Source organism: Pagrus pagrus, assembly GCF_965226575.1.
Source record: "Pagrus pagrus genome assembly, chromosome: 14".
NCBI classification, from domain to species: Eukaryota; Metazoa; Chordata; class Actinopteri; order Spariformes; family Sparidae; genus Pagrus; species Pagrus pagrus.
The window spans coordinates 31,342,979-31,415,067 of record NC_140198.1 but is presented as its reverse complement, the minus strand read 5'-3'; the positions used below and the strand labels follow the sequence as shown (position 1 = coordinate 31,415,067).

Sequence of the window (72,089 nt, the reverse complement as noted above, 5' to 3'; positions counted from 1 at the left end):
TTTAACCTGAATAGAAGTTGGGTGCACTTTATTATTGTACTCTTTTTATGTTGAAAACAACAGCAGAAGTATCAGGTAAACCTACTGTTAATTCAACCTGAAGAAATGTTGGTTGCACTTACTGTACTCTTTTTATATTGAAAATGAGAACAGAAAAGGTTAACCTCCTGGTTGCACTTCATTCAAATAAAAGGATAATACATTTGCCAATAATTGTTGTTTACTTGTTTATATCCATAATTAAGTTAAACCTGATTCCCTTACATTTTTATATATATTTTAATTTTAATATTAATTAGCTTACTGTTCTGTGTTGTGCTGTATATCTGTTAAATGTTGTGTTGTGTACAAATGCTCCACGTGCCTTACCTTGAATTGCCCCCCGGGGACAAATAAAGTTTTTTGAATTGAATTGAATTGAATTACAAGAAACAACAGGGATCTAGGACACTTCACCTGCACTGACCAGTATCCAGGTATTTATTTCACAGTCACACTGGTTGAATTTTTGTCTAAAAAGTTACTGAATCAGTTTCAAGTCACTGAATCGCATTGGATCGTATCGTTCTAAAGAATGAAGATCGTCCTTGAATCGCATCGGCGACTGCGAATCGTGATACGAATCAAATCGTTGTTAAAATAAATCGTTACACCCCTAATATATATATATATATATATTATGGCATGCCGTTCAGTAAATTATTCTTTTAATATATTGAATGAACTTTGAATATATTTAATGAACCTTGAATATATGGAATAAATCCTTGAATATATGGAATGAATCCTTGAATAAATGGAATGAACCTTGAATATATTGAATGAATCTTTGAATATATGGAATGAATCATGAATATATGAATGAACCTTGAATATATTGAATGAATTCTTGAATATATGGAATAAATCTTGAATATATGAATGAACCTTGAATATATTGAATGAATTCTTGAATATATGGAATGAACTTTGAATATATTTAATGAACCTTGAATATATTTAATGAATTCTTGAATATATGGAATGAACCTTGAATATATTGAATGAACCTTGAATATATTTAATGAATTCTTGAATATATGGAATGAATTCTTGAATATACGGAATGAATTCTTGACTATATGGAATGAATCTTCGAATGTATGGAATGAAAGGTTCATTCTATATTAGCAACTGACATCACATCGCAGTGCATATTGGGATACCCGCCGCCTTTTTGATAGCCTGTGAATGAACCCATTCATTCATTATTTCCCTGTTACATATTTAGAACACATTATTATTGTTATTATTGTTATCAGGCAAACTTAAAGAACATGAACTTTACTTAGGTTTTGAACTCGCAGTGCCTCAGCAAGCCGCCTTAAATCCGCCACTGAGTGTGACCAACTACTCTTCAATGACTCTACAGATTCTTTTTCAAAAATATCAACTGATCCACATGATCTGGCTGCAGAACACTTCTCTGTGCGTTCACTATATCGCCAGCAGTACTAAAAATTTGCTCTGCTGGCACACTGGTGCCTGGGATACAGAGGTACCGTTTAGCAAGGGTTGAAAGTAGTGGTAGCTCTTTCTCCTGTGATCTCCACCACTTCATGGCATTTTCAGTCAAAGGCAACGCGTCTGTTGCTTGGTACCTTATCACCTCTGCTCTGGCTGTCTCACTTGTGGATTTTCTTTCTCTTTGGGTGAAGGAATTGCCAAACAGTGCATCTAAGGCTTTCTTCTTACAAGGAGGTGACTTATTTGAAGCTGCAATATGATAAGAAATGTATTTCAAAATATAGTCATGTTTTTCATTTCTCATTAACACAAAACAACAACAATCTTGTGTTGGTATTACATGAAACACACCTGTGGTCTCTTCCTGGGATCCTGACAGCTTTGTGCTTGAGCCTCCCTCATCTTCCTCCTGATTCTCCATTGCTGGTATCTATGGAAGTAAGAATGTGTGAACTGTTAAAATTTCTGCTCTGTCAGACTGGATAAAGAACAGATGAGAGTTGAGAGAGCACAAATGAAAGGGGAGAAGAGAACAGAGCAGAGGAAAGAGGAGAGAGGAAAGAGGAGAGGAGAGAAGAGTTACCTGTTGTGCCTCAAGAACCAGTTTTGTGTAGACCTGTTCTCTGTCCTCTTTTTCCAGGTAGGGCAGTTCTTTAAATTGCGGGTCCAACGCTGATGCTGTTTAAAGAACAGGAGTATTGCATTGCATTATTGAATAAAGTTGACCTGACATTGCAAGTGATGACCACCTGCTCATACACAAAATCAATCAATAGATAAATATCAATAAAATCAATAGATTAAACTTTAGTATGTTTTTTTAAAAGAAATGTGGCACAGCAATGAGGTAAAGCCACCATGGACACCAAGAATTTTATAGCAGATAACTTGTTTACTTTTCTATATGAAAAAACTCAACTCAACTTCAAACTTGAAAACTCAAAGGTTTGGCATTTTACAAATTAATACAGTCTAATAACCAAGGTTGATTGTAATTAAGAGTCCAAATTAATTACCTATGTTGAGAGCATCTTGGGTGCCTCTGTAGCGTGTGGAGAGGTCATTGGCCATCACCCTCTCAATCTCTGCAACCAGGATTGAGTCGTCTTCGCATGGCTGTAGGTGTTTCATCAGTTTTTCATGAAGAGGAGCAATTAGAGAAAGAGTTGGCTGGTCTTCTTCACACATCACAGTGGTTGCCATTTTGACAGGACCCATCAACTGAACAATGTTCTTCATGTTGGCAATATCACTCTCACTCAGCGTGCTACATCTGCGACCCCCTTCGGCAGATCCTTGGACATCAGAGTTGCCATTATAGCGGGCTGCTGTTCCAAAAAACGTTCAAGCATGTGGAATGAACTGTTCCATCTGGTCACTATGTCTTGGGTCAGTTTATGATGCGGTAAATCCATCAGGTTTTGTTTTTCCCGTAGAACGTGACATGCAATAGGGCTGCGGTGAAAGCATCCAACAATTTTTCGCACTTTCCCCAACAACCTGGAAGCACGGTCCACCCCCAAACCCTTCTGTGAGGCTAGGTTGAGCGTATGTGCGAAGCAGGTAATGTGCGGACTGAACTGGGCTTCTGCACCGGCCACAATCATGCGTCCTTCCTGTGACGATGGCAGGATTCTTGTCTGAGATTTTCCACTCTGTGCAGGCTTCACACAATAACGCGCCAATATTTTTACCAGTATGGGCTTTGTTTAAAACTCTGGTTTACAGAACAAATGTCTTCGTATTCCACTCCGGATCAATGTGATGAGAGGTAATTGTCACATACCCTTGATTTGAGCATGACGTCCAGCTATCCGTCGTCATTGCCACTCGTTCAGCTTGAGAAAGCGACAGCTTCACATCATTCTTAGTACTTTCGTACAATGCAGGAATAACCTTTTCTGAGTGTGGTCGGCTCGGTATCTGGTACCGTGGCTCCAATGTTTGAATCATTTCCACAGAACCCCGGATTTTCAACCACACTGTAGGGTAGCATGTCTTTACAGAAACTTGGCAATTGTTACTGTGATGTTTTATGCCCAAGTTGAGTTTCGGCCTAGTTTCTGACTAAGCATGCTGGCGAGGCCTGAGGCTTCTGCAGAAGTTACCTTGTGCTGCTGCTGCAGCGGTAACACTGCAAGAGGTGCCTGGACGGTGGCGTTGTGTGAAATCCCATGGAGCCTTAGTAGGTGGTTGGAGAGATTAGTCATGTTGCCATGGTTTTTTACTTTTTTAAAAGCCAAAGTGTCTCCACACACTGGACCGAAATGGTGGCTTGAAAATTTCTTGCTCACCGTCTCCTCTGCCATCCGCCATGCTACGTTTTGTTGTCGTTCTGAGATTTGCGCTGCTGCCGACGCGTGCTGATGACATCACAGACAGGCAGACTGAATCGAGTAACGTTTAACATGAAACGTGCTAAAAAAAACACACGTCCATTAAGTTTGCTGTGCTTAAATCCAATATGCAATTTCCTAGTATCGATACAATTAATTCTTTACCATTTCAAACCATGTGTAATCGATATATGTCGCCCGGAAGGCCAACTTGCCGAGCACAGATCGATGTAGTTGGATCGTAGGAATATAAATCAATTCATCGATGTAGTAGATGAATCGTTTCACCCCTAATATATATAGATAGATAGATAGAGCTTTATTCTCATTGTACATTGTACAACAAATTGAGATGCAACTCCTTATTAGTGCAAATTATTGATAAAAATATAAAAACATTGATACTAGGATAAAATAAATAAATAACATAAATACCAAGCACACACCTGACATACACCATGTCATACTCATTATTGCAGTCATCAGATTATTGCACAGTCAGACACACATTCCTTTATGCCTTGATTGCATTCAGCGACACTATTGCTCTCGGGTAAAAACTGTTTTTGAACCTGTTTGTCCAGCATTTTATTGTTCTGTATCTTCTGCCAGAGGGCAGCAGTTCAAAGAATTTATGTCCGGGGTGTGATGGGTCCCTGATGATGTTTTGAGCTGTTTTAAGGCACTTTGCACTGTACAGTTCATCTAGGGAGGGGAGAGAGCAGCCAGTGATCTTCTTGGCAGTGTTGATGACCCTCTGGAGTGCTTTCCTCTCTGCTGCTGTGCAGCTGGCATACCACACACACATGCAGTATGTCAACACACTCTCTATTGAGCAGTGATAGAATGACACTAGCAGTTTTTGTGACAGGTGGTTCTTTCTGAGGAGTCTCAGAAAATAAAGTCTCTGCTGTGGCTTCTTGATGGTCACTGAGGTGTTCGCACTCCATGACAGGTCCTCCTCAATCTGGATGCCCTTTCCGTTTTCTTCCTCCGGAAGTCCACGATCAGCTCCTTCGTCTTGGTGGTGTTAAGGTCCAGGTTATTTTCCCTGCACCACCCAGTCAGCTGCTCCACCTCAGTCCTGTAGGCAAATTAATCCCCCTCAGAAATGAGTCCCATTACTGTGGTGTCGTCTGCAACCTTAATAGTGGTGTTGCTGGAGTGGGCAGGGGTGTAGTCATGAGTGTAGAGGATGTAGAGTAGGGGGCTCAGCACACAGCCCTGTGGGGAGCCGGTGCTGATGCTGATGGATGCTGAGAGGTGGGAGCCTACTCTCACCCTCTGAGAGCGATTTGTAAGGAAGTCCAGGATCCAGTGGCAGATGGAGGAAGACAGTCCCAGCCCCGTCAGTTTGGGCACCAGTCTGTGAGGGAGGATGGTATTGAACGCAGAGCTAAAATCAACCAATAGCAGCCTTGCATAGCTCCCCTGCTGCTCTAGATGGCTCAGAGCAGTGTGGAGGGCTGTTGCAATAGCGTCCTCTGTAGATCCAATGCAGGTGGCAGACTTGAGATGATGTGCCCCCGAACCAGAGTTTCAAAGCACTTCATAATGATCGGTGTAAGTGCCACTGGACGGTAGTCGTTCAAGCTGCTGACTGCTGTTTTTTTTGGCAGTGGAACAATAACAGAGGACTTCAGACAAGGTGGCACAGTGTACTGGGACAGGGACTGGTTGAAGATCTTGGTAAAGACAACAGCCAGCTGGTCTGCACAGGTCTTCAGTACACATCCAGGTACGCCATCTGGTCCAGCAGCTTTCCTCGGGTTCACCCCCTTTAGTGTGCGCCGCACCTCATGTTCCTCCAACATGAGGATGTTGTCGCGGGTTGAGGGGTGTGATGTGGCTGCATGCGGTTTCTCCGCCTCGAAGCGAGCGAAGATGTTCAGTTCCTCCGCCAGAGAGGCGTCTCCATCAGCCACTGCGGGGTTGTTGGATTTGCAGCCGGTGATATGCTGCACCCCCTGCCACACCTGCCTTGTGTTGTTGCGGCTGAGATGTTCCTCTATCCTCCTCTGGTATGCTGTCTTGGCTTCTCTGATGCCTCTCCTCAGGCTGGCTCTGGCAGCACTGTACTGTGCCCCATCACCAAACCCGAAGGCCTTGTTTCTCTCCTTCAGCAGGGTCCTGACCTCTCCAGTCATCCAGGGAATTTTGATTTGGATAGACTCAGATGGAATTCTCGGTGGTAACAGTATCCATGCAGAACTTGATATAGCTCAGAATGGATGAAGTGTAGTCCTCTAGGTCCTGCTGTTCAAAGATGCCCCAGTTTGTTCTCTCAAAGCAATCCTGGAGCTGATGAGAGGTGTCCTCAGGCAAGATTTTAAAAGTCTTAGTTGTGGGGGGAGCACTTTTCCTGAGAGGGGTGTATGCTGGGATTAACAGCAGGGACAGGTGGTCGGACTGGCCCAGGTGTGGTAGTGGCTTAGCCCTGTAGCTTCTCTTGATAATAGACTAAGCCTTGTCCAGAGTGTTTTTCCCCTAGTTACACACTTAATGTGCTGGTGGAATTTAGGGAGCACAGTTTTAAAATCTGCATGATTAAAGTCCCCAGCAATGATGTGCACAGCCTCAGGATACGTGCTTTGTTGACTGGTAATGGAATCATATAACAGTCTGAGAGCCGAGCTAGCATTAGCCACCGGTGGTATGTAAACAGCAGTTAGCATGACAACTTTAAACTCCCGTGGAAGGTGTTGGGACCAGCCACATGGTTCTGACGTCGGATCAGCCCGCGTGCAGCTCAATGCTTTGATGCGGCTTGCTTGCACTATAAAAGCCTGATAAACAAAGGAAAGTGCAACGACTCTTAGGTCCTGTAGGTGGCGCCTGCTTGTCACAGCCCCCAGGTTGGAAACTCCCATCTCCCATTGTCTGCGTGCGCACCGGAACGCGTCACATCCGCCGACACCGGAGGAGATAAATACAGCGGCAGACCCTTTTCAACTCAGGTTTTTTACGTGTTTTTACAGACTAAGCAGTCCCAGAGCTACAAGTTGCGGGAAGCATCGGCTTCCATATGCAACTACTACTCAGAAGGGGGCCTATAGATGTCTGGACTTATTTTTCCTGCCTAGGCCGCAGTCTTTCATCTCGCCGGACAAGCCAAAACTGCGCCGTGTTCACCGAACACGCTCGGGGTCCTGGAAAGATGCTGTGCAACCAGCCTCTCTTTACCTGCCTGCAGAAGGAGGATACTTTAATTTTTCCTCAGGAAATGGCCGCTTTTGCCCGTTTTCTTATTGCCCGTCGACCATGCTGTCTTAACAGCCAACGCGGAAACTGCAACCCGCCTTTAATCCATGCCGAGGAAGTGAGCTGGATTAAGGAAGACACGACTACAAGTGAGGCTTAATTAGTGTCTGGGCAGATACTATAAGTTAGCGTGTATTGTATGCTTGTGAGCTACATTATTGTTTGTGAGTTTGTGGACCGCCGTGTCCCTCTTTTTATTGCTGTTTGTTTTACGTGGTAAAACATGTTTTTTGCTTTCACTTTTCGCTCATTACGAGCTGATTTGAGGCCCTTTGTCTCTCTCTCTCTCTCTCTCCCTCTCTTTAACTAACACACATGTACATGTACACACATTAGGGGTTACACATGCACACACATAATCTTGTGAGCGACCTGTTGGAGACTTATGGTTGATGACCTCGCTATAACATAAGATATGTGTGTCTCGTGATATCTCCCTTTTATGACTTAAGAGACAGAAGCCTCGTGGTAGCACGTCCACCTTTTGTGGGACTGTAGGTCACTTTCCCTACAAATTCATCTCCTGTGCAATCAAAGTGCACACGAGTCCAACGGTGGTGTAACCATTGTCGTTGTTCAAATCTCGCGCGTTCGTTCAATTGACTAGCTTTAGGTGACGTATTCACATGCACCATTTTTGGAATTCCAGACATATGATTCAGCAAAATCTATTGTCCTTTTGAATTCGTATCCACGTGTGACTTCTCCAAGTCACGTGGCGGCCATTTTTGTAGTCGAACGAACGTGAGTTCCCCATTTCCTGTCCGGCCAATTTTGTAGTCCTTTCAACGGAACACTCCGTGACTTCACCCTCCAAAGGAGCGTGACCGCCATTTTGGCTCTCCGCCATTTTGTTTCTTTGACGACAACCACCATCTTGGCTCCTCTTTCTTTGTCTCTGACACACACACACACACACCCATGGTCTCATGAGGAAACGTAGCTTTTTGATATGAAGTTTTTCTTGTTCCCGAATACAAATATTTTTTAAAGTATTTGTTCGAAATAAGTATTTGTCAAAAACACGTTATTTGTGCCTTTCCGAATACCGTATTCGGGTTCGGCTCCACCCCTAATATATATATAGTCTTATTGTGTTATTATTATCCATAGAAGGTATTATATATACCTACTCAAGTTTGTATCATATTATCTTCCTTCTTTATGATTTGCCATGACATATGCATGCCACATGGGAATATCGTTTCTTTATTTGCTTTCTCATTAACACACAGCTACACTCATGCACAACCAAACGCACCTCTATTGTTGTGGGTACGAGCGACCATATGCAGGCCTCTGCGCCAGAGCACTGGACCCACACTTTGTGGCTATTTAAGACTCATTGATTCTAACCTAACCCTAACCATGGAAACGCGTGGGTAACCATGGTAACCTTTTGTAGAATGTTGAAATGTATAAAATGTTCAAAAAGACGCTATGAATCGGCAGCTACAGGCAAAGAGTATCTTGCCCGGGGCCCTACCCTGGAGCCAGATCCAGGGGTTGAGCGGCGTCTGGTGGCCGGGCCTTGGCCCATGGGGCCCGGCCGAGCTCAGCCGAAGGAACAACATGGGGCCACGCCCCTGTGGACTCACCATCCGCAGGGGAAAGCGATGGGGTCGGGTGCAATGTACATCGGGCAGCAAGCGAAGGGGGTACCTGGGTGTCCTGACCCCCGGCTTCGCAGATTGGCTCTCGGTACGTGGAATGTCACCTCTCTGGTGGGGAAGGAACTGGAGCTTGTGCGGGAGGTAGAGCAACCGGAGCTTGTGCGGGAGGTAGAGCGGTACCAACAAGATATAATTGGGCTCACCTCCATGCACAGCACCGGTTCTGGAACCAAACTCCTTGAGAGGGGCTTGACTCTCTCCTTTTCCGGAGTTGCCCAGGGTGAGAGGTGCTGGGCGGGTGTAGGGATACTCACAAGCCCCCGGCTGAGCTGGTGTGTTGGAGTTCTTCCCGAGGGACAAGAGGGTCGCCTCCATGCGACTGCAGGTTGCTGGGGGGAAGGCTCTGACTGTTGTTTGTGTGTATGCACCGAACAGCAGCTCAGAATACCCGGCCTTCTTGGAGTCTTTGGGTGGTGTCCTTGAAGGGGCTTCACCTGGGGACTCCATAGTTCTGCTGGGGGACTTTAACGCTCACGTGGGTGACGATGGGGAAACTTGGAGGGGGTTAATTGGGAGGAACGGCCTGCCCGATCTAAACCCGAATGGGGTTTTGTTATTCCATTGTAGAGGTGGCCGCTAAGAGCTGTGGTCAGACGGTCATCGGTGCCAGTCAGGGCGGCAATCCAAGGGACAACTGGTGGAAACAAGCGGTAAAGGAAGCCGTCAAGTTGAAGAAGGAGGCCTTTTGGGCTTGGCTGGCCCAGGGGTCTCCTGAAACAGCAGACTGGTACCAGGAGGCCAGGAGGGCTACAGCTTTGGTGGTCACTGAAGCAAAAACCCGGGTGTGGGAGGAGTTCTGTGAGGCTATGGAGAAGGACTTTCAGTCGGCCTCAAGGAAGTTCTACACTGCACATGTTTGTTTATTGTATTATCCTTGTTTGTTACTTCTTTTGCTTTAACTCTTCAGAGCTGAATAATCGCAGGGGAAATTTGAAATCCTGTCTAACTGGTGTAAATTTTGCAAGACTGCTTAAAACAGAATACTTAAACTTGCCTATGTACCATCTCTACAGAAACATATGGATGACTTGATTATCATTTCTCAAAATGTAAATGGACATAATAACTGCATCAAAAGAAAGAAAATTTTACAACAAATGAAAAAACAAAAGGTGACATTACTATTTCTTCAAGAAACGCACTTGATACAAGAGGAGCACAAGAAGTTAGGTAGGATTGCAAACGCTCAGGTTTTCTCCTCTTATAGCTCATCAAGGAGAGGAGTAGCCATTATTATAAAAAATTGCATATCATTTCAAAAGATAAACAGTATAACGGATAGGGAAGGGCGATACATTTTGGTGATGGGCAAAATAGAAAATGTTACGGCTCGCACCGTTATTCGTTAGTGTGTGTGTGTGTGTGTGTGTGTTGTCTTTTTGCACACAGAGTAAGAGCTCCTGTCTCCCCAGAGGATCGTGTGGCTCCCGCACCTCATTGGTTCCGCATCCCTGCTGTGGCAGCGAGGGATTGGCTGCTCCAGGAAGCGGGGACTATAAGAGCCGGCAATGCCAGAGGACGCGGTGGATCACTATTGTGCCGGCATCTACCCAATTTAGAGACCATCCTTCGTACTGTGAAACTAGTGTTGAAATTCATTAGAGTGTGTTTGTGAGCCTGAGTGCGAGAGTTTCTGTGAGAGTGTGTGTGCTCTGGGTAAAACCAAAGCTAGAGTGTTTGCGGTTAGGGAAGCAGTAGGGGTGAGCTGCCTTTTTCTTTACGCCAGTTTTCTCCTGTTTTTGATTAGGTTAGGGAGTTAGGTTCAGCACTTGTCTTTTTGTTTCTTTTCTTTTTTATAGGGCTTAGATAGATTCGGACCCCGGAGTTTAGACCTGTGTTTTGTTTGTTGTTTTAGGCCTGAGCTCACCCTGAAGCCACGCTTCACCACTTGTATATAGAGCACCTATTTCACTGTACATAATTGCACTTATTACTCGTGTTATAAATAAATTGTTTTGTGTCACTTAACTTGCACCGTGTTGGGTGTCAGTTATTTATGTTAGGCTCAGCTCCCTAGGTCGAGCGTAACAGGGAACATAGAAATAACTCTCATAAACATTTATTATCCACCAGATGAGGACACCGAACTCATGAACCAAATTATCGACTTAATAGTAACTGAAGGAAGAGGAAGAATCATTGTTGGGGGTGACTGGAATCTAATCCTAAACCCTATCTTGGATTCAACATCAAGAGTTAAACATAGATCTGAGAAAAGTGCAGATATCCTACGGGAAGCATGTAGAGAACTGGGGATGATAGATGGGTGAAACTTACACCCAAGGCAAAAGCTGTCTTAAGGGGAGAAATAATTAAATACTCATCAATAAGGAAAAACAGCAGAAAAAAGTTAAGACAGGACTTGAATCACAAATAAAAGTACTAGAAGACAAACATAAAAAACTGCATGATCCAGAATTAAATAAACATTTGAAAAAGAAGCGAGCTGATTTAGATAAAGTGTTGACAGAAAAAGTAGAGAAATCATTAATACTCACTAAACAAACACATTATGATGTAGGAACAAAATCAAGGAAAGTATTAGCCTACAGACTCAAGAAACAAAAAAGTAAATCTTATGTTACCAAGTTAAATTCTGATACAGGTAAAGTTTTAACAGGAAAAATTGAAATTGCAGATGCATTTGCAAAATATTATGAGGGATTATATAAAGATGATAATGACAATGTAGACACAAAAGAAACTGAGGTATACCTCTGTGAGCCTGAGTGCTCACAGGGAAGGGCAGGAAGGAGGAAACAGCGTTAGGCGGTGACACAGTTTATTTCAGGCCAGCAGACGTGGCTCATAAATTAAGGCCCTCCGCAATGCCAGAGCAAGCTATTACTCGTCATTAATAGAGGAAAACAAAAACAACACCAGGTTTCTTTTCAGCACTGTAGCCAGGCTGACAGAAAGTCACAGCTCTACTGAACCATGTATTCCTACAACGCTCAGTAGTAATGACTTCATGAGCTCCCTTAATGATAAAATTTTAACTATTAGAGTCAAAATCCATCATCGCTTGCCCTCAACTGGCACTATTGTATCTTTAAACACAGGAACCTCAGAAACAGTTGCAAATTCTGACTTATATTTAGACTGCTTCTCTCCCATTGACCTCCACCAACTAACTTCGATGATTTCTTCATCTAGACCAACAACTTGTCTCCTAGATCCCATCCCAACTAGGTTGCTGAAAGAAACATTACCTTTAATTAGCTCATCTCTACTAGAAATGATCAGCCTGTCTCTATTAACAGGATACGTACCACAGTCATTTAAACTAGCTGTAATTAGACCGCTTCTTAAAAAGCCTAATCTTGATCCAGAAGCCTTAGCCAACTATAGACCTATATCCAACCTCCCTTTGCTCTCCAAGATCCTTGAGAAAGCAGTCGCCAACCAGCTATGTGACTTTCTTCATAACAATAGTTTATATGAGGATTTTCAATCAGGTTTTAGAGCACATCATAGCACAGAGACGGCACTGGTGAAAGTTACAAATGACCTCCTAATCGCTTCTGACAAAGCACTTGTCTCTGTCCTGGTCTTGCTAGATCTTAGTGCTGCATTTGATACCATTGATCATCACATTCTACTACAGAGACTGGAACACTTAATTGGCATTAAAGGACCCGCATTAAACTGATTTAAGTCCTATTTATCGGATCGATTTCAGTTTGTACGTGTTAATGATGAGTCATCCCTGTATACCAAGGTTAGTCATGGTGTTCCTCAAGGCTCCGTGCTTGGACCCATACTATTCACCTTATATATGCTCCCTCTAGGAAATATAATTCGGAAACACTCCATAAACTTTCATTGTTACGCAGATGATACCCAGTTATACTTATCAATAAAGCCAGATGAAACTAATCAGCTAACTAAACTCTATGCATGTCTCAAGGACATTAAGACCTGGATGACCTGCAATTTTCTGCTGTTAAATTCAGATAAAACCGAAGTTATAGTACTTGGTCCTAAACACCTTAGAGATGCATTATCTAATGATATAGCTAGTTTGGATGGCATTAACTTGGCCTCCAGCACCACCGTCAGGAATCTGGGAGTTATCTTTGATCAAGATATGTCCTTCAACTCCCACATAAAACAAATTTCAAGGTCTGCATTTTTTCATCTACGTAACATTGCAAAAATCAGGCCCATCCTGTCCCAAAAAGACGCAGAAAAGCTAGTCCATGCATTTGTTACTTCCAGGCTGGACTATTGTAATTCTCTATTATCAGGCTGCCCTAACAAACCTCTAAAGAGTCTCCAGCTGGTCCAGAATGCTGCAGCACGTGTACTGACAGGAACTAAGAAAAGAGATCATATTACTCCTGTATTGGCCTCTCTGCACTGGCTCCCTGTAAAATCAAGAATAGAGTTTAAAATCCTTCTCCTCACCTACAAAGCTGTTAATGGTCAGGCACCATCATATCTCCAGGAGCTCATACTACACTATTACCCAACTAGAGCATTACGCTCCCAGAACGCAGGATTACTTGTAGTTCCTAAAGTCTCCAAAAGCAGAATGGGAGCCAGAGCCTTCAGTTATCAAGCTCCTCTTCTGTGGAACCATCTTCCTGTTTTGGTCCGGGAGGCGGACACCCTCTCTACCTTTAAGAGTAGACTTAAGACCTTCCTTTTTGATATAGCTTAAAGTTAGGGCTGGCCCAGGCCTGTCTTGGACCAGCTCTTAGTTATGCTGCTATAGGCCCAGTCCGGGGGACAAATGACACACTGACCTTCTCTCTCCTCCTCTCCTCTCCATCTGTATACATTATGCCTGTATACATGCCCCATCTCTGCATGTCACTGACTTCACTTCTTCCCCGGAGTCCTTGTGCTTTCTAGTCCTACAGGCTCTCATGGATCCTGGCCGCACCCGGGTCGTGGATCGTGGATGTGCCTACTGCCATGGCCCTGCCTGACACCCACCACTACTGTTGCTAATATTAGTCATATCTCTGTTACATACGTTTCACTACTATTATTGTAATGCATTACTACATACTATCCTTACCGTTAACCACTACTACTGTTATTACTAGTAGTCACATTTCCATTATGTGCATTTCATTATTATTGCTGTAATACCTCTTTATGTACTTTCATTCCTGTCAACCATCTATTATAATTGTATACATTGTGATCTCGTTGATCTGCTCTGTACATGCGACATCTATTGCACGTCTGTCCGTCCTGGGAGAGGGATCCCTCCTCTGTGGCTCTTCCTGAGTTTTCTTCTGCATTTTTTTTCCCTGTTAAAAGGGCTATTTTTGGGGCAAGTTTTTCCTCACTCGAATCGAGGGTCGAAGGACAGAGGGTGTCGTCTCTGTACAGATTGTAAAGCCCTCTGAGGCAAACTGTGATTTGTGAATTTGGGCTATACAAATAAAATTTGATTTGATTTGATTTGACAATGAAACACAAAATAACAGCCGTCTCTCTCTCACGGCTGAGGGTCAGGAGCATCTGCTGCCTCAGCTGCCGTCTCTGCTCCGGTCCTCTCACAGGACCCAGCCTACTGCAAGAAACCAGAACCAGGTTACAAGCGTGCTTATATAGCTGACTGATTACCTGATTCTGTTCAGCTGTCTGAGCACCGGCTGAGCCACTCCTCCCTCTCCTCCAGCAGCCGGCGCCTTAACCACACCCCACTGCCACAACCTCAAAAAATTAAAGTTAAAACAAGTCTCACCACTGCAAAATGCCAAACTTGTTAAGGTAATAACGGAAGAGGAAATATTAAAACAAATTAAAACTACAAGTAGTGATGAACGGGCCCTCGCCCCCCCATGTACGCCGGGCTGTGGCGCCGTCGGAGGCCGTCGCCCAGATGTGTGCTCGCCCGTTGCCTGTGGAAAGGTTCCTACCTATATGGGATCAGTGTCACTGAAAACACAACAGTGACATCTTCAGTGACTTCCTGTGTCCAGAGGGTGGCGCTATAGATATGATGCAGTATTGATGCATAGAAGGATTGAGGGTTGAACCCTCTACATGTGTGAGCAATTTGGTGTAGATTGGAACTTGTATGTTGAAGTTGTAAGGACTTCCTGCTTATGGCGAGGGATGGAAATTGACCACTCCCCACCACGCCCATCAGGTGTAACGGAGGTGAAAGCTTTTGACAACACATCATCTTCAAGGTCTGAAGATTATCCTGAGTGAATATGAAGTCTGTGGTGTGTAATCTGTAGGAGTTAAGGCACAAGGCATAAAAAAGGGTTGTAAATGGGAGAAAATGGCGATGTTCTGAACTTTGAACCAAAATGGCAGACTTCCCGTTGGACTGACGGAATTTGTCCAAGAGGGTTTTTTGTGCGTCTGGTGATGATACATATGTATACCGAATTTCCTTCATGTACGTGCATGTAGGAGGCGGGGCTTCAACTTTGAAATATTCCAGGGGGCGCTATAGAGCCATCTTTTCACTTAACACAGTATTGATGCATAGACATAATCATGGCCAGCCCCTCTACATGTGTGAGCAATTTGGTGAAGATGTGAAATTGTATGTGGAAGTTATAAGGACTTCCTGCGCGATGGCGAAGGATCGAAATTGACCTCACCGCCACGCCCACCAAGCACAACACAGGCTGTTGAAGGTCTAAGGATGCTACTGAGTGAATGTGAAGTCTGTGGTGTTAAATCTGTAGGACGAGTTAGTTAAAGTACAAGGCATAGACATATTGGGTCCGTACAGAATGGGAAAAGCCATAAGGGGGGTCATCGAAATTAACCACACCGCCACGCCCACCAGGTATATCGGAGGTGAAAGCTTTTGACACGGTGTCATCATCAAGGTATCAGGATGATACTTAGTGAGTGTGAAGTCTGTGGCGTTAAATCTGTCGGACTAGTTAAAGTATGAGGCATACAAATGAAAAAAAATGAATGGGAAAAGCCATAAGGGGAGCGTTAGGGGGCGCTACTGAGCTATCATGCTGCACAAGAGGGCAGTTGTGGTATTGAATTAACGTACTCATGAGTAAGGAGCTACGGGCCAAATTTGGTGAGTCTGCGAACATCGTAAAGTCCCGAAAAATGCGTGGGAAAAATGAAATTTGCTGCACACCATTCAAGATGGCCGACTTCCTGTTGCAGCTAAAACTCTGACAAAAATAATTCCTGCCTAAATCCTTGAGAGCCATGACTCCTGTAAATTTCAAGACGATCCGAGAAAAAGTTTGCGGGGACAAAACAACGTTAGGTCGCGCTATGGAGTCCCCTGGCCACACCCACCCCTAATCATATCAAATTTTTATATTTTTCACCACATGTGATTTATGTTCCAAGTTTGTTGAGTTTTGGGGTATGTTCAGGCCGCCAGAAATGCAATCTCGGGGATGGAAGAAAAAGAATAATAATAAGAAGAATCCTTACAGATACAATAGGTCCTCGCACGAGATTCGTGCTCGGGCTCTAATTAAGATATTAAAAAAAGCGCCCAGGAGATGCTGGCTATACCTTGGAGAGAATGTTAGATGCCTCCAGGCTCTGAAGTTCTGCATCAATTTTCTGACTCAGTGCATATGGCATTTGTTACGACCCGGCTCAAACGGCCGCAACAAAAGAGGGGAGACATGGGTGTATGTTTAACAAAAGAACCGATTTATTTTCAAAATTAGAATAAGCCAAATCAAAACATCAGTAATTAGTGAGGTGTGAGTTTTCAGCGGAGTCAGTAGTGTGGGTGCAGATGTTGACTGAGTGAAAATGTGATGAGGTGCGAGGTTGTGTGAGATGCGTTAAAGTAAAACGAAAAGAACAATAAGGTCGGGGAGTGGAGGCCCGACTGCACCGGCAGCACGGCTCAAGTGTCGAGAGAGAACCAGAGGGTAAGGCGGGGATTTTAAAGCAGAGAGACACCCAGGTGCCTCATTAGGAGGATGACGCCGCCCACTACCACAGCCAGCTACAGAAGGAAGACAGGAGAAAGACAGAACATGCACATGCAGGCCAGTGGAATGCCACAGGCCGTCACACTCCCCCCATGAAAACGGGGTCCCAAAGGGATCACAGCAGGGCTCCAGACTGCGACCAAATGGTCGCATTTTGCGACTAAAATCTGTGACAGTGCGAGTAAATTTTTAATGTACTCGCGCATGCGCGACCAGTAAATTTGCCGTTTTTTTTTTTTTTTTTATATTTTTTGTTTCTGACAAACTTACAGAGTTTTAAAACCAGGAAACAGCTGATCACAGCAGTCAGTTCATCACTTCATCCGCGGATGTCAAGATGAGTAACTGGAAAGCCGCTGAGATCCGGGAGATGCTACCGTCTCCTCGGTCTCTGTAGCTGACAGCTAGCGGACACAACCAAACAGCTAGTAGCTGCTGACTGTCAGCTGTTGTGTAGCGGCAAGCTACGAACGGTCGCTACTTTCAAATTAAAAGCCCCCCGCTAAGAACCCAGTTTTAAAATCCAATGGGGTGCAATGTAAAGCTCTTATTTTGAAGACAACTTTGTTGTCACTGATCACTGCCCAACTTCGTGCTTCACGTCACGTCACATGTTTACGCCTCACTAAATCCAGGGCATGACTGTTTTCAGTGATTTACACCAATAGAGGGGGCCCTCCTGCAAGTGGAGCTTTCCCTGGTCAAAGTGCAAATGTTTACAAAGTCATAAGATAAAATATTTTGTGTCTTTGAAAAATACAAGTCAAATGTTCAAAAAACCTTGTTATTTACTTTATGAGTGTAGTTTGAGATGAACTGAGTTAATTGATAGGCTATTTATTTACAAATATAGCCACAGATGAAGACAAAATCAATCTTGTATGGAAAAAAGCATTAAAAATTACAATAATCGAAGAATCGTGGCCAATAATCGAAGCTCCCATAATCGAAATCGAATCGAATCGTGAAACAGGATAAATATTCACTTTGTATTTTTAAGCTGTTTAACTGGTTAATGTTGTTAAAACTGTTGCACAATAAAATATGAATTGATAAGATTGTAGTTTCTGCATTTATTGTCAAAGCATTTATCAGTAATTCAGTGAAAATTATAGGAAAACTTTGCAAGTCAATTTCGGTGTGCGCTCCTAAATTTTCTGCTTGCGCCCCTAAAATTTTAAGTTAGGGGCCACTGTGCTCCTAGTGAAAAATGTTAGTCTGGAGCCCTGGATCACAGACATAATATTTTTTTTTACAAGGCAGAATAAACCAATAGGACAATTTTTCCAACAACTTCATCCCAAAACCCATATTTACATTTCAGTTGTTACTTATCCCAAAAAAAAAAGGAAGACAACACTAGCTCAATATACAGCTTCAGGTTCAGCTTCTCTCGTAACCACCTCCAGCCTCAGCAACCGGTGCACCTAGGAAGCAAATTAAGAGACTGGGAAGAGGAAACAGGAGGAGAACCAGGAAAAAGAGCACCACATTAATCTACGGGAGCCCGGGACAACGCATCCGCGACTCAGCCAAATGTGCCAACAGTTTATTTAGATTGAGCAACGCTTCAGAATTTTTCAAACGACCCTGCAGCAAAGCTTGATCCGACACATCCAACCCCACTTCTTCACCCCCCAGTGCATCAGGAGCCTCTGCCACGTCAGCAAAACCCACAGTGCAGGCAGCATGAACCTGATCCACATCTGGCTGCGCACCCGCACCAGACGCACGCGCATAGTACGGTTTAAGGAGATTGACGTGGCAAAGCTGAGTGGGAGATGATGTAATTCCGATCAGACAACTGCTCCAAAACAGTGTGGGGACCTGTGTATTTTGCCTGGAACGGTGAAGTTGGGAGGGGAAACAAGGCCAACACCTGATCCCCAGGTCTAAACACCCAACTCTCAGTACGTCGATCGAACAGACTTTTCATTTTGACCTGAGCCGAAGCCAGCTTCTCTTTTGCCAGCTCACCAGTCCTGTACAGCCTGTGACGGAAACCATTGACAAAATCAATCAAATTTTCTGGAGGTTCCGCCTCCCTCCAGTTGTGAGTCAGAACTGCCAAGGGGCCCCTCATTGTATGCCCAAAAACGAGCTCATTCGGGCTAAACCCTGTGCTCTCCTGAGTGACTTCACATGCAGCGAGCATCAGCCAAGGTAACCCTTCTTCCCAGTCCCTACCGAGCTCCAAACAGTATGCACGAAGGAGTGACTTCAAGGTCTGATGGAAGCGTTCGAGTGCGCCCTGGCTCTGCGCGTGGTAAGCGGAGGAACGGTTGTGCTGGATACGGAGCTGCTTTTAACACCTGTGCTAACATGTGCAATGGAAAATTTGAGGCTTGAACAGATTGAATGACTTTAGGGAGACCGAACACAGAAATGAACCTTGACAACACACGCAAAACAGCTCTGGTGGTGATTGTGCGCAGGGAATACGCGGCAGGATAGCGAGTACTCTGGCACATGATTGTCAACATGTAACACGCCCCCGACTTAGAACGGGGCACCGGACCCACACAGTCAATAATCAGGTGTTCAAAAGGCCGTCTGATAGCGGGAATGGGACACAGTGGCGCTGGTTTTTCAGACACACTTTTCTGCTCTGACCGGGACTTAACCGCGGCCATGGCGCGCGTAACGGCACACGCTGGGAACACCTCTGGAAAGTCGCGCCCGCTCTCGTCTGGTTCTGTCCTATCCAGGGGCATAGGGGCCACAACCACAGGCGGAGGCGTCTCAGCCCACACACGTGCTCCCACCAACCCGTTACCAAGAATGACAGCAACACCCGGGATTGGCAACTCAGGACGCACCACAAGGAGGAGGCGCAAGTTCCCAAGGACATCAAAGTTTTCACCAGACTGGTCAGAGGAGGGAGACGGTTCACCAACCACCCTACCAACAGCAGAGAGCCGGCCCTCTCTGATCAGCTGCAGCCTGGACTGCTCCACCTCCAACTTGGCCTGCATCGTCTTCTGTCGCACCTTTTCTAACGCCAACTCCTTTTCCATTACAGCCTGCAACTTAAACTTATCATGCTCGAGTTGGAGCAACAACAACTCCTTTTGTTGCTGGAACGTGAGCCCAGGCGTCGCCACCGGTTGAGGCACGACCGCCGCGGAAGCAGCAGCTGCGACGGCTGGTCCGTCTTCGTTCATAACCAAAACCTTTTTTTTCAAATAAACTTGTTTTCAAAATGGCTCGCACTCGGTCATTCAGGCGGTTATCACCTACCCTACCTTATCACCTACCATAACTTTCGGCCAGCTTAATCAGTTGCTCCCTGGAACATACAGTACAGACCAAAATTTTGGACACACCTTCTCATTCAATGAGTTTCCTTTCTTTTCATGACTATTGACATTGTAGATTCACACTGAAGGCATCAAAACTATGAATTAACACGTGGAAATATGTACTTAACAAAAAAGTGTAAAACAACTGAAAATACGCCTTATATTCTAGTTTCTTCAAAGTAGCCACCTTTTGCTCTGATTACTGCTTTGCACACACTCTGCATTCTCTTGATGAGCTTCAAGAGGTAGTCACCTGAAATGGTTTTCACTTCACAGGTGTGCCCTGTCAGGTTTAATAAGTGGGATTTCTTGCCTTATAAATGGGGTTGGGACCATCAGTTGTGTTGTGCAGAAGTCAGGTGGATACACAGCTGATAGTCCTACTGAATAGACTGTTAGAATTTGTATTATGGCAAGAAAAAAGCAGCTAAGTAAAGAAAAACGAGTGGCCATCATTACTTTAAGAAATGAAGGTCAGTCAGTCCGAAAAATTGGGAAAACTTTGAAAGTGTCCCCAAGTGCAGTCGCAAAAACCATCAAGCGCTACAAAGAAACTGGCTCACATGAGGACCGCTCCAGGAAAGGAAGACCAAGAGTCACCTCTGCTGCGGAGGATAAGTTCATCCGAGTCACCAGCCTCAGAAATCGCAGGTTAACAGCAGCTCAGATTAGAGACCAGGTCAATGCCACACAGAGTTCTAGCAGCAGACACATCTCTAGAACAACTGTTAAGAGGAGACTGTGTGAATCAGGCCTTCATGGTAGAATAGCTGCTAGGAAACCACTGCTAAGGACAGGCAACAAGCAGAAGAGACTTGTTTGGGCTAAAGAACACAAGGAATGGACATTAGACCAGTGGAAATCTGTGCTTTGGTCTGATGAGTCCAAATTTGAGATCTTTGGTTCCAACCACCGTGTCTTTGTGCGACGCAGAAAAGGTGAACGGATGGACTCTACATGCCTGGTTCCCACCGTGAAGCATGGAGGAGGAGGTGTGATGGTGTGGGGGTGTTTTGCTGGTGACACTGTTGGGGATTTATTCAAAATTGAAGGCATACTGAACCAGCATGGCTACCACAGCATCTTGCAGCGGCATGCTATTCCATCCGGTTTGCGTTTAGTTGGACCATCATTTATTTTTCAACAGGACAATGACCCCAAACACACCTCCAGGCTGTGTAAGGGCTATTTGACCAAGAAGGAGAGTGATGGGGTGCTGCGCCAGATGACCTGGCCTCCACAGTCACCGGACCTGAACCCAATCGAGATGGTTTGGGGTGAGCTGGACTGCAGAGTGAAGGCAAAAGGGCCAACAAGTGCTAAGCATCTCTGGGAACTCCTTCAAGACTGTTGGAAGACCATTTCAGGTGACTACCTCTTGAAGCTCATCAAGAGAATGCCAAAAGGTAAAGGTGGCTACTTTGAAGAACCTAGAATATAAGACATATTTTCAGTTGTTTCACACTTTTTTGTCAAGTATATAATTCCACATGTGTTAATTCATAGTTCTGATGCCTTCAGTGTGAATCTACAATTTTCATAGTCATGAAAATAAAGAAAACTCTTTGAATGAGAAGGTGTGTCCAAACTTTTGGTCTGTACTGTACATCCAAAAACCTTTCAGTGGGACAAGCAACAAAATCCTCCACACTCGCCATAACCAAGCCACGAAACTAATGTAGTGTAAAGTGACACACTCCGGATAAAAAGCAAAACCACACAGCCGTGTGCCCATCTCACTGACTGCCTAACATAAACCTACCTACCTAAACTTACCTCTAGGTCTTCATGCAGCAGCGGTGGGTATTTACGCACTAGTGCCGACTGGCGAGGGAAGGCAACCATTAACTCGCGACCCCCCCTGGACCAGGTGCAATGCCCCCAGGGCCGCGATCACTGCAACACTAACAGAAAAAAACAAACTGACGAAACCCAAAGTGGAAACGCCACTTAGCCTAACAGGGCACACATGTGGAACAACGTCACAATACGGTCGGGGAGTGGAGGCCCGTCTGCACCGGCAGCACGGCTCAAGTGTCGAGAAAGAAACAAGAGGGTAAGGCGGGGCTTTTAAAGCAGAGAGACACCGGGCCCAGGTGCCTCATTAGGAGGATGGCGCCGCCCACTACCACAGCCAGCTACAGAAGGAAGACAGGAGAAAGACAGAACATGCACATGCAGGCCAGTGGAATGCCACAGGCAGACCAGGGGCCGTCACACACTGGACGTGCCGTGTGAAATCTGGGTGTTGCATTGTCATCCAATTCAATCTTTGCTTTTATGTGTTTCAGCTTGCAAATGCCTTTCTCGAACACTTTTGCATGATCTTCTAAGAGCTGAGACAGTCTTTGTTTAGAGCTACAGCTGTGGCTCTTGAGGTTTGGAGATATATTGAGGGCTTTAATTGCATGCCAATCAAGCTGGATTTTTCTTAGCCACTCCCGCCCAAAAAGAGCTGGTCCTCCATCTGTCAAGACATAGAGCTCTAACTGCAGGATAGCATGGTGGAAGATAAAACATCACGATGGCAGGGAGTTGTGCAGAAAAAAATTTACTTTTATTAATAGTCTCAAAAACATGTTACAAAGAAAACTGTCTTCACACAGCTCTGGTGCTACTCTTAAAAAAACAAAAAACAAAACCAACCTGCTCTCTCCCCTTTCACTCGCATATATAGCAGGTGAGTCCGCCTTTCCAGTTCAAACTGGCCTATTAGGGCAGGTCTCTACAATGGAGAGTTGACATGGTTAAATAACAAATACACATCGTTTTCTTAACTTGCTCATACCAGCAAGATCTAAAGTAATTCTTCAACATGTTAAGAGAACTACTGTACATTCAAAATAAACAAATCATTTGTACATCATTCAGTATTTATATTAAATACCTGAAATTTCCTCACACAACCACTATCCAATCAAATCCGAGCACACGCCTACTCATACACCACATAAAAAGGCTACTGTTGAGGCGCGCTTCCTCTTTCATCACCAGCACAAGATGGCCACCACAAAGGACTCAAACTCTTACAGGTTATTGCTTTGATTATAGCATGTTTTTAATATATTTTGAGAAAAAAACGTCTTCCCTTCTCAACCTCTAATGCCGAGTACAATTCTTTGTATTTATCAATATGTTTTGGAATTATAAATAAAGAAAACAGAAAACTGTCTGTGAGTGTAAGTCAACTTTCCTGAACAAAAGGGTTAAGCAAACAGTGAGGGAGATGGTGCTTCATCACAGTCAGCTTCAGAGATTATGGACAAAGCTGAACCTGTGTCCAGCTCCATTTTCAACTCTGGACACTTCTGTTGTTATCCATATTATTTTTCGATCTGCTTCTGTGATGCTGTGCAAGCTCTAAGCATGACAGGTCATCTTCATCAGTATCTGAATTATCTGATTTTTCATATTCTGTCATTTTGTGCATGTGTTTGGCTTTATGCCTGAAACTTTTGGTTTTGTCAGGTTTTTCTTTTTGGCTGTGCTTTTTGTCTGTTTTACATGCTCTTTCATGTGGCATTTTCTGCAGGTCTTTTCTTTTGTAATTCTGATGCATCCTTAGCTGCCGTTTCCATTGAAATTGCAATAGCCAGTGCTTTTTCTGAGTCCAAGTCCTTTTCTGACAGTAGCCTTTTTTTTCTGTGTGCTTGAGCAATGCATGCAACATACCTGTCTGTCCCTTAATGCATCAGAAAGTCCGTCTTTGAAATCGCAATTTTGTGAAAGTTTGCTTTCGTTTTTGCACACAATGTATACATGCGCATGGCGAATAACCAATAGTGCATAGGGGAGTGCTTCCACATAAAGAAATAGATCCTTATTAAACATTACAGTGACAATAGATTTCCAAAAGTTGTCGTAACAATGGGCATTGCCAAAATATATATATGTATCAACTTTATTGGTTTGGATTCATTTTTGCCACAACCTATGGTGTTCTGAAAAATCTGTTAATTAACTTCCATTTAAATTCTTTCTATAAATTGGAGTTAGTGACTTTGTGAGCATGAGTACAGATCTCTAGCCAAGCTTCCTCATCTATTTCCTGCTGTAATTCCCTGTTCCACTTTTTTTTCACATTATAGGAATTGTCTTTTGTCATTAAAGCTAGGGTTCTGTATAGGTTGGTTTTTGGTTTTTCCACCTGCTCTCCATCCTGTATTTTCAATAAATACTGCTCCAAGAGGGAGGGCTCTATTAATCTGTTCCAATTTGGGTGTTTAATTAAAGCTTCTTATTTGTAGATACCTGTAAATGTCTGTTCTTGATATGTTTACATCTGCTCTCAATTGTTCAAAGGATTTAAAATTGTTTTTACTAAATAATTGATGTACATAACGAAGACTCAAGTGTGTCCAATTTTTTAATCTTGCATCAGGTCTTAAAGGTGAAAACCTTTTATGTAAATGATGGATCTCTTCAAAAAGAGAGTTCACCTGTCAGTTTACACATCTGTTGTATTTTTTTCCAAGCTACACATGTGATGTTTGACCATTCTCCTAGAAGATCTCCTATTTAATCCTATTAAAGGGGGTAACCGACAGTGGCATATTAGTACTGTAACTTTTTTCCATGTTGAGCCATCTTGTATTTGTGTCATCTGAAAACCACACTGTCATTGCACGTAATTGTGATGCTAACCGGTAATGTTTAAGATTAACCAGACTTAGTCCCCCCTTAGTTTTTGCCAGTTGTAACACTTTGTATCAGAATCTGGGTCTCTTATTCTGCCATATAAATCTTGAGATGAGACGATCTATGAGACTGAACATAGATTTGGGAGGGGCAATTGGTAAGGTTTGGAAAAGAAAGAAGAGCCTTCGGAGAACATTCATCCTAATCGCTTCCACCCTGCCTACTATAGTAAGGGGAAGTGTAGTCCAGCGACTTAAGTCTTGCCTAATTGTATCTATTAATGTTGTATAATTACTTTGATATAAGGAATGCTTTCATTTGGAGCATAAATATTCAGCATAGAGACATTCACACCAGACATGGACCTATTCAGCGAAATAAATCTCCCCTCTATTCAGCAAATTTTGATTGCAAACAAAACAGCAGTGAGCTATGCAACAGTATTGCCACCCCACACCTTCTACCTGAACCGTGGGATGAAAATATACTTGACTGGCCCATGCCCTGCTTTATATGACCAGAATCTGATATGTGGCTTTCCTGTATAAAGGCTATTGCACATTTAAGATGTTTAAGCTCATTGAGAATTGTTTTCCTATTAATAGGGGTATGTTCTTGACGTTATAGCTAAGATATCTTATACCTTCCATTAAAGGAATAGTTCACTCTAGAACGAAATTCAGTCATTATCAACTCACCCTCATGCTGCAATGTCCGGTGTAGTTTCTTATTCCTCAAAGAGCAGCTGGAGACGCACGGGGGTGCCCTCCTGCAGCAAAAATCCATATAACAGGCGTAAATGGTGTCAGAGACGAAAAGGTCCATAAAACTACACAAAAACTTTGTAATATTCCTCCATACTGCTCGTCCGCTGCAATCCAAGTGTCCTGAAGTGGCGACATCCAGAGTTTACTCAAAACGGCGTCATTTAGTACATTTTTCTAGCCTAAACAGTCACTATACTACATTTGCCTGCATCTGGACAACTGGACTTGTTTCAGTTTCTTGAAGACGTTTCACCTCTCATCCAAGAGACTTCTTCAATTCTAACTAACTGGAGGAGTGTTGCAGACTTTTAAACCCTGTGAGGGAGTGTCCTTACACAGTCATTAAGGACACTTACTGCTATCCACTTACGTCTGAAGGAGAAAAATAATTCCTTTGAGGACAACAACGTACACATCTTGGCCAGAGAAGACAGATGATTTGAAAGACGAGTAAAAGAATCCATCTATGTTAAACGGATGAAACTGTCTTTGAACAGAGGTGAAACGTCTTCAAGAAACTGAAACAAGTCCAGTTGCCTACAATACAGCACTTAGAATCCAGTTCAGCATGCACCACATTATACTGTATATAGCTTCACTTACCTGTGATGACTTGCATCCTTATTGCATCCTGTTTGATCCAGTCTGTGATGTTCCAGTAGTGAGTTAATGACTGAAAGTAAGTCCCCTGTCCCTGCACTTTATGTGTCAAGAGTAGGCATGGGCCGGTTAGCGGTTTCAAGGTATACCACGGTATGAAAAAGTCAAGGTTTCAAAACCACAAAAATTTTCGGTCTTACCGTTCCTGTGGTATGAGCGTTTTTTTTTTTTAATGTGACGTCTCGTCAGAGAGAAAGTAGAGGTCCCTCATGCCACGTGCAGCTGCAGTGTAAAGTGCCCTCTCCCCCGCGCACCTGCGGTTGCTGTGAGTGACAAACAGCATAATGGCTGAAGGAGGCGAGCCCCCCGATCTTTTCCCCCGTCTAAAAGGACCAAGTCGGCTGTATGGGAATACTTAGGCTACCGTAAAAAGCCAGACGGCCACGGCTCGGAGGAAGAAGGTCGCTTGTGCAAAATGTGCTTGCGGACAGTGGCAGCCCGAGGAGGCAATACATCGAATATGATAACGCATCTACGGGAGCACCACCCATCGCTGTATGCTAACTTCAAGGTAAAGTTAATGTTGTCTTGAAATGAACAAGCGTATTAGCATCTGACATTAGTGAAATGAGCTTGTCACTGAGGCAGATGGTAGTTACCATATCTTATCTTTTCTATATCTCTGATAGTAACTTTTTTTTTTTTTTTTTACTGAGGCAGATATGCTAACTAGCATGCTAAGATAGATCCATCTTAGCATGCTAGTTACCATATCTGCCTCAGTAAAAAAAAAAAGTTATCCATAACTTTTTTTCTTACATCAATCTTTATTTCTAAGATGGATAACACCAGCTAGTTTCTCTAACTTGAGGTGAAGAAGAGAAGCACATGTGTAATGTTTTTTCCTTTTTTTGTTTTTAAATACAGACATTCAAAATACACATTTTAGAGCTGTAATCATAATACCATGAAACTGTGAAACTGTGATATTTTTGCCTAAGGTTATCATACCGTAAGAATCTCATAGCAGTGCATGCCTAGTCAAGAGGGATGAGAGCTAATCCTGACAGTCACATTACTGCTGTGGTTTAAGCTATTTCCATACAACCTATCGGGGTTTATTTCTCCATAATAATAATTTAACATATTCGGAACCGTGATAACAGGCTTTCTGCTGATTGGGTTAGGCATTGCCCTGGTGTATCGAAAAATTCAGAAGACGGTGACAGTAGTCCAAAGCCCCATGAAGCTGACCGACATGATTGATGGAGTGAGCAGAGCTGTTAGCACTCAGACTGTGACTATGAAACGCAATATGGATGACACCTTGGAAAGAGCTTTGAACACGCTGACTGTGGTAATGAACCGCAATATGGATAACACCTTGGAAAGAGCTGTGAACACGCTGACTGCGGTCATCAACCGCAACATGGGAAACATCTTGGAGAAGTTTTCGGCTTTGCAAAGGCGAATTGATCGATTTGAGGACCAGAATGGACAAACAGAGTAAGTCGTGTCTATTGAAATGCAACTACTCGCCCAAATCCAAAAAATAATATCTAATCCGCATTCCGGGCCTCCGCAACTGCTGGAACAACTCCCCCAGAGATCGCTGCAGTGAGACGCTCTTTCCCCTATTCCTCCCTCCGTTCTTCACGGACACCTGTTGATTGTTGACTCTGTCTGGGACCTGATCAAGGACGTCTCCATGGCACCCTGTTGTGTTATCGCGATGACACCCTGCGAACTGAGGCACTGATTGTGAGACTAGACGGGGCGACTCTCCAGGCTTATGTACACACACGCATCCATGGACACTTACACACATGCACATATGCAACACCCCCAACCCCCCAATCCCACGCCTTCGCCGCTTTCACCCCCCAGTGCGACAGGTGGGGTCCGCTGACGGCGGATGATGGCTGCGGCTGCGGCTGGCTGTCAGTCTGAGCTGGAACACCTCCTCCTCCCTTTCCCCCCTACCCCGGTGCAAGTTGTTTTTTTGTGTTTTTTATGGTGTAAAATGTGCTCATATGTGCTTATGTTGCTGAGGGTTTCTTTTTTTTTTCCCGCTGAGGTTTTTTTTTGTTTTCTCCTCCTTCCGCTTGTTTTTTTTTTCCCCTTTCCTCCCCCCTCTTATGCTGCCCAATCATCCTGTTATGTCTGTTTTATCGTTTGTATTGTTGTATATGTAGTGACGGGGCGATTGCTGAAATTTCGCTGTACTTGTACAGTGACACTAAAGGCTGATTCTGATTCATAACAACCGACTAACTATACACTATCCCGCTTATTACATGGCTCACGAGTGAAATAAATAATAAATAATCATCCACAATGACTCAGCAGCGACAAGGACTGGTCGGTAAAGTTTTCACTCTCACTTTCACTTTCAAGACCGGCCTGAGAGAGGAGCTGGACAGCGGTGCTTCTTCTGCTGTGGTTGGTGTAACGTGTTGAAAGTCCAGCTGTCTTGCTTATGTTGCTATGTGTTGCCAGGGCGGATCAGAGCGCCGTCCTTAGCAACGGTCTGTTATACTTGACGACGGTCATTATACAGAAATAACGGACCGTAGAATGCAGTGATGGACCAATCAGAGAGCAGCATTCAATAGAGCTGTATAATAAGCTCTAGTTAAAGTGCATCGTTGACGCTGTTGCAATGTAAGGAAATGTCTGTCATGTCCTGTCATATTTGTGGTGGATATTTTGGTGCCTGCTGTGGTTTCTTTTTCTTATGTGTTTACAGAGGTGCATGGAGAGGCTGGGCGGAGCTTCCCACTACCGGAGCTGCTGTCACACGCTCACCTGCAGCAGGTTGGCAATCAGCACCTGCTGATAAAATCCTGCTCTCCACGCTACCTGCTGCCAGATGATTTCATCAGTTCGATGTGGTACATGGCTCCAGTTAGATAGTCGTTTTCTATGACTTCTAGTTGTTTCGTTTTGCTCTCTTGGAAATCTAATCTACTCTCATGTTCCCTTTACGACCATTGTTCACCAGCACGCCGGCTTCCAGTGTTTCCAGCTCCAGCCATACAGCCCTCCACAACTCTGCAGCCAGCTGCCTTACCCTGTGCACACTGGAGTCTCAACACACCACAGCACCATGCCACCACAAGCGCCACCATGAGCTACCGCACCTCCATCTCCACACCACCAGATGGAGACTCCGCCTGGGACGCTCTACACCTTCATTTGCTGAACCCTTGTGAAATCAATAAATTACTTTTTAACCTACTTCCAGCCTCATTGTCCGCTTTTGAGTCCACACTCTACCAAACCGAGCGTAACAATGTCTGTTCTATGTGGATGCCATTTGGAATTCCCTCAATTAGTCAAAGGGTGTTGCCATCGTTCTTTGTGTAACCTGGTCAATATTTGAAGTAAGCTAATTTCTCTGGATAGTGATCTCATAGCTCACAAACACTGATACTTCAAGTCAATGACAGTATTCAGAATGGAGTCTGATAAGGAGATGTACCCTGATGTGAGACCTAAGCGGCAAACACGTTGACCTGACAGACTGCAGGACATGGAAGTGGACTACATGGGATATCGTCAAGGAGACCTGTCACAGTGGAGGCTACCATCTCCTACCAGAGGTGTTGGGACCGTCCACATGGTTCTGACACCAGATAGGCCCGCATGTAGCTCCACACTGAAATGCAGCCTCCTTGCACTAACGAAGCCTGGTAAACAAGGAAAAGTGCACCGACCCTGATGTCCAGTAGGTAGCGCCTGCTTGTCACAGTCCCCCTGGTTGGAAAACTCCCATCTCCCATTGTCTGTGAGCGCACCTGAGCGCATCGTTTCCGCCGCGACCGGAGGAGATAGATACAGCTGCAGAATCATTTCATAACAGTCCCAGAGATACATGTTGCTGGAAGCATCAGCTTTCACTCCAGATACAGAGAAGACGCTGTGCAACCAGCCTCTTTCTTCACCCGCAGAAGGAGGATTTTTCCTCAGAAAAACTCCCGCTTTGTCCGTTTTCTTAATGCCCACGTCGACTACACTGTCTTAACAGCCAACACAGGATGCTGCAACTGCCTTTAACAGGGCTCGAAATTAACGATGTCCCGATGTCCCGGGGACCATAAAAATTCCTACTGGGACACAAACATATTTGGTCCGGGACAATGACGGGACAGTGGGAAAAAAATGTCAACTAAACTTCGAAATGGGTGTTGTTTACAAAGTCATTAAATATGAGTATCTAGACGTTACTTTGTCGTTTGAATAATTTAATAAAAAAGTGTGAGCGGCGAAACTATAGAAGGCTTACTTTCTCGCGGCAGCTCACGATGGGCAGTTAGCCTGTTCATTCAAATGCATTCTACGTCATCCACTCTGCTGCTGGCTGCTGCTTGACTCGCGCCAATGCAGCATTCATAGAGCCAGAGCATAGACCATCATTAACGACAGGTGGTTGAATAAACAGCCCCCTGGTGCAAGCCCCAATACTGCCGACTCCCGAAACGAGGACATCCCAAGTCCTGGTCATGATTCATCGTCCTCCCCTGTGGTAAGTTAGTTGTCTTAACTGTCAATGTTAGCTAGTGCTCAGCGATAGCTAACGCTCACTCAAACAAAATGCTCAATTCCCTCCTCCGTATATCTTTGCATTTCCCTGAGGTTGAGCACTATAATGCAGAGCAGGCAGTTGAGAAGTGGTGGCAAAGTGGTCAGAGAACATGCCGACCCGTGTTCAACGACTCTGTGTGAGACAAGAAAAAACATCTCCGCGGCGGTCAGCCGTCCTGACCGAGACTTCAGTGAACTTCCCCCCGAGAAAACAGCCTCCCTCCCCGCGAGTGAACTAGTCAGACAGCGTCCTGTTTACTGATGGCGATTATGTATTTTGTACGAAAAACGTAACTTTGTCACTTTCCAGGATGTTTGGTGGGTCAGGATCTCAATCACAACACATTATAACAGCATCCATATGATTATAAACAGTCAGCGGTACATGTTTAGATATAGGAGGACACCGGGAAACACCTTGAAAAAAAACACACACGTCATCATACACGTCATGATGATGACGTGTACCGTCATCATCGCCGGCTTTCTGTGTGAATTATACTCTGGTTCGTCTTTTGCGCCGGAGCTGCTCGGCTCTGTGTGAACAGCCAGTGGCGGAGAAACCGATAATGCGGCGTCTCTGTGTGAAAAGGGCTAGTAACTCATAGGTTACAGGGAGCACCTGAACAATGTTTTGTGTTTTTGGGTCTTGAGGTGTATGTGAGAGAGTGACACATCAAGACAGAGAGGAGTGTTGTGTAGGAGGGCAGGAGTAAGCAGAGTAAATGTGAAGGGGGAGATCTGGTGGGGTGGGTGAATGAGTGAGAGCAAGATGATCGACGTTCATAAATGATAACAAGATAAAATGATATTCCTATAGTACTACTGACTTGTAATAATAACTTGTAATTACAACTGAAAAAAGATACATTTATTAAACTGTATTATGGAACACAGAGACCATACAGCCATAACATATTGAATAAAAAAAAAAACAACTATCAGAATTCTTTAATGTTGACATAATGATAAATTAGTCTGGATATTGAGAAAGAATAGAAAACATGTCTTAAAACAACTCCTTTTCCTTCTAGTCTAGGAGAGGCAACAGATCAGACTGATATTCATATGTTTAATAAAATAAGTATTTTAAACTTATATGGTGGACCATATAAATGGTGGTGTGATGGTTAAGTGTGATGGTTAAGTGACAAAAAAGGATCAAATTATATGTATTCTGCATAATTGGGGGGGCGACGACAATAATTTAAATTTGGGACACTGTTGGTTATATCCGGGACACTACAAAGTAGAATTCGGGACAGTTGTGGGACACTGAGGAAAAAAGTTAATTTCGAGCCCTGGCCTTTAATCCACGCTGAGGAAGTGAGCTGGATTATTTTTATTTTTATTTCTTTTTTATTTAATGTTTATTTAACAGGGACAATACATACAACATTGCCACAGAAAATGGGAAAATGTGATGCATATAAGACGTCTAGCTTCAGCTAATTTGCAGTCTTTGTCCCTGGTCAGGCTTTAGAATAGAATAAAATATACTGAATACAATAAATTCAATGATACAAATACAGTGGATAATACAGTGAGTAGGTACCATGAATAAATAAACACAGCTGCAGTTATAAATTTCAGATTAAAACAAAAAAGTTAAATTTAGCATTAAACATTAGTAAAGTGCTGTATTGACAATGACTTGAGAGAAGTTAATGTTCACATTTCTGCTGCTGCTTAAGCCAATGTTTAACTTTCACATTAAACCTCTTTAGTTCTGTTTGGGATTCAATTTCTGATGGTAAAGAATTCCATAAGTGTGTACCTTGCACTGAGAGAGATGATTGTCCAAATGTTGTCCTGCATCTTCAAATTTTAGAGTTTTGCTTGGTTATGCTCCTTGTCATTGTCTTACAGTTGTCTGTTTTTTAAAGATCTGAGACATCGCTTGTGGGGCCAGTCCATTTACAGTCCATTAAGGAAGACACGACCACAAGTGAGGCTTAATTAGTGTCTGGGCAGATACTAGAAGTTAGTGTGTATTGTATGCTTGTGAGCTACATTGTTAGTGAGTTTTGTGGACCGTTGTGTCCCCTTTTAATTGCTTTTAGTTTTACTTTGTAAAACATGCTGTTTGTTTCTCCTTTTCGCTCATCACAAGCTGATTTGAGCCTCTCCACTCTGTGGAGCGGAAGTGTTGGCTTAGCCGCCGCTAAGGGCGTTGGCCCTTTGTCTTTGTCTTTCTCTCTCTCTCTAAGTATCCCACATGTAAACACACTAGAGGGGTTACGCGCACACACACTTAATCTTATGAGCGACCTGTTGGAGACTTATAGTTAATGACCTCGCTTTAACATAAGATACGTGTGTCTCGTGATATCTCCTTTTTATGATTTCAGAGACGGACGCCTCGTGGTAGCATGACTACCTTTGTGGAACAGTACGTCACTACCCCTCCAAATTCATCTTGTGTGCAATCAAAGTGCACAGAAAGCCAACGGCGGTGTAACCATTGCCGCGAGTTTGTTCATTTGACTACCTTTAGGTGACGTATTCACGTCCACCATTTTTTAATTCTAGACACATGATTCAGCAAAATCATTATCATTTTTGAATTCGTATCTACGCGTGTCTTCTCCAATTCACATTTTGGCCATTTTTGTAGTCGAATGAATGTGAGTTCCCCAATTCCTGTTCGGCCATTTTTGTAGTCCTTTCAATGGAACACCCGTGACGTCACCTCCCAAGAGATCGTGACTGCCATTTTGGCTCTCCGCCATTTCGTCTCTTTGACTACAACCGCCAGTTGTGGTGTCAGGGCTTCGACAAATAGGAAGAAAAGGCAGAACCCGAAGACCGAGGGCAGGGATACAGTCTTGCATGTTGCCAGAGAGCCTCTTAAAACATCCTCCCTACTACACAAGGAGAGTTCATCAAAGAAGAAAGCTTGGAGTAAATCCTACTTGCACTAAGTGTAGCCAAGCCATCAGCCCCATCTCATAACCCCTGTTGAGACTTGGCCCACCTAGTTGCCCAGCTGCAGTCCACACCAGGCTTGGGTGGACCCTTCAAGGCACCATCCATTTCAGGTGGCAGCCAGCTCACTCTGCAGTATCTGTTCACCACATCTCCACCACTGATGGATAAGCTATACAAGCATGTTGAAAGGCTCTGGCAAGGATCAGCAGGCTGTAGCATGGCTAGAAGCCATAAACAGCACAGTTGGGGATAACTCCACCTTACTCTCAGAGCTCCTGCAAGCCTGGTCCAGCTGAGAGACTGAGCTTGAGTCCCTACCTCTGTTTACCTTCCCATGTGCCTATGTGCCTGTGGATGCCAGCCTAGAGACTGCGCTTGGGAAGTGCATATCTTCGCAATCGAGCAATGGACGCGCCATTGCTTCAACAACTTTGCGATTAAAAGTTATGAAAGGCTTGAGAAAAGGAAAAACTCCTCTTAGAGCTTTAACCCGATCAACTTCTCATCACCTTTGTGATGAAAAGTTTAAAGTTTGAGTTTTCATTGAACAGCGTGGGCATAGAGGCGAATATCAATAATTTGCTATCAAACAGGAAGTTGTTGTAACTCGACTGTATATGATTGAACCTGCACCAAACTTCACACATTTTATAAGAGTCCCTTTCTGAGCACATTTTCATTCCAGTATTTGCTAACAGTCACAGCAACCCCTAGTGGCAGCAGGAAATTACACTTTTTAAACAATTATGTCCTCCTCCTGGTTGGATGATCACAGCCACCTCAAACATGCTGAGAAAAGGTGAAGACCTGCAGGATGCAGGATATTGTGAAGACTGTGAGTTTCCATGGAAGGATGCAGCTGTGGCGGTGCAGCAAAGGTCAATGACTCATCTTGAAAAAAGGTAGTTGATGTAACACCACTGTACATGGCTGAATGTGCACCAAACTTAACATGGTTGATGCAGATTCAGTAGCAAGGAATTATTTGCCATTAGGAGGTAAAGTCATTGCGCCACCTACTGCCCTTGTCGGACAATCATTATTTCATTTGCATAAAAGTTTAACGGTGTGATACCTTTGACATCCTTAAATGTAATATGTAATTAGTCTAATTACTACGCGTCTTAAGCAGCAGCCCTCCAAGCAGGGGTGGACTGGCCATCTGGCATATCGGGCATCGTCCTGGTGGGCCGTTGACCCAATGTGGGCCGGTCCAGTTCGCTATGTTTTTTTTGTTTTGTTACCAGCATCGACACATATAATTGGTCTATTGTTTGTCATTGTCAATCAATCATGGGCTGACAGGCTCAGGAAGCCCTGACAGTGCTGTCAATCAATACAAGAACCAGGGTGGGGCGGGACCTCGATGGGCGGGCCGCGGGCAGGACGGGCTGCTGCTCAGCCTGTAGTAACGTTAGTGAGCGTCTTCGAAAATGTGACTGTTGGTAGTTGTGGTTGAGTTTGTTCAAATATGCCGAATTGTAATATTATAGGTTATTATTGTTCAGATGATAGCTAACAGATGCTAACGTCAGCGGTCTCTTGTTGCCATAGCAACAGTAAGCATTCACGCGGACTGATGAGCTGTAAATAGAGATGCAGAATCAAGCTGAGATACTTTGAATTTTAGCACAAAATACAAGTAAACCTATAGGAAATAATAAGTTTAATTTGCAATATTTACCATTGAATTTATTGTAATCTTTCAATTCATTTATTGTTTACTGAGGTGATAACTATTTAATAGGTATAATTTGTGTGTAACTTTAATTTGTGTGTAAATGTGTTACCCTGTTTGTCCTCATCGCCCTGTCTCTGTCTTTGTCTCTCTCGCTCTTTCTCACCCCTCCACCCAACTGGTAGAGGTAGCGCCCACCCCGAGTCTGGTTTTGGGTTCTTCCCGTTAGTCTTGTCCCACCCCTTGTCATGACATAACTTCTGTTGTGATTTGACACTATAATGAATAAAGATTGATTGGTTGATTGCTATAGCTGTCAATTTTCGTCCTTGAGTTCATAGCTACGTGCTTTATTTGTTAACTGCTATCAAAGAATATGACTCTCCTTTGTAGTATGTGTGAGAGAAACACCGCTGTTCCGAATCCGACTTTCAAGTTCCAATTACTTCCCAATAGGGTTAGGGTTAGGGTCAGGGTCAGGGGTTCCCCCATAGCCTTTTCGGAATAGCGGGGTTTCGGAAAGGCGGGGTGTAACCGAATTCTACGTGGTGTCCGCTGATAATGTAGTGGGCTGGTCTGGACAGAAAATGCCAGGGCTGAATTTTTGTCCCAGTCCACCCCTGCCTCCAAGCCTGTTTGATCTACACGCACGAGAATTGGTAGGCCTATATATCATACCGAGTTGTACATAAAAGTCTCCGGAACCACTGCCTAAACCCAACAGTTAGTTTGATTTGCATTTGTTGTTATTTGATGTTTGGGTATTTTGATGTGGGGTTGTGTAATGCCTTTTTTATGTCCTGATGACTGACTAAAGGCATATCCAGAGACTTGACTTTAACTCCATATAACAGAGCTTTAATACCTTAACAGACCTCCGACTTCAGTATTACGTGCATCCATCCTACCTCTGACCTCATCACACTAGCATCACTCTGCCTTGACATCAGAAACCTCATTACCACAGTTTATGTTCAACACACTATATACTACCAGTTGTATGAGGTGAGTCAGTGTATTACCTGCAGTAATGACCTTCAGCTCTCCGCTGTGTGGAGAGGCAGCGCGTAGTGCCAGCAAGAAGCAGGACGTTGTACTGCTGTAAACTGAACCAGTAGCAAGATGTATTTTAGACACCAAAAATAAGTCCCACCAAAAAAATATATACAATATGTTGTTTTTTTATTTTTGTTGCTTTTTTATTTTTGTTAATTTACATTGCTGTCAAACACTGTACATGGTTGCATAGACGTCGGAACTAGGGGTATCAGCCTCCCTACCCACTGCAATATGCTTGAAAAAAATAAAGAATCTGAATTTAAACTCAATTTGTCTGACTTACATTAATCTCTTTCATATAATTAATGCATAGATCTATGTTTTTGGTGTGATATGCAGCCTGCCTGACTACATACATACTGTATGTAGCTAATGTGTAGACATGGTGCGCTCAGAGGTGGAGCGGCATTTTGATCAGGAGGGACTCCGTGTAGCTGCAGGGCGAGAGCAGCAGTTCTTGAGGTGGCTCAGGGGAAACGAGTGGATGTGGGTCCCCGGAACTGACCCCCTTTCTATGAGAGCGGCTAAGCCTTGAGCTGGACATACTGAGGGATGTGTGTAGGGGACGAGAAGTTAGCACCATCCAGGATGATGTGTCCATCCTGCAAACCTTGCAGCCCCAAATCCGCTCCATGCTGTCGGAGGTGGAGAAGCTCATTAAGCTCTGTCTGGCCCTGCCCATATCTGTCGCGGCATCCGAGCGCTCTTTCTCAGCCTTGCGCAGGCTGAAAACCTGGCTGCGCAACACCATGACGCAGGAGAGACTAACACATTTGGCCATTATGAATGCTCACAGTGACCTTATGGGTGAAAGCGATGTCTCGACCCTGCTTAAAATCTTCATCAGTAGTCAACTGAGAGAAGGTCCACTTTTGGAAATGCATGAAAGCCCTGAGTCAGGAGCGCAGACTTTTCTTTTTTTTTATTCAAGGGTACAAATAATGCTGTTATGTTCCTAAATGGCTTGATTTAGTTATCAAAGTTTCATTTTCTTAACAATAAAGATGCCGTGTTCATCCATTCTAGTTCTCTTATAACTGCATGCTATTATAAAATAACTTCAAATCAAATCCTTAATCATTGATTGTGTGTGTGCTTCCCCCGCCCCCAAAAATCCCAACAAAAATCCCGCCCCCCCTCTCAGAAAATAGTTCCGACGTCCATGCATGGTTGAATCTGCACCAGACTTCACATTGTATTCGAGTCACAGCCTGAAAGACATTGACATGCTAATACAATAATAAAATGCAATTTTCTATTTTCTGATTCTTGCTTAGCCAAGATAGAGAGTTAGCCAATGCCCAGCTGGTTACTGATGTTACCAATAATAATGGACTGACAGATGAACTCCTTTAAGCTATATAGCTATATAGCTATATCATACATTGTGGATTTCAAAATGGACTCTGAACTGAAGTCAGTTTCCCAGATTCCCCAGTATTCACACCTAGGTGCAAATTCAGCTTTGAGCTACTATTGGTCAGGGTGAAAGACCCCCCACTGACCAGATAGTTAAAACTCCAGCTCCTTCCTTTGTTCTCGCAGCTGCATTTCCAGCACGCCCAAAGAACTTCTCCTCACAGCAGTGATGCGATGTCCTGCTAGTATTCCAGCTTAGTAAGTGCCAGCAGCTGCAATGCAAAGCATACCAGCTAACTACACAAAGCAAGTTAGCACTGAGCTGCTATCCTTGCAAAGGAAAGGAGTGACCAGTTTCCTCCATCTGCCGTCTTTTCACCAGACCTTGCACAGCAAGAACAGTACTGTTCAACATTGGGATTACAACGTTCTCCTGCTTGGCTAATCAGCCATGGAACCACCAGCACCTTTGCTTTAAAGAATGGTAACGTCGAGCTGGACCTAGATAGCACACAGCATAGCAAAGCATGGCTAAGCACAGGACTTTTAACTCTGGTTGATGTAATATACATGTGTTGAATGTATTTGGTCTCTTGTTAGTTGAATTATGCTTCACACAGACTCAGGGTCTTTGCATGCAACTAACCATCTTCTCTAACCTGGCACAACATCACACACACACACACACACACACACATTCCTTCAGTCTGGACCATATCACACCTACATGTGATATCAGTGAGCATGTGATGTGAGCATCACCATCGTTTCTTTGTTCTATCCTATCAATTAAACAAGTGGTGATCCACCATCTTGGAGTCCGACCCTTTGATCAGCCACCTTGTAGTCCCTTTTGATCAGCCATTTTGTTGTAGTCTTCCTTTGTCCATGCCGTACAGCACGTTACTTTGAACCCTAGCCACCATTTTGCCTTTGTTCTCCCAGACACATGCACGCACACACACACACATACACATGCATGCGCACACACATACATACATACATGCGTGCACGCGCGCACACACACACACACACACACGCACACACACACACACCTGTATATAGTACATGTTAGTTAGATTGTGTGTTTTCATGTTGTGTTAGATAAAGACTTTTGAACCTTCATGCTGTCTATTTAATATTGTACAAGAGTGAATGTTGCCAACCTGTACTCTGTCAAGGACTCCAAAATCCTTCGGCCATTACTAGCTGTTATAGTTATCTTGGTTGTAGTTATTGTGTTAATTATTAATCAGAGTTACAAACTGACAGTTTAGTACCTTTTTATGAGACTGTTTTGGTGAATTGGTGAATCTTTTCCCTTCTTCAAGGGTGGTGCCCCGAGGTGATCTAATATAAATTGGATCTTATTTATCATAATTAAAATTATCCCTGATAATCATTAATTATTATTGATAGCCAAATTGAACACAAAACTCCCTATTAATGTTGCATGAAGCACTACAATAGCAATCCAGTAAACCTTGGTGAAGTGATGTTGAAAAAAAATGACATCACTGAGATGTTGGTCAACCAACGAAGACTGTCACAATTTGTCAGAATTTGCCAACATATAAATCCTCTTCAAGGCTACAGTGAGGCGAGGAAAATGCTGATTTATCACAATGGTAACAAGCTGAAAATTGCAACTGTCTGCATGAACAGAACATTCAACTGGCCACAAAATAAACCAGATGTTGCTAAGGCGCTTCACAGTTACTCCCTGCAACAATGCAATGCAAGACATGAGATAGCTTATCCAAGAAATAGATAATCCAACTAAACTCAGAATAATTTTTTCCATGTTACCATAATAAATGAGAGAAACCAAACCAGTGGACAGAGAGGAAAGTTTGCTGATTTGGTCAGATTCAGTAACAGACAAGCTATAGTCAGGGTTGGGAAGTAACAGATTACATGTAACAGCATTACATATTTAAAATACAAAATAAGAGTAACTGTATTCCGTTATAGTTACAGTTTAAATTGGTGTATTCTGAATACAGTTTGTTAAAATAATTCTGCGTTCATTTAGAACTGGAGGAAGGAGATCGGACTCAGCTCAAAGTTTAAACAAGGGTTTTAATCTTGTACAAGAGGAGCATTCACAGAGCAACACGCAGGTCAGTTACAAAGTGAAGACTCTCTGTCTAAAGAGGGAGTCAGGGTATTTATCTCTCTCTCACTCACTCTGGGTGTGTTATCACTATAATAGATGCTTTTTCAAGCCCATATACAGAGAGGAGAATGTTTATTCTTAGTGTCGTGATGCTTACTCAGGTCATAGAACAGGCTTCAAGGCAAGGCCATAGAAGAAGATCACAAGTCACAGGTCACAGTTCACAGTTCACAGTCTCTCTAAAAAAGGGCTGTGTAACATCAATTCACATTCTTCTACATATAGCACAAAATTCTCATAACATATCCCTCCTGTTTATGCTGATTTTAAGCATAATTATTACATGAATTTTGTCGAATGTGAAGGCGAAAACCCTATCGGGCAGTTCAAAAACTTTTTACTACAATGTAACCCCCAAAACATAACATAAGCATCCTCACCAAGCTGGTCAACCCATCGCACTTGGATATGGACCTACCCCTACCTAACTAAGCTATCCCTTACACGTAAAAAATAAAAGAAATAGGGTTATTTTCAATATGTACTCAGTAGAATAAACACTTAAACAGCAATCATTCTTCAAACTGTTGTGTCCTTGTCTTCATCAAACAGGTTACCATATAAATCATCATCTGTCAAATCAAATGTAACATTTTCTTGTTCTGTGCACTCGTAGTCCCCTCGGTTGTCATCGATGGTGGGGACCCTTTCATACAGCATTGTCGTTTTGGTCACAGCGGTGTCAATGAGTCTCTGTAAAAGTCCTCTCAAACAGGGAATACAACAACATCCACAAGTGGTTAGAATAGCAATCATTACAGCTACAGATAACATCATAGCTTTTATAGAACCTGTCCATTTTCCAAATATGTTCTGGAACCATCCTGTCAGAGGATCATCGAAACCAGAATTTTCAGCTAGTTCTGCAGATAGAGAGGTTAATCCCTTCAATGCTTTGGTAATGCTGCCATCAGGTGCTGTATTGTTAGGAATAAACGTACAACACATATCTCCAAACATTCTACATACTCCTCCTTTTTCGGCCAGCAACATGTCTAACGCCATTCTATTCTGCCATGCCATTAAACTAGTCTTATCTAAGTGTTGACGTATGGCCCAATTGCCTCCTCAGTAAAATTCAAATCTCTCTTGATACTTACAATAAGGAATGCAATCGTGGTTATACATAAAACAGTTATTACACATAGTTTTAATTTTTGCATGGTGAATTTACCTGGCTCTAAATGTAATCGACCTGGAGCATTGTACTTAGAACATATTATTCATAAAGCTCAAAAAAAATTTTTTCATAGTTTTGAAATGTATTATGGATTCCCTCCTGTTGAGACATGGATATTCCCATGACTCAAAATTTAAGCAAATCTTAATACATTTCTTGATTTTTCCTTCAAAGCTCTATCAAATACCTGTTTGTCTCTGTGTGACTCCTTTGTTTCACCACAAGGTTTTCTCATGAGCTGTTTTACATGTCGCTTAAAATGTCATAATCGATATGTGTAGGCATAGGAAACAGTTTTATGACTATCAACTAACAAGGTAACTATCAGATGTTTTTATTCATGCTTAAAGATACTCCACCACTTTCTAGCAAACATACTTCTTCCTCATCTTCTGTGTCTCGATATGTATGTGTACATTTGTGTATGTGCATGACCTGATTTATTGGCCAGTCATGCCGGTAAATCATTCTCTCGTCTGGGTGTCCCTCCTCCTCCTCTTCCCCGCCAACCTCCTTGACCTCTGTCCCTTGGAACTCTGCAGTCTCGAGCCCAATGTCCAAATTTACCACAATTGTAGCAGCTGTCATCTTTTCCAAATCTCCGTCCTCCTCGTCCTCCTCGTCCTGCTCCTCTGCCTCTCCCTCTCCAGCCTCCACGATTAACATTGCCTCGGAAATACACATCTCTCAGTACATTTTCTGCATGCACTGCATGGTCGGTTGTAGCTTGTATCCCACTATCTGCTGCAAACACTACTTTCAGTCTCTCTAGGCAGATCAACATACCTTCATCGTGCTTTACCATGCACCTTAGTATTCTTTCTGCCTCTAGAGTGTTCAGCTGGAAACTTTCACACAGTCTTTCAAACTGTTGGTTTTCCCTCGGGTGTGGAACGCCACATGCTGCGTCCTTCACGTCACCCTCTGTCCATGCTCTATACACTCTAATTGTCGCATCTTGCCCATCCCCAGCTCTCGGGTTAGGCATTTCTATCATCGGACACGATTCTTCTATGTCATCAGTCAAACTCACTGACTCCTTTGGAGGAGAGAGTATAGGCATGGGAACAGGATCATAAACATCATACAACTTACCCAACCTTGTTGCTTTCGGACTTCCTAAGGCCCTTTCTGTCAATGTAGGAGTGGAGAGAGTAGGTGCAGAGAGAGAGGGAGGGGGAGGAATTGGAGCTGCGGCTGCGACAGGAGGTGGTGGTAGTTGAGGGTTGAGGTACGGCGGAGGATTGGGATGGAGACCCAGAGGCACATAATCGTCACCTTCCTGTTTATCTCGGTTGGAGTACAAAACAGGATAAAGTCCATTACCTCCTGAATCTTTTCCCTTTGCCTTTTTCTCTTTTTATATATTTTACATAATCCTGTGCCTTTTTGCCCATTCGTTTTATATCTCCTTTATATTGGACCTCGTCAGGTTCACAACAACATTTACAATTTCCCATTTTGATTCCCTTTTTTTTTTCCAATTTTACATTTACTTTCTGATTTTATTCGTATTTTCCCTTTTAACGTTATATTTTATTCTACCGGTCTTTTCATTCCTTTTCCTTTAGGGACTCTAACCCTGACGTCTTTTTGTTTACTCAGGCCTAAGGGATTAATTTAAACTTTGTCCTTCCAAAGACAGTTTTCTAAGAGACAATTTGTTCTCCCAAGTCCCTGGCTTGCTTTTTCTGATTAAGAGATACCAGCTCTCCCTAGTCCCTGACTAGATTTTCTTAAAATTTTTTTCATTTATTAATTTTACTGATTAAGAGATACAGTACCTGCTCTCACTAGTCCCTGACTAGATTTCCTTAAAATTTATATCCAAATTATAAGAGATCCCTGATCTCCCAAGAAATGAAGAAATGCATGCTTACCCTTTTTGAAGAATTGAGCCCCTGACTCAATGTTTGCCTAGCTGGTCCGTCTCCCCTCTGGTTAGCCCCGTCACTGTCCCACTCTCCAGGGGACCTGGCCTCCCTTACCAAACAAGGCTTTGAGAGCCCTGTGGTGGAGGTCTTTCCAAGAGTTTTTTAACTCTGCCTTGCAAGGTCTTCAGGTCCTCTGGTGTGGAGAGAGAGACAGATATTGGGGCCCCACGTTGGGCGCCAAAGTTTGTTAAAATAATTCTGCGTTCATTTAGAACTGGAGGAAGGAGATCGGACTCAGCTCAAAGTTTAAACAAGGGTTTTAATCTTGTACAAGAGGAGCATTCACAGAGCAACACGCAGGTCAGTTACAAAGTGAAGACTCTCTGTCTAAAGAGGGAGTCAGGGTATTTATCTCTCTCTCACTCACTCTGGGTGTGTTATCACTATAATAGATGCTTTTTCAAGCCCATATACAGAGAGGAGAATGTTTATTCTTAGTGTCGTGATGCTTACTCAGGTCATAGAACAGGTTTCAAGGCAAGGCCATAGAAGAAGATCACAAGTCACAGGTCACAGTTCACAGTTCACAGTCTCTCTAAAAAAGGGCTGTGTAACATCAATTCACATTCTTCTACATATAGCACAAAATTCTCATTACACAGTTACTTTCTCAAGAAAAGGATTACATGTAGGGATAACTTTACAGCACTACACGCAGGTTGCACTGTGCGGATGCAGGTGGCATTATGTGCGCAGGTACGCTGCAAGTCAATGCGTGAGAGCACTTTCCACACAACCGAATGACGATGGCAGAGGATGAGAAAAACGACCAGGAGGAGGACAAAAATGCATTTTTGGCATGGAAATTTACAGAACATTTTACTTACAAACCTGGTCAAGAGGGCCGCAACATCACAGTGCAGTGCAAGCTTTGCTTACCGTCAATGAAGCTGCTTTCAGCATCGAGGGACTCCACGTATAATTTGAAGAAGCATCTTGAGGTAAATTGGCTAATTAGCGTTAACGGAGAAATGACCCCGGCAACTATTAATCCAGCTCCGCCGGCTGGGCTGAGAGTGCTCACATGCGGGGAAAGAAAGGAGGGTTAATGTCCGCCGGCTCGCATGTTGCTTGTCGTACACTCACAAACTATGGAGCCAGAACGGTGACTTTAAAATTTGGCAACCAAAAAAAAAAATTGCCATTGAAAACAAAACCAGTACTGAAAAAGGAAACATTGGCATTGAAACATTTGTATTGAAAACAGTTGTATTGGCATTGAAACAAGTATTGGCACTGAAAAATGAAATTAATTAAAATAATTAAAATCTGAAAATATTATTATTTTATTTTATTTGGATTTTTTGCATTTTTCAATGACAATCTTCAGATTTTTTCTTCATGTCACTTTTTTTTCAGTGACAGATTTTTTTACAATGTCAGTTTTTAACTTTGAACGGCTAACTATCATTAACCACAGATTAGCTAGCCAACACCTATTAACTTAGCATTTGTTTCAGTGGACCGCTGCCAAACCAGCACAACAGCCGTTCAAAGTTAACTTTAACTCGGCCAGGGTCTTTGTGAGAAACACAACGGCAAAACATCACAGGGCTGGAGGCATAGCATTAGCTACCATTTACCCAGGGTCCACATTTAAATCTCTGGCTCATCTGCCAGTGGCAGGTAAACTGAGAAAAGCAGAGCTGGTAGTCACAGCTCAGTAAGTTAGCTGCTCAGACTCTCCATGACCGCGCTGGAAACAGAGTCCGCTGGAACATTTTTATCATCACCAGAAGCAAATTCGGCCCTTGTAAGAGTTATTGTGTACTACCTGCGTTGAAGCTGAGCTAGCGGCTCAAAGATGAGAGGCTGTATGATGTGTTTGTGCTGGGGATGTCATTAGCTTAACGTACACAGCCGAAGCCCTGCTGTTTATCATGTCAATGTTAACGTCCCAGGCTGTGTTACTGCAGGGCTGCCAACTTTTCAAAAAGCCTGGGAGTGAGATTTTGTGGGGCCAACCAAAATTTTGCCGTATACACGCCAATTTTTTGTTTGGCCCATTGACATACAGCAAAAAACATTTACCGCTTACCGTACATCAGTGGTTCTCAATGTATTAGCCTTAGGCACTACTCAGAGTGTACAAATTGAACCAATTTAACCAACAGTAAGACACAAGACACAGCATGGCCCATTTTGTGCATATTTATTTTTGGGAAAAATGAAAAACCCCAAAACGTTTTTTAAATGAAAAGTAACACAGAAGAACACAAATTATGTCCATTTAAGGTAAAGTTAGTAAAATCAAAACTTTTACAGCCTTAACATATTGTGCATCAAGTGTGATTCTAATTTTCCTTTTAAGGGCCAATGTCCACATGACATTTTTTCCCGAACTATATGCATTTAATAATGCAGAGGTTAATGTACAGTAGGGGGTAGATAGTAGGGAAAGCTGCCAATTTCAAACAGACTACTCATCTCAGGATACTCATCTCAGTCCTTGATGGCTGTGTGCCTGGTTGTACTTGCTTGTTGCCTTTTTTGAGGCCTTGATGATGTCCTGGGAGGGCTCCCACTTGAAGCAGGGCTCCAGGCCAGCCATCTTGATGGTCATGATGGACGACAATGTCCCATCCAGAGCCAGGCTGTTTCTTGTCTTGGTTTTGTTGAGCCCCACCACGGAAAAAACCCTCTCTGCGTCGGCGTTGGAGTGGGGTAAAACCAGGACCAGCTTGGCGATTGTTGAAAGCCTCATGAACAGAGGTAATCCTGTCACCTATGAAGAAGGAACCAAGAACACAATGGAAAAATATGTTATATTACTTTGTAAGAGGAGTAAAGGATAATTAATTTTGTCTAAAACCAAATGCATGCACCTAGTTTTATGCATACATACCAAATTATTCTAATTTGTATTTTCTACTATGTTATTGGTGTACAAGAATCATTCTTACCCTGTGTTTCCGGGTTGCCATCTCAGCCCAGAAGTTCTCTGTCTCGTGTTCAGAGTCCTGGAGGGGTGGTAATGCCATAGTCTGGTATTCCAGGAGCTCTTCGCTGAGTTTGTCATGCTCCTCTGGCCCATGGTAGGGGAGCAGGTGAGGGAACCTTATTTTAAAAGCACAGTTACAAGTATTTTATTTTTGATATATGATGTATGTATGATATATGTCATCAACCCAAATAATTGTTTTTTAAAAGCCAGTTAGGGATGGATCATGTGCTTAGAGGCAAAATTCTATAATTACAATGCTTTGTTATAGAATTCATGGCATTTAGTCTCAGATAACAAGCAGAGATTGCTGAAAAAAATCCTAACCTCTCCACAAAGTACAGGACATCTTCCATGCCACATTCAAACCTTTGCCGGACATCTATGAACTTTGCATGCTTGAGCAGTGGCTCTTGCAGAGGCAGCTTCTTCATGGCATACTCCACAGCATTTATTAGAAAACTGTGGGCAGCTTCATGGAACTTCTCAACCTGATGGGGTGTGATGTCTCCATCATCAAGCAATCTGTGGAGCTTGGCCCTAGTGGTAAAGCCAATGTTCAGCTTTCTTCCTGTCACAGATACAACAAATCAAGGTTGACAGATATGCTGTGTCATGCTTATCATATCATCTAGTTAGACCAAAAAACTAGGACAATCTTTTCTCCTCATGATATAAGACAAGGCTAGGTACATGGGCTTCCCCTGTAGTTTGGTCACCTCACTTGTGGAATTAGAAGTATTCATAATAATAATAATAATAATAATAATAATAATAGTGGAATATTAAACACTGACCTGGCAAATGGTTGTCCTTTTCTTTGAAAGAAATCTCATGTGGCTGTTCGTGGCCTATCAGTGCTCTAGGTACCATGAATTTGCTGCACATCTTGCGAATGAAGTTCAACATCTACACATCAACACAGACATTTACAGGTGTAAAACAGTAAAACATGTTGCAGCAGAAAAAGCAACAACAGCAAAAGTATATCCTCTGCTTCTGTACCTCATCATGTAGTAAGAATATTGATGAACATTCTCTCTGCAGTAGAAGGTTGAAAGATGTGAATGTTGGTATGGTGGCCTGGAAAAAGAGCAGGTACACCTCTGTCATGGGGTCAGTGAATGCCTCCCGAAGTCTCCTGAACCTCGCCTGACTTTCATCTTGAATGGAAAAAACAACGTTGGCAATATGTACAGCTAACAAAGTTGTGGTATTAGTAGTAGATGCATAAGGGAAATGACATGAGGGACCATACTAGCAGATTTGAAGTAGCTGGCCAAAGGGTCATACAGCCTCAGAATCCGGGTCACGCAGCGCTCAAGGCTTAACCAGCGAACAGAGATATGCTGCAGGATCTCCATATACTCTGCCTCGTGGAGCTCACAAAATTCTGTTACAGGCATTTAATTATAAAACATATGTATTCAAAAGTGCTGTATTTCAATATTTTAATTGGGACTGTCAAAAGTGCATACCTGTTAAGTAGCCCTTTCGGTTGTTGCTACCCTTAAACCAGTAGCCCACATCCACTATCAGGTCCTCCAGATCAAATTTAGAAACCTGCAATACATACATCAGACCATAAACATTGAGGTTATTGCATGTAATCAGTAAACAGATATTAGTTACATATGAAGTACAATTAGGCCTATACTTACTTCCAAAAACCCTGCACCAGCTTTTTTAGCAGTGTTATGGACAATATGACATGGGCAGCCATGAACATAAATGCTGGGGTGTTCCTTCAGGATTCTGGAGGAAATGGAGTTCTGTGAACCTGTGTTCACTGCAGCATTGTCCACAGAAAGACCAACACACTTCTGCCAAGGAATAGCCTTTTCTTCCAAGGTGGTCTTGATCTTGCTGAAGATCACTTCTGCTGTCCCACACCTTGCCCCGCTAGTAGTACACATCCCCAGGAAGCGGTGTTCAACCTTGTCTTTCATAAAGATCCTGACTGTCAGGGGGTTCATCTTCTCTACTCCTGCAATGACAGCATAGTTAAGCAAAACATCCCATCCTCTTATGTACATGTATGCACAAAAACTAAATCATGCCAGATTATTGCTGAGGTGAAAAAAAAAATAGTTTGGCAACTACCTGTGTCATTGGATCCATCTGTGACTAGAGTGTATGGTTGTTCCCTCATTTGATCGACCAACTCCCTCATAAAATGTGGTGCCAGCGCCTCGTTAACTATGCTGGACATTTTTGTCCTGGCACACCGGTATTCCTGGGCTGTTCTTGAGTCTTTAAAACACTCCTTTAGAAGAGGCCCCAGGTGGTCTGCAACAGCTAGTGGCACATTGTGCTGCACTAGTGTTGCTGTTATTTTGACCTCAGCCCTCCTTGTCTGTAAGAATTTTTTTTATTAGTACTCCCAAAAGAACACAGTTGAGTTGAAATAGACAGTATATTAGACAAAACTATAAATCGTGATACACAAAACTCTTGAACCTTGACAGACCATGACAGTGACACATAGCATACCTTAGCCTCTTGGTCTGCCATACCCACAACAGAGGAAGAGGGCACTGAAAATCTGTCTAGAGTTGCCTGCGATTGAAGTGCCTGTTGCTTGTCCTGGTGGCTCTTGCTCTTAATGCGTCGTACAACATCAGTTACCCCTTGGTGGCAACATGAGTTCTCGACACGACACACAGAGCACCAGTAATGTGTGCTGAGGGTCCCTCTTGTTATGAATGGCCATGTTGTGGTCCACTCACTTTTGAAGATGGACTTGTATTTTGCAGCTCCACACATGGCTCTACTCCTCGACCCCTGCTCAGGCCACTGCTGTTCTTCATTCTCTGTCTGTGGCTGTTCTGTCTGTAACTGTTCTTCCTCTTGTTCTGTTGGTCGCTGTTCTGTTTGTTCCTGTTCTGTCTGTTGTTCTGTCTGTTCCTGTTCTGTCTCTTGTTCTGTTGGTTCCTGTTCTGTAGCCCTTTTCTTATACGTCTGTTTTTTTGATAAATAAAATAAAATATTTCTCTTTGTTCCTGCTGCTGCTGGCCCTGGCTTTTTTTTATTGGGCATCCTTGAAACCTTTAGGTTTAATAAAAGTCATGTTGGTTTAATAATTCTGCGCTAGTATATCAGTTACAATATGCTTTTTTTCTGGCATACAATTTCTGTTGTGCTTATTCTGAATTCAATTTTGATATCGCTTAAAGGAATAGCATACTGTTACAGCATGCGGGTGAGTCCATAATGACTGAATTTTGTTTCTAGGGTGAACTATTCCTTTAAAGCAACACCATGGAGAGCGCAACAGATTTTACGACAGTAACGTTAGTAGAAGACAATAGAGCTCAACAGTGACCGCCCGCTTTTTTAGCAGCTCTGGCTCCGGAAGTAAATTTGCCATTCATTTACTCCATTGACGTTTCATAAAATCCTTATATAAAGAGTTTTAAGCCTGGAACCAAGCCAATCAGCTACCAGATGAATCGTGACAATAAAACATTTAATTCGGCACAGAAAAAAATTTGGAAAACGGAGAAAAAAAGCAAAGGTACAAGACTGTGTACACAATTATCTTAAGAGTAAAGGGAACTACTCATCCCATAAACCATTGCGAATGTAACCCGCGAAATTTCATGTTCGGGTTAACCCTTTCAACACTCTTCTCCTCATCTCTAAATAAACGCAGCAGGTCAGAAAGTGAAATCATGGCCGCTCTGTGGTGAACCATCGGAGAGTTCAGTGTTAGCAGTAACTAGCTAACATGAAATTCGCGGGTCCGGTAACATTTTCATGGTAACAGAACCACACTGTTGAGCTCTATACTGTTTCCCAGCTGTAGGGGAACCAGACTTCCATGGTGTTGCTTTAACCGTTGTTGCTGTTACTGCCAAATACAGCTTGTTCCACACACTTTCTTCTGCCTGGTTAACAGTTTAATTAAACAGTTTATGTCTTAATTCCTCATTTACTCAACACATCCTAGGCCTACCCTATCCATCACAAACAAAATTTGGATTTGTATGCTAGCTAAGGAGATGCTGCTGCCAGAGAAATTAGGCTACAATTGCAACTGTGGCTAGCTGCATTTAGACCTCAAACTAATAGTTTAGAAAGCTCTCTCTTGATTACACATTAAAACAAATATGTTACTTTAAGAGCATAAACAATTAAAAAATACATACCTGAAAAGGGTAATCCAGTGCCAGGCTTCCTCGGATAAAACTCAGGCATCTGATAGTCGACAGTATCTGAACGGTTCTGGCAACGCGAAACCGCCGCCCCCTCTCTCTCCCCCCCCCCCCCCCAGTCTAACTAATCGATCCCTGTGCGGTGGCGTTTGTCAATCGACGCTCAACAAGGTAGATAACAGATAACCGAACATATTTCCTTTTTTTTTTTTTGCCCGGAACAGTAAACATTTCCATGGTAACAACGAGCTGATTTTCTTTTCTTTTTTTTTGCCCGGACCAGAGCCATAGAGATAGATCTATCTATCTAACAGTTATCTGTTATCTACCCACAGACGAAATTCAGCGTGAGAAATCGGGGGTGTGGCGTGAGAGCGTGTGAAATGATTCAAATGAGTGTGTCTCACGGCCAATGCGTGACAGTTGGCAGCTTTGGTTACTGTTAGTCGCTGTTGTGATGTATTATTACTTGGCAGCAACAAGTATTTACCGCCAGGCCAGTGACACATGACGTTAATTTATTCTTCTGCCAAAACCGACTTTTAGCCGTGTTCGGCGCTTGGCGGGTGTTTATTTTTGATCCTGCATTAACCACAGGTTAAGTTAGCCAACACGGCTAATGTTAGAAACTTACATGTTCCAGCGGACCTCTACAAAAACAGCATAACGGCCGTTAAAAGCTAATCAAACAGGCCAGGTTGCATGTGAATAAACATGTAAATAGCAGAGAAAAAAAACAGACTTATTTGCGGTTTGAAAGTTCCCGGTGAACAGGACATTTTAGTAATGCCACACCATACCAGAGGCTTCGGGCTGATGGCAGGTCGCTACTTCTTCAGGATGCCGATATGTAAATCATATGCAAACCACGCCCTACTTGCCCCTCCCCTCAGACCCCCCCCCCCCCCCCTCGATGCCAAAACAGTGACAGAAAGTTGAAACTGAAAATCAGTGACACTGAAAAAAAAGTGACATGAAGAAAAAACTGAAGATTGTCATTGAAAAATACAAAAAATCCCAATAAAATAAAATAACAAGATTTTCAGATTTTAATTATTTTAATTAGTTTCCTTTTTCAGTGCCAATACTTGTTTCAATGCCAATACAACTGTTTTCAATACAAATGTTTCAATGCCAATTTTTCCTTTTTCAGTACTGGTTTTGTTTTCAATGCCAGTTTTTTTTTTTTGGATGCCAAATTTTAAAGTCACCGTTCTGGCTCCATAACAAACAAGGCCTATTTTAAATTGTGTATTTTTACAAGGGCTTTCTGCATAAATGTTTGAGGCTCAGTGGTTGTAGTTTGGACGTGCAGAGCAGAGAAAGCTGCTCTATTTTAATATACTAATTTTATGTGCTTGGCGATTTTTTTTAAATCATTTAAATATTGCTGGGTGATCAATAACATTTTTCTGTGGTGTGACAAGCACATATTTACTAATGCCTTACAGACTTTAAAAGAGCCACTGTACTCTTAGAGTATAACAAGTGGCAAAATGAATGATGAATGATGAAGGAAAGCACATTTGGCAGAATTAAAACAATCCACTAGTGGTGGACCTCTTCTGTTGTACATGCCAACAGCCTACCATTTAGTCCATAAATGTATTGGCACCACTAGGTTGGTTCTTACCATAATATGGTATGGCTGATGAACATATGTTTATCAACACTGGGCTAATTATGTAACATTATTGTATTTCTCAGCCATTAAAATGTAGCTAATCAACTGATTATGATTCTTTTTTTTTCACTGTTTGCATTGATTTATTTTTATTTATTTTCAGAGAAAGCACCCCATAGCCATGCAGAGGACAGCAGCTAAAAGGACTGAGAAAATGATGACTGCTGATGACGGTGACAAATGCAGTGCCACAACCAGTACAACTGTTGGACCTCATCAGAAACAAGCGAAGCTCATCGCAGCAGCTGCCACCGCTACCCAGAGCAAAGTAAATGCGCTGATTTTTGACTTTGTAATTGGCAGTGCACAACCCTTCTCATTAGTAGAGGATGCAGACCTCCGTAAGCTGATAGAAGGAATCAGTGGTGGGAAAACGCCCATGTGCAGGAAGACTCTGATGCAGTGCATCGACAAAGCGTTCCAGAGCATGAAAGGGTCAATAACCAGAAAACTCCATGGGACTCATACAGTATGCACGACAGCAGATATATAGACTGCCCACCATAGGAGTTAATTAGGGATCACTTGTCACTGGATTGAGCCAGAGACATTGGAGAGGAAATCGGCAGCGCTGGCATGTGAAAGAATAAGAGGACGCCAGACATACGATGTCACTGCAACAAAAATTAGCGAGATACATAGTGCGTTTCAAATCCAGGGCAAAGTCACAGCAACAGTGACTGACAATGGAAGCAATTTTGTCAAAGCTTTCAGAGAATATGGAGCACCGGATGTAGAAGAGGACACAGATGATGTGCATTTGCAGATGTTGCTGCAATTCTTGACGAGGTCCAGGAGGAGCAAGATGTAAATTTTTATTTACCCCCACACCAGCGATGCGCAGCTCACACTCTTAACCTGATCGCCACAAATGATCTGGATAAGGCTGCATCACAAGGTCCCACACGGAAATTGTACAGAAGTGCCATGTCAAAATGTTCTGCCATTTGGAACAAAGCTCACCGCTTACCAGGTGCAGCTGAAGTGATTGAAGACATTGCCAACATGAGGTGTGTTGCCCTCTCCGTGACCAGATGGAGCTCAGAGTATCAAGCTATTGAAAAGGTAGCGAGTCTCACCGAAGCGCAGCTCATTGAAGTCTGTGACCGTCTCAATGTGGCCAAACTACACCCTCAAGAGGTTGTGTTTTTGAAGGAGTACACTGCAGTACTGAAACCACTTGCCTACTCAATCACCCTTCTCCAGGGCGAAAAGAACTGTTTCCTTGGCTTTTTGATACCCACAATTCTCAGCCTGAAGGGAAAATTAATGGAGTAAGTTACACAGGTGCAGTTCTCTGCGCATATAATTATGGCAGTCATCAAAGCCATAGATTCATGGTTTGGGGAGGTATTTGTTTCACATGAGGTGAAGATGGCAGCATCCACCATCCCAAGATTCCGCCTATGATGGCCTGCCCCTGATGAACAGGAAGTCATGAAGAGCGGAGAATGAGGTGCAGAAGTACCTCCAGGATCCCGACAAGACTTTGGAGTCATTGAAGGCCTATACAATGGTCAAAGCCCTTTTCTTGAAGTACAACGCCACCCTGCCTTCAAGTGCCCCTGCCGAGAGACTTTTTAGTCAGGGAGGGCTTATTTTCACCCCACATTGCAACCGCATGACTGATGAACAGTTTGAACAGACTCTCTTGCTGCGTTACAACCGCCACCATTTGACTGTAGAGTAACTGATGTTACTGATCATGACTTTTGGCTTCTTGTCATTTAAGTGCAAAATGTACAAAAAGAGTAATGTACAAAAAAAGCCATATCCTCCACCACATTACCTAGTGCATATATTGTCCTCACAAGTACCATCACAGTATACACCTACAGGCATGTAAACTAGATATGAAGTGTGCGAAGCTAAAGAAAAGAAATATGATAAAAGAGACTTGTGCCTTCCTTGATAATGAAAGCCAAGCTACATCCCGCACAGGTAAACTGATGAGATAGCTTGACGGAGAAGGCAAGAAAACTGGAAGGTATTGTTTTTATTGTTGTTTTTTCTTGCTGTCATTGTGTGAAGCACTTTGTGTTACTTTGATGTATGAGAAGTGGTATACAAATAAAGTTTGTCTGCATAAAGCCTGTCAAAGCAGGCAACCAGGGAAGCAGTTGCTCTTAGCTCCACAACAGAACTATTTTCAACTGGGAAGCTCATGTAAGGAGCACCTGTGATCAAATCATCAAACTGATTAGAAATCTTAACACTGGGCTTGAGGACCACACAACTGCATATTGGACTTCCTCACAAACAGACCTCAGACAGTACAGATTGGCACGGCTCAGGACAGGAAGGCTCTACAGCAGGTGATTAAAACCACCCAGAACATCACTGTAGTGGTACCATCTGCCATACCACCAGACCACAGAGCAGCTTCTTTCCTTAGGCTGAACTCATCTTGAACCCTGAACCACACCCCTTCATAATCTCCATAAGCACATCATCCACACCAGCTAGAGTGAAGCTGTGTCCATTCTGGGTCATGGGGATGTAGAAGTAAGGATCCAGCAGGGCTTCAGGATAGTAATGGTCTGTCTGGTATGCGAACTTGGTTGGATCCTTGCAAGTGACAGTAAGACTTTGTTATTCTCCTTTCTTTTTTTTTGTATGTTTTTTATTTTTAATTGTTAATGTGAGGGCCAGACTTTGAGTGTGCTTTCACACTTTGTCCCTCTGCGTTAACTTTCCACATTTCAGATATCAGATGGACAGAAAACTTAAAGTCAACACAGTACATATATCTACTGATGAAATAAAAACCCTAAATGTGATTACAGCCAGTGACAAGTGCAGAAATGTAAAGCTAATTAAAAAAGAATTATGGAGTAATATAACATGTTTGAATTTCTGCTATACTGTACATGCAATTATTAAACATTTCACAACACCCAAAAGGTGTTTTTCAGCTCTGAATCTATATTTAACAAGATCTGTGGCACTTCTAGTGTGACAGAACTACATTAATACTACATAGAACCAAAATGCGGTCTAGAAAGTGAAAACTAGTGGAGATATGAATTTTTGGAAAATGACAGATTCTTCATTCAATCAAAAAAATGACTTCCTGTTATTAATTTGATTACTGTAGCCATTCAGCAACAACTATTTAAAAGAATACATATTGTCAAGTTTCCTTAGGGTCTCTTGGATGTTCGGAACAAATGTCAACCCAATCCAGTGAAAAATGAGCAGTTGGTAATCCCCAAAATGCTAAAATTTTGCTCTGAGGGCCGAACTTCAAAAATTCAACTTAGAAAGTGTTTGAAGTACAGCTCTAGGATTTTGCATATTCCCATATATACAAGAAATATTTCAACATGATTTTTCAAGAGAATCCATGACATGAACTGGAGGCCCTACGCATCTTACTATGGTAATGACCCATGTGTATTAATGAGGCCCAGCCAAAACGGAAATCCTGGCTCGGTGCCTGTCACCTATGTGGGCTGCATCTCCCTATACTATTGTAGGAGATACACTGTATTGAAGGCAATGTATTAATCACTGAAGATTAATAAAACACTCGTTAATGGGGCACCACCTCCGATGTTTTGTCTATTTGAATAATCCGGAGGTAATTAATCAAATCCGACTAAACAAGGTTAACTTGTATCAATTTAAATCAATTTAGTTAGTCTCATAGCTGAATTAGTGACTTCTTTATACAGTTTCCTCGGTTCTCCACATCAAAGCAAGTAAGCACAGACAACGACGTACGGTTAAATATGTTTATTTACTAAATAAATCAAGGTGAATAAATGAAATGATGATTCAGACAACAATAAAACAAACAGAAATGTGAAGACTATATGGTTAAAGTGACAGGATTATTTAAGGTGGATGTGAGCGATGGTAAAGTCGTGAGTCTGGGCAGCATTCAAATGTTACGAGAGTAATTTTGATACTAACGAGACCCTAACCGGACTTGTCTTCTGAAAAGATTATTATGAATTAGGAATTAAAAGAACACCAACTCATGAACGTTTAGTGAAACGTGTGCAAGATGCTTAGCCTACTTCGTCTGAAGAGTGGAGAAGCCTTTCGCTTCGATCTTTCTGCCGGATTTCGTCTGATGGATTGCTGGCTCGCGGTAGCTGCGGGTCCCGACGAAGGAGGGAAGATGCGGTCGGTCGACCTCACAGCAGGCGGCTCTCTCTCGTCCAGGTGTCGGAGAGAGATCAGCTGGTCCAGCGCTCAGCAGAGGATGGTCCGGTTCGCTGCCCAGCGGGATGGTACCGCTCGTGAGCGTAGAGGGCAGCGTAACTTCAGCTTGGCACAAAGTCGTTGCAAACCGTGGTCCTAGGTTTGTGGAAACAGGCAGTGACACTGCACGTTTTGCTTGGCGTTTTTAGTCTTAAAAAAGACTGTTGTTTATCTTCACACTCTGAGTGGTGACTTTTAACTCTAATTCAACTGATATTTAACTTTCCTGACGAGGATAACGAAAGGATAACGCTGGCCTGGCGCTTCCTCAGTTGTTTCTCAATACAAGAATAATTAAACTGAATTCTGTTCCACTGAATAAAATAGTGATACTTAACAAAAATAGTAAGGACGGAACTTACTTCTATTAACATCTAACAAAAATAAAAGCTCTTAAAGATTATCGCACGTGGTCGATTGTACGGAGATTTTTATACCTAGGAGCTTGTTACAAAAAGAAGCAAAGTAAAGTGTTGAAAAATTAAGCAAAGAAGAGAGAACGGAAAAAGAAGAACGGAAAAAGAGAGAGCGAGGGAGCTCTGTCCCTTGGTTTTAATAGTTCTAGATTGCAGGCGGAGCAAAGGGGGCGTACTGACCACACTCCCAGTGTGGATGTTTTAATTCCACACCTTTAAACTTGATTAATTCCAACTATCAAGTTAACGCTTCGAAATCGCGCTTAGCCTTTCTCAGAACTTTACCATGGCAAAAGTAGATGGACTTTTGTGAAACAATAAGACAGTATGATCTGATTAAAATCATTGAACACTTAAATGAAATCAACACTGGATCAGAACATAAGAATACACTTGAAGATAACTTAGGACTGATGAAACTGGTCACTTATACATGTTCCTTCTAGTGTTAGCTTAAGGCTTGTAAAGAAAAACATTTTACAGACTTTTAAATTGTAGTTTATAAACACGTTAGAAAAAAAAGGATCTCCGACAGTCTAATCCAGTTAACCATAACTTACCACTAGATGGCACTGTGACTCCACCAAACACCAGACACCAGTGAGCATTAAGCAGGATCTCAGTCCATGTTCATCACAGAAACTTAGGAGTTGGTTCAGTTTGATGAGCTTATTTTACTGGATTTCAAATTGTAAGAATTAAACAGGTGAGACTCTGATTTAATGGTTAATTAGAAATGCTTCTGAAGTCTAGAGGAAACTCTGACCATTTGTTTGGAATGTACCAAAGATAACACTGAAACAGATGTGTCGTTAATCTCTTCAAAGAGAGGAGGTAGAGAAAGGGGGGGGTTTCCACCGTCCTTTTCTCTAGTGTGTGTATTGGGAAGTAGGGAGAAGAAGGGTGAGTTTGAGGGACAGATAGCAAGATCGGTCCATCAGACGTGTTACCTAATTACAATTATAAAGACATTATATCACACAACTTTATCACAAACAATCCCGGTTCCTTTGGTTGAGGTTTTAAAGGAGAAGTAGCTTCATATGTTTCCTTCGTTTGACCTGTGTGAAAGGAATGTTCCTGTTTGTTAGGTCAAAAACAGTTCGTACAGGGGGTTACCATCGTAAATTAATTCAAACTGATTCCCTCTGGTGGTTTTATGACGAGAGAGTGTTGTTCTCCCTCCTAAGAGATAACACGGGGAGACATCCCGGCGTCTCCATCCTAATAATGTCCTCACACAGATGGAAAGTGTTAATAATGAAAAATAAAACAGGGCCTCAGCAGTTCAAAGGTCCACATGAGAGCGTTAGGCATGTTTCCCTACACTATCAACAGCCAAAATGGCCAAAATGTCCAGTGGACAATATGCCAAATGAATAAATTCATAATATTGTGTGACCTATCAAGATATTTTGTTAAAACAGCTTCATTAAATATAAACTAATACTATGCAACAGTTAGGTTTTGCCACCACTGTTAAGACATTGACAGATTCACTGAGTGTTTAATCATGTGCAGCAGTTTGTTCTCTAATCACACAAGCGCTTCAACCTGCCAAGGGCTGCCAGTGATTTCCACCTCAATTCTGCTTCTCCTCTACTCTTTTCTAATCACACATAGAGCCAATCTTTAAAATAACCTTGTGAATTTATAACATATAGTTTTTATGTGTTCCTGGATAAGTAGGACGCTGTTTCTCTTGAGACAATAAAGTGAAAAGGATCATAGAATTGCGTGATGATCTGCAGGGAGGGGTTACAGGCTGCCTTCAGCCTGTAAGTCTGTCTGTGTCCAGCTCAGGAATTAATATGTTAAAACACAATCACAAACAGCAATGACACTTCTTTTGTTTGTTTTCTTGCCAGGTTTGCTTGTGGCACGCATGAAAATAGAAGAGATTCCAAAACGATATAGGTTCGGCTGTTTGGTAAAGACTGCGGTCCAGGGGAGGTCTCACACCTGTAATTTTGGGTCAGATCAAACTGAAAAATATGAACCAAACAGGTCAGGTGTGAAAGCACCCTAAAGTTTTTCCCTGATTCTATCCATGACACTGTTATTACTGTAACCATGCATTAAGATATGTAAACAAACAGACAGTGTTGCGTTGATGTGTGTCATAGACATTTACTTGCTGATAATGTTGTCTTTGTTTGCAATAATAAAGCCTTCATGTGTTTAGGAACTGATAAGTAGAACCTCAATCCAGAATTGCTATCCAATTCTTAGAATTTTGGATTTTGTGAGTGATGAGATTTCAACCACAGATACGACATCAACTGTCTTTAATGTGTAATGTAAGCTGGTCTATATGTTACAGCTTGTCTGTTTTTATGTTGTTACCTGTATTTGGAGAACCCAAGACAAATTTCCACGCTGGTGGACAATAAAAATGTATTCTATTCTATTCAGAAATTTCAGTTCCCAACCCTAGTTTTGTGACATTCCAGTGTAAGAAATTTTCAATAAAAGTCGTGTGCATGAACCAATAACATCTGACCTTGACCTCAGCACTATGACCTTGTTATATTGGAATAGGCAATTAACTCAATATCCAAAAACATAAATTTTGGTAGCAAGATAATCAATAGACCCATTACTAGCCACAATCCGATTTTTATTGGTTTTTGGTCCTACATGATCCTGATATTGACCTTGATCATGTGACCTTGGCCTTGAATTGCTTAAGTCACCCCAGGAAACTTAAAATTTGAAAGCAAAATTATCAAAATTGACCCATTTGTTGTTGAGATATGCTTCTATTTGTTTTTAATGGGTATGAATGGCAGCCATCTTGAAAATATGCAAATAAAAAAATTGTCACTGCCCAAATTTGATGTTATCATCCAGAAATGTTGACTAGGTGTCCTAAGGGCGCCAAAAATGCAAATAAAAGTGAATGACTGTCTTTTTGAAGGGGTTCCACCTGATTCTGCATGATTTTCCCCGGACTAAATATGACCGATTCAATCACACATTGTAATGACTGACGTAGTAGGGAGCTATCAGGGTAAAATCTGTCCAACTGATGTGGAAGTTTGCATCCAACATGCGTCTAGATAGGTTCAGGTTGCAGTGTATGTGTTCAAAGCGTGTGTTTTGGCCATCGGCTGCACCTTGTGATTGGTGAGTTTTTGTCTCCCCTTTCTGGGGAAGATAGTATACATTTTTATTATCAGCAATATTCTAACACCCGACTGGTAAACTTAACACTGAGATAGCATTTAGTCGTTTCATGCGCTTGCCAGCATGTGTATTATGTATTCATAAAGAATTCATAAAGCATATATTGCAAGAAGACTAGTTGAAGTGTATTCAAACCTGATTTCTAAAAGATTGAAGACTTCAAAATATTGCGATATTATTTTTGGCCATATCGTCCAGCCCTCCTACTTTAAACGTTAGATATTTGGGTCATTAAGGTGATACAGGTGGACTGGACCATTTCCTCAGGCACCATAGTTTATTTGGTTTCATTTTAAAAACAGGGGAAAATGACAGTCAATCCCAGACTAAGATGTCTAAATAAATACAAAACTGCAAAGGACCAAAGATCACTTTTAAATGTTCCTGTTTTACACTTGAATAAACTGTAACACCAGTCTTGCTCCCTTTGATGAAACCTCTACTTTTAACTTTTGAACAATACTAAAATAAAGGATCATTGGCCAGCTAAATATGAACACAAATTAAAATCAGTGAAAATAAGCACATTGAATGATGAAACGGCTTTCTTAAGAAAATGTGGCACCAAAATACTGAAGGCTGCATAGTGTCACTGGTGTGCTAACTATTGTTGCTGCCTCCATTCTCTACAATCTTGCTCTTCTTCTTGTCTGTTGAGGATTTAAAGACAGTGGCTCTGTAGTACTGCAGCTCTTTAATGCTCTCCCAGATGTCGTCCAAGGCTCTGAAGGAAAAAAACAGAATTTTAATCATATTTCCTGTACTATGCATATTCCTTTGAACTTGAGCACAGACCAATCTTCAAAATCTGGAATTATTTCAACTCATCAGTTCTTTTGGTTACGTCAATAGTGTACTTACCAAGGTATTTACTAAGCTCAGAGAGCATGTCAATATGACAGAAAAATCAGATGAGATGAGAGCCGGTGACCAGCAGGTTTTAAACAACGACCTAGTTATTACTTATTTTGAAGTGAAAACAAATCTGAAAAAGTATTTCACAAATGTAAGCATCGGGTTACAGACCCACTTGTTGCCTAAACTTTGACCCCCTATACCTTTCTCTAGCTGAGAACTTCTCCTGTACAATGAGGGATTATAAGCAACATTTTTGCTGTGCTCACTTTCAGCTTGATCTCCAAATAAATTGGTTTAGATAATCTAGATAAACCGTTTTCAATCTTCATGATTGGCCGAAGAAGAGGAGGTTTACAGTGAGATAATGGTGGACAGCAATGTAAAGAAAGTTACATTAAGACATGCCCCAGCCACGTTCAATAGGAAAAACAAACAAAATCGACAACAACTATGCAATATGCCAGAAACATCTGGTAAAAGTACATTGGCAACACCAGGAACATACAAAGCCACTTGCAGCAAGTTGTAAGTCAACCTGCAGTGGTGAATGCAATGTTTAAAGCAAAGCTTCCTTTCTCGTCCCCGAGGGCTGCCAGTATTACCATCCCTGGTTTTATTGGCATGACCTTTGCTGGTACAGCGTGGTCGAAAAGGAAGGAACTGTAACCTGCACTGTACATTAACTGCCACTAGACAATTATATTGCTAACTTTTCCCTCTGCTCTGAGCACAGCCATCGTCTCTCTCTTGCTCAATGGCTCACTTGGTCTAGTTTTTTTTTCTCTTTTACCTGTGGGTTGCTTTCTTATGAGGCGCCATCTTGTATTCTTCTGGAAACCACCGTCTGAAAGTGTAGAAATTGAGAATTTCTTTGATTTGAATTGAATTGTTCTGCTAAGTAGAATTACTTTAAGCACTGAGTTACAAAACCTGCTCAGCAATGCAATATTAAAACAGGGCCTTTGAAATGCAAACTGGAAGAATGGATAATTAGTGGGGCTTGTATTATTAACAAGGCTTTGATGAGATGAGCAAGGAAGGGTGTATACGGAAAGCTCAAGAGAGAAGGAAAAAAAAACATTATGTTGTGTTTAGGTGTTTTCCATATCATGGCTCTACCTCCAGTGTACAGAGGAAATGCAAGAGACGTGGAAATTAAAAAAATTTCTGATACTGATTTCATCCGAAGAAAACACAGGCCTCGCAAAAAAAGGCCTCATTACACAGAATGTCAAGGCTGAGAAAGTTTCCACAACTTTGCACAACAGCACACAAAGTCTCAGACACTCCACAGTAATACCAACACTAGCCTGCAAAGCTCCTTGATGGTGCTGACATCAATGATTCTGTAGTGAAGGTGGTACATAAACTGTGGCATGAACTTGTCCAGAAACCTTTTGTCCGCATGCACAGAGTTACCTGAAGAAAGAGGAATCAAAGCACATGAATTAAGGCACTAGATCCATTGTTTTATCACAGTTCTGCTACTGGGCCTAAAAATAAACTCACCAGCAAGGGGACACTGTCCAGGTGGGGTGTGCTGTCTGACGAAGGACAGGAACTCATACTCTGCTTGTTCAAGGGTTATTTTACTGTCCCGTACAGCCTGGCTCAGTCCTGACTGAGACAAAATGACACTGGCTAATTATATCTCTAAACTCTTTGAATTGACACTTGAATTTGCCAAGCGAAGACCTAAGATCGATAACGCGTTCATGTCTGTGCAGTATGTCAAAGATCCTCTTGTAAAAGTGAGCAAGTGTTACACAATAAAATAGATTGTGTGCATCCTTGAAGGCTATCAAATGTTTAATACATTTCCTTCCTCATAACATGGAAGACTGACTTCTGAAATCTGGCATTATTTACATACATACAAGTATTATCCCTCTCTGCCTTTGCTGGCAGACTACAGTATAGCTTGGCACTTTGCCTCCACCTGTAGATAAGTAGACTAGTGTGAAACCATTTGTATGAATGTGTATTGCATCTGCATGCATGGACTTTTTTGTGCCTATGCATGACATACAGAAAACAGGATATCACCCCTGATTTCCATCGGGCGCATGTCTATGACTTTACATGTGCAACGCTTTTTTGCCCCATTCTCAACGCGACAGCATATCTCACCAAGTGCATTAGAAGCAGTGCGTGCTGCCAGCTGATACAGTAGACCTCCTGAGATTTTGTCACATTCTCCTTGATTTTAATGCTTCTACCATGGGTGAGTAGGCTACATACTTAAATGTAAATGTACTTAAATGTTCAATATAGTGAAGTGTAACATGATCGCCTAACAGAACAGGGGTTTTTATTTTGAAAATTGACCGGATGCACTATGCTGTTCCTGTGTGTGACTGCCTGCTTGGCACAATCTGCTATGCTCAGCTTGACGGGACTGCAGTCCTACTCCATAAAAAATATACTCGCCGCATATTCTCTGCGGACCAGAGCAGAGAGCCGCTTCTGGGACGCTGCTGAGACCTGGTGGAAACATGAGCATTGACTAGAACGGCCGCTCTGGCAACCGCAACGTGGCCATGACGGTCCTGGTGGAATCTAGGGGTCACTCATAGACAAACAGATCCATAGTGATACAAGAGTTCACAAACTACACAGGGAACATTTAAATATTAAGTTGGAGCCAGACAATTAGTATAGCATCTGACCTAGAAGCAGGGGGAAACAATCAAGCTGCTCATGTCCAAAATCAAAAAATACAACTACCAACACTTCTAAATCTCACAATTATTAATTTGAGTAAAACATCTGTTTTTAAAAGTCTTGAAATTGGTTTCTTTCTCCATCGTGTGGCCTAAACATTTCATTTAAATTATGTAAATGACTCTTAACAGTAATAAAGATAGATAATTTTTTTTGTATTTAAATCACAGCACACTTAACAAGAAATTGCAATAACCTCAATTATTGTTTTACCAGACTGTTACAAATTGCTGACAGTGCTTGAGAAACTCGACTACATACTATAAAGCTGGCTATAAATAACATGGGTGTGGCTGAGTATTAATTTAATCACTTTGATACATACTGGGGAGAGAGAGAGAGAGACTTTTGAACCTCCTTTATTACAACAGGTCTACTCAGTACATATTACAGCACTATACAACACACCTGGGCCCCAGTATGTAAAGCCCCTCATACCATCCCACTCTCATCTTCCCACAGAGAGCAGAGGCATCCAACGATGACATTCAACAAACACATGATGTACAGACTCAGGCACATTACAGAACACACGGCCCTCCCCCCACTGATCCACTTTAGACAGAAACATATTTGTTGCCAGGGCCCCTTATTTGTTGTAACACCCTCAACTGCAGATCCCCACACCTTTTAGGAAGAGGGAGCTCATGCAGCACTCTCCACCTAAAATCTGCCATCGTCTGTCCCTCAAGGTAGTGCTGCCACTGATGCTCCCTGACCTCCTTTAGTGCTACAATTTTCTTGACCTTCACTAACACTGCATACAAAGCCAACAGGCTGCATGGAGCTTGCCTTTGATAAATATCAATAAATATGATGATGTGAGTTTTCCTTTACCCTGCTGAAAGAGCGAAAGAACAGGACAGAGAGAGAGAGTAAGTAAAAAAAGACAGTGCACAGAAAAAGTTCCGCCCCTCACCTGTTGTGTGTATTCTAGCAAAGTCAGTGAACAAGATAAACACTTAGTGGACAGCTAGTTTACACTAAGCCTGCAGCTGCACTTCCAGACACTTATCCTGTGTGTGGTAAGAAAGAGAAGTGACTGGTACAAAGGGAATTCATTCCAACTGTGTCAGAGAAGTTTCAAAGATTCTTTATTGCAGGGCTTATCAAAGTCCAGACTTTGGCCTTCATCCAGACGGAAGTAATTTCTATTGATTAATAAATTGTTAGTGAGGTTGAACACACAGTATAATTCAAGATCATTTACAGCCATCCTGTCCAAGGATGAATGTGTTTTTTAAAAAACTTTTCTGAGCATCTCTGCTGTGTTTTGGTGTTGTTTATCTCCATGAATCAGTCAGAGGGACTTCATGGTGCACGTCTTAAACTACAAGATCTACATCCCTTCAGAAGGCAAAGGATATTTGCGTGTGTTCAATTGCACCTCATAAAAAGAGCCTCTGGAGGCTAAACACCTGCCATAGCTGAACAAGGTTGGGGAGAAATATCTGACATACTGGACATTTATTGAAGGGATCTTACAACGAGGGCTCTTGTGTGATTGTATCCCTTTCAGAAGCTTTGAGTTACTAGCCAAGTTTCACTGTTAACGGTCCATGATGACGACCAATCAGAGGCTGTGTTTCTGACTGTGTGACAGCCCTGATCTTGAACGCACTGTGTTTAGGCAGGGGTTAGCAGCGATCAGGAAGGCAAACTCTTAAATGGGATGGACAAACATTCTTGCATAATTCACATTAGCCTGAGCACACTGTAGCCTCCGAATATCCAAACATTATAAGAGTAACACTACACATTAATATTCACTGCACAAATAAACGCTTACCTCAGATTTTGATAAACACAATCCTCAAGGTTGACACCTTTCTCACCAATTGTCACCAAATGGTGACCAGTTTACAGGTATGCAAAATGGAAACTATAAGATGCTGTGGTTGTTTCAAGGATAGGGAAAAAGCAACACTCAGGCACTGCAAAATGAACAATCCTGTGTCATCCGTTCTTTCAGCTTCCCTTGTGGGGGAAAAAATTTGAATTCATAAGCAGTGGTCACATTTCAGCAGCGCACATCCGCTGCTGAAATGTGACCACTGCTTATGAATTTAAATTTTTTTCACGAGAGGAGAAGGAGAAGAGGGGAAAAGATGAGCGGAGTGGAGAGGGCTGCGTTTTATGACAGGCTTGTTACGGACGCTTCATATAGCTACAGGACAATCTACACACCTTCGATTAGAGGACGCCCTCTTATAGCAACTATCTTCAGCAACTAACGTTACATCATTTTGCGCTTTCACACACTTGTCAGTAAAGCTTAGAAACAGAGAGAACTCTGTCATATACTGTAACTCTAGAAACTAAAGTTGTATTTTTTCTCTTTGCTGCCGCTTCATATCCGGACCAATTCACACACATGAGTAAACCATTAAGCATATAAACGAGGAACTTTGCGCTTTCCCTGAATATTTCAGCACAACGATTATAACAACAAGCATTGGGTAGACATTACCGCTGACAAAAGCAAAGCTGACCAGGATCATCATTCTCTCAGAAGAGAAACAAAAACTTCACAGTTACTTCACACAGTTATGTTACAGCCAATGCAGTCATGTGTTGGGAATATGTGAATAAACTGTAATAAAATAAACTGGCCTACTGCCTGCGAGGGGCACCGTAACACGACAGCTGTCATTTAAAGATAGTTGACAGATTCCCTCAGTGATATTGATGATTATTTACACAGGATTCATTAGAGATTGCCATAAATGGAAGTTATCTTATCACTGAAAATATTGTTATAGTCACATAGCACTGTTTGATAATACAACACTGTAATGATGCAAGTCATTCTAGTTAAGAATGATTAATTTAATAATAATTGACAGCTAGCTAGCCACACCCAGTGGTTGTAAATAATCATATAGTGGGCGAGAGCCCCCCACACCCCACCCCCCGTGTGTGACACCTCTGCTGATACAACTCCTTCCTAGGGGTAACACTGGGGGACTGTATTTTAGCTCTGCAAAACAAAACTGACTGTTGCACTGCTCTTTGCAGTCATAATAAGTGTTTCCCATCAGTTGTCCCTGGCAGAATACTTCATCATCATCATTGGCTGGGGTGTGGCCAGAATTGCAGGATTGTTGATTTGCAACTCATAGAGACCTGTGCAAAATTGTTCAGCCCCATGTGATTCTCTACCTGTTCTACTTAGACTACTTACCTTTCCATGGTGTTCTTTACACCACTCTGACATCCCTTCCAGCAGCTCATCTGGCTGGTTAATTATCAAGTTGGGGCCCTGTGGACAAAGAACAAATTAGTTTATTTTACAAGACAGATGACAGACAAAAGGCAGTCCAACAGTGTTGATATTACCTCAGCCAAAACATTCAGGTCAGAGTCTGTAATAATGCACGCCATTTCGATGATCTGATCCTTCTCAATGTCCAGACCCGTCATCTAAAAAACAGAGATTTAGGCACCTGTTATTAGCATCCATCAGTAACCAATATTGGTTACGGTTTACTGCTTTTGTAAAATTTGACATGATCACCATCAATAAAAAAAAAGTAGTTTGTATCACAGTCAAGGACATGGAAAGTAGACAGAGTGTAATCCATTATGCCTGCCAGTGTTGCTTCTTGTTTGGCTACAAAACAGAGAAGTCTGACATGAGTTCAGGTTTAAATTTGTTTTGCGCTGTTGTGGCCGATACTCTTATCTTTAATACGTTAAAGCCAGGTAAAATATTTTGCCTCTAAAATAACACAATAGGGGTGGGAATCACAGGGGAAATCATGATTCTGTTCACGATAACTATGACTATCCAGAAATTCTACAGTAATCGATACATTACTAGGTAGTCATCAATGATACATCACTATATCTAACTAAAGAATATAAAGTACCCTTCAAAAGGCAAAGTGCAGGAATGATGTATTTATTAACTGCATTGTGGTGTCAGTTTCACAGAATTTGACATGAACTGACATGAAACAATGTATAAAGAGAGTGCATAGTCTTAGCTTAGTGCCTGTTCATCACACACACTGACTGCAAGCTGTCATTGTTAATGTGCCATCACGCCAATGGAAAACAGTCACAAGCTGCCAGACAGTAGTCACCTGTTATGCAGTTTCTACTAACCGCTGTCTCACACTAGTGTAACATAATGTGACATTTAGACTATTCACTACCAGAGTGACCAGCTGATGGAACATGTGTCAGCATTCTGCTGCCCTCTTCACATATTATTGCAGTAGTATCCTATGAATTTTAATCTGGATGTATTTACAAGCTAATTTGACAAACTTGGCGGCCTGTCGCTGCGGTGCTGGCTCTGCTCTTGCGTTGTCCTCGCCAGGCATCATTGTGTTCATCTGTTTATGAGAACACCAAACCCGGTGCAGCTGAGTGAGCTAAGCCCGTGGATTCATGTAGAAACTGTCAGCTTCATACAGTTTGTAAGAATGGCACAATGTCCGTTTGCCATTTCAAAACTAGTTATAGGGTGGGTTACCTCATGAGTCTGCATGTCTCTTAAAGTGGCCAGATAATGTAAGTGTGACCTTGGCTGGCTCCAGTCCCCAAGGATTTACACTTGACTTATGTATACATTTTACAAATATGGCAGATATTTAACGTTATACCGTCAGCCGCACATTTCCATTATCCACCACCATTTCGTCCAAAGTTACATGTTAGCTTAGCTACCTCTGGGTAACTTGATGTACCGTTAGCTCACGTTAACAAACAGCCATTAGGCGGGTTAAAACCCTTTAACTTGCCTCCAGGTCGACCCAGACCATTCTCTGGGACATCGCAGGGGACGACATGCTGACCTTTCTGGATACCTGACCGTGAAAAATGGAACTAAATCTGAAAGTAATGTCGGGACATGTTCCTGCTGCGGTCAACGGGATTATTTCACGGCTAAACTGTGCCTTTTTCGGCAGAACTCTAATGCGGTGAGAATGACAGGCTGCCTGGCTGGACCGCTGGACGAGCCGTTGGCTCCTGCAATGTAACTCCAAGGGAACGTTCACGAGAGCCGCTGCTGAGGTACGAAGACACACCGGCATCCTGAGAACCTATTATTATGGTTCTTCTTCTTCTTCTTCTTCTTCTTCTTCTTCTTCTTCTTCTTGTGGTTTTACGGCGGTTGGCATCCAGCTTAATGGTGCATTACCGCCACCTTCTGCTCCGGAGTGTGGATCAGACAATAGACTTAGGTTCACAATCTGATTCCCTTCAAAACCAAAACTAAACAAAACAAAACAAGAACAAAACAAATCCCAAACCAAATGACTATAAATAAATAAATAAATAATAGAACACACGCACACACACACACACACACACACACACACACACACACACACACACCCTGAACTACAATCAAGTCAGTCACCCTAACACCCTACTCCTACTTATCCATCATATCCTATGAAAAATCCCTGTATCCCTTAAGAAAGCTAACAGTATCCGGACCTGTGCTCTCTCACCCATACTCAGTAATCCTTTTAATGTGAATTCTTGCACCCCTATTTCCCTCAGATTATTCCTCATCATCTCTCTCTGTGCCCTGTATTTCCTACACTGTAGAAGCACATGCTCCACTGACTCCTCTTCCTGACAACCCTCACACAAACCGGTTTGATGTTTCCCTATCATTTTCAGTGTTTTGTTTAGTGCACAATGCCCCAACCTCAACCTTGTTAACACAGTTTCCTCTCTCCTGTTTCCACTACCTACCCTATTTACTTTGACACTCTTCTGAATCTGATACAGATGTCTCCCTTTCTCCTCTCTATCCCACCTTTCTTGCCACATTTGGTTGGTTTTTTCCCAGATTACACATTTAACCTCTGCTTTACTGATATTAATTTGCATTTCTATATTTCCTTTCTTTAGGGCCCTCTTTGCCAACTCATCCACCCTCCCATTCCCCCTCATTCCTACATGCGCTGGAACCCACAGAAATTTTACCTGACCTCCCTGATTTGCTATTCTTGTGACTGACTGAAGGACTTCGTATAGTATGTCTTGACGGCTTTTTGAATGGAATGACCTTATACTTGCTAGGGTTGAGGTTGAATCTGAGCATATCAGCACCTTATCTTGTCTTGTTTTTTCCACCCACCGTAGTGCAACCAATACTGCCAACATCTCCACTGTGTAAACGCCTAATTTATTGGATGTTCTTCTATTGATTCCAATTCCTTTTACTGGTATTGCCACCCCATACCCTGTCACTCCTGTCTCAGGTTTCTTAGCACCGTCAGTATACACCTGTGTAAAATCACTATATTCTTTCAGAACATGGTGTTTGAATGCACTTACCAAATCAATTTTTCCTTTACCTTTCCTTTTCACCTCTAACAAGTACCAGTCTATATCCGGCCACACAAGCATCCATGGAGCCACCACCGGATAAACTACTAAAGGGCTTATCCTCATATCGACTACTCCAAATTCTTTGGCAATATCATTCCCTACTCGACCAAAACTATCCCTCTGATTTCTCCCATTCTCCCAGCACTCCTGCAACACTCCTTTTGTGGTGTGAGAATCTTTGTGTCCTTGCAAATTAGCCCAGTAATTTGCCATCAGTTGCATCCTTCTCACTTCCAATGGCATTTCTCCCATTTCTACTTGCAGTGCAGGCACTGGTGATGTTTTAAAAGCCCCACTGCATACTCTCAGTGCCTGTGCCTGTATCACTTCCAGTCTCTTTACATGAGACCTGGCTGCTGATCCATATGCAACACTTCCGTAGTCCAACACAGATCTTATCAATGCCACATACATACTTTTTAATGATGAGCAACTTGCTCCCCATTCCCTACCAGTCAAACATCTCATCACATTTATTACTTTTTTGCATTTTTCCTCTATTCTCCTGATATGGTCTTTCCATGTTAACCGTGAATCAAAAACAACTCCCAAAAACTTAAATGATCCAACCCTTTCTAATTCTTTCCCGTACATCCTTAGTTTCATCCCTTCCTTAATTCTCTTCCTGGTGAAAAAGACTGTTTGAGTTTTTTCTACTGAAAACCTACATCCCCAATCGTAACCCCACTCCACCACCTCATTAATTGCTCCTTGTACTTTCTTGATTGAATACTCCATGTTCCTTCCTCTTTTCCACAAGGCCCCATCATCCGCAAATAGTGATCTACCTATGTCCGCTGGTATCTTAGAGAAGATATCGTTGATCATAATGATTAAAAGTAGCGGGCTTATCACACTACCTTGTGGTGTGCCATTTCCAACCGTGTATTGATTTGACAAGTCTGATCCCATCCGTACTTGAATTTTCCTTCCAAACAGAAAATCCTTTATCCAGTTAAAAACTCTCCCACCAACACCCATTTACCAATTCTTCTTCTTCTTCTTCTTCTTCTTCCTTTATGTTGCCGGCACACTAGACGCAGCCAAGGCATGTTGCTGCCCTCCACAGGTCATAAACAGAAGTTATTTTCAGATCCTTACATACAGCCCAGTGCCATGGAGATATTTTATAACAGCTGTTGTTGTTTCACAGTGGTCCCTGCTGACAGTTGATTTCAGTGACTGGTTTCAGACTCCAGTTTCTGCCAGTTCTGCTCTCATGAGGATTCTCTCTGTGTGATCGTTGGTGCATGCAGTCAAAGCATGAATCACTGCCTCTGCCTCTCCACAGGTGCAGCTTCTATCAGGGTACTTACCAACATTGCCAGCCCATGATTTAGCACACAGTGACCCGGTCTCAGCCTAGTGATTACCACACTGTCCCTCCTGCCCATTCTTGTACTTGATGCATATTTAATTGTTGGCTGTATTGAAAAATAAAACCTGCCTTTGTTTCTCTTTTTGCCACATCTTTGTCTTTCCTTGACTTGTGTCTGTAAATAAATTAATCAAGGAGTATGGTTTAGACCTGCTCAATTTGGAAAGTGTCATGAGATGACTTTTGTTGTGAATTGGCATCATAGAAATAAATATTGATTGATTGATTGATTGATTGATTGATTGATTGATTGATTGATTGATTGATTGAGAGGAGGGATTGTGCCTGATCCATGATAGGAATAATAGAATTAGAATCAGCTTTATTGGCCAAGTATGTGTACACAAACAAGTAATTTGACTCCAGTTAAGTTTGCTTTTAATGTACAGGCAATAGTTTTCAAACATTGAATCTAAAAAATTTAATAATTGAAAAATTAAGACAAGAAAAAAAACAGTGCAATTGTAAGGAGTGCAACATTTTCAGCAGCAGACTGAACAGGAAAGTTTATTCCATCAAAGTCCAGGTACAGCTTCACATGGTGTGGAACCATAATGACATTTTTTAATTTAGCCTGATGAATTTTAAAATGATTTGAATCCTAAAGTTAAGAATTTTTGCAGAAACAGGATACTTTCAGAAGTGTTTGGAGTTACAAACATGACAACAAAAGTATACCAGCTCACATCTGCTCAGGTCTTAGATTCAGTCTGGGCAAATGAAAAACACATGACTAACATGAAAGTATCTTAAGAATCAGATGTCTATTCAGAAAATTAAATAATAATGAAAAGGTTAAATACAACAAAAACATAAGTGTTTCTTATTTACAATAACTGAACAGTGTCACATTCCAAATTTGATTCATTTCAATCAAAGGTACAGAAGAGTATGGCAGAGGCTTGCTCTATTGTATCTTCCTGTGTTTGGGCTGATCTGGAAATCTGAAAGGCTAGATCAGCTGTTCTTTGTTCACTCTATCCTGTCCTGTCATTTTGTGCAGATGGCACAAAACAGCACTGGTCATCTTCAGAAGAAAACTGTGTCCGTATGAATGCAATAAAGGTTTGGATGGAGGGGGGGATGGAGAGGGGCATGATCAACTGGATTAATACTGTCTGGGACAGATGGCCAGGTGCCCTTTTAAAGACAAAGGCGATGTTGGTGATGGGTGTATTCAGAGGTCATTTACACACCTCGGTGCACCAACAGGTGAAGGCTTTGAAAACAGATGTGGACATCATTCCCGGTGGGATGACTGGGATTT

General features: G+C 42.4%; 2 protein-coding genes across 2 annotated transcripts; both read right to left on the bottom strand.

Moving 5' to 3' along the window:
* Window positions 1–45,132: 45,132 nt before the first annotated feature.
* LOC311269567 (uncharacterized protein) lies at window positions 45,133–47,820 on the bottom strand (the record flags this gene model as incomplete). The annotated part of the gene is made up of 8 exons (XM_084373780.1): window positions 45,133–45,628; window positions 45,807–45,960; window positions 46,172–46,415; window positions 46,642–46,753; window positions 46,850–47,007; window positions 47,103–47,237; window positions 47,323–47,407; window positions 47,506–47,820. The coding sequence occupies 8 exons, from the start codon at window positions 47,818–47,820 to the stop codon at window positions 45,341–45,343; spliced, it is 1,491 nt and encodes a 496-aa protein (XP_084229906.1). The 3' UTR covers window positions 45,133–45,340.
* An 11,937-nt stretch (window positions 47,821–59,757) lies between these two features.
* smfn (small fragment nuclease) lies at window positions 59,758–68,155 on the bottom strand. The gene is made up of 7 exons (XM_084373694.1): window positions 67,836–68,155; window positions 66,424–66,507; window positions 66,269–66,346; window positions 61,870–61,981; window positions 61,671–61,779; window positions 61,151–61,204; window positions 59,758–60,226 (listed from the first exon to the last, which is right to left on the bottom strand). The coding sequence occupies exons 1-7, from the start codon at window positions 68,127–68,129 to the stop codon at window positions 60,103–60,105; spliced, it is 855 nt and encodes a 284-aa protein (XP_084229820.1). The 5' UTR covers window positions 68,130–68,155; the 3' UTR covers window positions 59,758–60,102.
* Between the last annotated feature and the right edge of the window lie 3,934 nt (window positions 68,156–72,089).

What these genes read in the sequence shown, in the direction of transcription:
- smfn (XM_084373694.1), bottom strand. Translation starts at nt 68,129, where the DNA reads ATGCCGGTGTGTCTTCGTACCTCAGCAGCGGCTCTCGTGAACGTTCCC. An exon ending in ACCTGAATGTTTTGGCTGAG is followed by an intron (nt 66,347 to 66,423) that starts GTAATATCAACA and finishes CTTTGTCCACAG; the next exon opens with GGCCCCAACTTGATAATTAA. An exon ending in ACCATCAAGGAGCTTTGCAG is followed by an intron (nt 61,205 to 61,670) that starts GCTAGTGTTGGT and finishes CTACACTTTCAG; the next exon opens with ACGGTGGTTTCCAGAAGAAT.